The following is a 69415-nucleotide window of genomic DNA, read 5'->3' as shown; positions in this document are numbered from 1 at the left end:
CAGCACCAGCTCTCCATGGGGCCTCTGTCCCCCCAGCTGTGTGGCTTTGACCCTAATGTGGCCACTTGGGGTAAGAGAATCTTTATCTGCCACAGGGCCTGGTGAGAAATGCCCACGGTGAGTTGGCCTCCAGGACCACAGCGCCTGGGGCACCTGCGTTCAGGTGGGCTCAGGCGCTGGGGGACAGGGCGGCCTGAGCGCCAACTGGCTTCCCATCTGTCCGCTCAGTGGCATGGTCTGGTTGCTCCTCTGTCCAGTCCTCAGGCTGCTCCACCTTCCACCTGGCTTCCCTGCCCAGCGGCAGGAGAAACCACGGGTGTGGGAAAGGGGATTGGAGACCCACCGAGTACTGATATTCTGCTTCTCCTCTTTTCGAGTCCTCACAATCTCTTAGAGGGAAACGGTATTATCTCCATTTTGCAGATGAAGAAACTCAGGCTTTGAAAGGGGAGAGCACTAGCTCAAGGTCACGTAGCCAGCAAGGGGTGGATCTGGTTGCTTCTGCGTCAGCTTGGGTACTGCCCACTCACAGATTCCACTGGCTCCCCTTTTCATTCAGCAATATCTTCTGGATCCCTGGCTCTGTGCCCGGCACGAGGCTGGGCGCAGCATGGGGCACAGACATGCAGCAGGCGGGCATCATCTCCGCCCTGTGGAATCACAGACCCAAGGGGGCAGCACGTGAACAAAACAGGCGTGAAACACAAGCCCCGTTCAGTTCTGCAAGGACAGGGAGCACCTCACAGGGAGGAGCAGAAACAGAAGAGAAGCTGCTGTAGAGACAGCGACTGGGCCGTCTCACTGGGAAGACGGACCCGGAATCTGGGAACGGTGCATCCCCCCGTTGCCATGGTGACCATCTGGGACCCAGCATTCCCATTCCTCCAACTGTGTATCCCTGGGCAAGTGTCTTCACCTCCCTGAGGCTCAGTGCCCCCTCGTGTAAAAATGGGAACAAGGAAACTCACCTCTCAAATATTGTGAGCACACCAGGAACCAACATGTAGGAACGATTTAGCACAGAGCCTGGCATGCAGCTAGCACACAGAAAATGGCAACAGCCATTTTATATTTGAAAGTGGGATGAGGAGAAATGGTCTTGCCTGCAAGCAGAGCCCTCAACATTGGCTTGGTTCTCAGAATTCTTTAGGGGGAGTAAATTAGAGGACCCCGAATTGCCAGAAACACCAGTGGCATCAAAATAAAGTGACCCTTGCCAAGAGAACCGTGGTGAAATGCAAGCCAAAGTCATAGTCTGCCCATTTTGCAGAGAAGAAAAACTGAGGCTTCAAGAGGAGAAGCCATTTGGCTTGATGTCTGTTAAGAACAGAAGCCCTCAGTAGAAATGAACAGAACTTTCCCAAAGCTTCTGTTCAAAACCGCATTCTCTCTAGCGTGTTCCTTTCCCCTACTCACCCAGGCCCACCCAATACCGTGAAACTGGAATCCGAAGAGGATCCCCACAGAGCCTCCTCTCGAAACCTTAGAGAGTAACCAAAGTTTCCAACAGAGAATGCGGGGGTCTTGGTGCGACGCCGCCATCTGCTGGCTATTCCCGAGAACTGCAGCTCTGGCTTGACCACTTAAAAGTGCCTGCAGTGGGCTCTGGGACCCTGCCTTATGCGAATGTACAATAAATAAGACCAGAGACAGACAATAAATAAGGAATCAGACGAGTAAGCAAGGTAATTTCAGATGGGTGCAAGTTTTACGCAGGAAATAAACAGGTTTATGTGATAGAGCAGCCGGTCTCAAGGTGTGGTACTGAGATCTGGGGACCCAAAGAGAAATTAATCCTTCCGTTTCATCTTCCCTCACAAGTGCATGGTGGGATTTTGCAGGGGCTTCCTGGACATGTGATGTTGCAACAGACTGAATGCAGAAGCAGACAGCAGAATCCAAGGCTCACTCTTCTATTAAGTTCAGTTGCTCCGTCATATCCAACTCTTTTTGACCCCATGGACTGCAGCACGATTGAGTCAGTGACGCCATCCAGCCATCTCACCCTCTGTCAGCCCCTTCTCCTCCCGCCTTCAATCTTTCCCAGCATCAGGGTCTTTTCAAATGAGTCAACTTTTCGCATCAGGTGGCCAAAGTATTGGAGTTTCAGGTTCAACATCAGTCTTTCCAATGAACACTCAGGACTGATCTCCTTTAGGATGGACTGGTTGGATCTCCTTGCAGTCCAAGAGACTCTCAAGAGTCTTCTCCAACACCACAGTTCAAAACCATCAATTATTCAGCACTCAGCTTTCTTTAGAGTCTAATTCTCACATCCATCCGTACATGACTACTGGAAAAACCATAGCTTTGACTAGACGGACCTTGGTTGGCAAAGTAATGTCTCTGCTTTTTAATATGCTGTCTAGGTTGGTCATAACTTTTCTTCCAAGGAGTGTTCTTTTAATTTCATGGCTGCATTCACCATCTGCAGTGATTTTGGAGCCCAAAAAATAAAGTCTGCCACTGTTTCCACTGTTTCCCCATCTATTTCCCATGAAGTGATGGGACCAGATGCCATGATCTTAGTTTTCTGAATGTTAAGCTTTAAGCCAACTTTTTCACTTTCCTCTTTCACTTTCATCAAGAGGCTCTTTAGTTCTTCGCTTTCTGCCATAAGGGTGGTGTCATCTGCATATCTGAGGTTATTGCTATTTCTCCCAGCAATCTTGATTCCAGCTTGTGCTTCATCCAGCCCGGCATTTTGCATGATGTACTCTGCATATAAGTTAAACAAGCAGGGTGACAAGATACAGCCTTGACATACTTCTTTCCCAATTTGGAACCAGTCTGCTGTTCCATGTCCAGTTCTAACTGTTGCTTCCTGGCCTGCATACAGATTTCTCAAGAGGCAGGTCAGGTGGTCTGGTATTCCCATCTCTTTCAGAATTTTCCACAGTTTGTTGTGATCCAGTCTTCTATTAAGCCAGACTTTAAAGAGATTTACCAAGAAAATAATAATGCTGTCTCCTTTTTTTTTTTTTTGAAAGTTATTTTTCATGAAGAATGTGTTATTTACATAAGCATGCAATGCTTATTTTTATTGTCTTTTTTTTCAATGAATTAATAAGTCCTTTTAAAGTCTCAGTTTTTATTTCTGTTATGGTAATGAACTGGATAAACAAGGCTCTAAAACACCTCAGATCTGACTTCTAATATGGTAGACGCCATGCCAGTTTCCATCTCCTCTGTTTCTCCTTGTGAGGTAGTCCCTGTCCTTGGAGAACTGAGAACAGCTGCCTCCCCAGGGCTGCAAGCCCCACAGAGGCAGGCCAGTGCCTGCCTGCCTGTCCGCCCTGGGCTCTCCGTGTGGCACTTCACACAGAGGAGGGATAAGAAGGTTTTTTTTTTAATTGGGGTATAATTGATTTACAGTGTTGTATTAGTTTCTGTTATACAACAAAGTGAATCCATTATACATATATCCACTCTTTTTTAGATTATTTTCCTATATAGGTCATCACAGAGTGTTGAGTAGAGTTCCCTTTACTACACAGTATGTCCTTATTAGTTATCTTTCTACATAGAGTGGTGTTTATATTTCAATCTCAATCTCCCAATTTATTCCTCCTCCCCCACCCCTTGATAATCACAAGTTTTTTTCTATATCTGTGGTGCTGTATTTCTGTTTTGTACAGTTCATTGGTACCATTTTTTAATATTCTACATATAAGTGATATCATATATTTTTCTTTCTCTGTCTGACTGACTTCACTCATTATGACAATCTCTAGGCCCATCCATGTTGCTGCAGATGGCATTATTTCATTCTTTTCGTGGCTGAATAAAATTCCATTTTACGTCAGTGCCTCATCTTCCTTATTCTTCTATCTATGGACATTTAAGTTGTTTCCATGGCCTAGCTACTGTAAATAGTGCCGCTGTGAACAGTGGGATGCGTGTATCTTTTCAAGTTATGGTTTTCTCCAGATATACACCCAGGAGTGGGATTGCTGGATGACACAGTAATTCTGTTTTTAAAGGAATCTCTATACTGTTCTCCATAGTGCTTCCATCAGTTTACTTTCCCGCCAACAGTGAAAGGTTTTTCTTTTCTCCACGTTCTCTTCAGCATTTATTGTTTGTAGATTTTTTGACGGTGGCCATTATGACCTGTCCCTGGAGAAGGAAATGGCAGTCCACTCCAGTATTCTTGCTTGGAGAACCCCATGGACAGAGGAGTCTGGCAGGCTCCAGTCCATGGTGTCACAAGAGTCAGACACGACTCAGTGACTAAACCACCGCCACCATGCTGACCTGTGTGAGGTGATAACTCGTTGTAGTTTTGGTTTGCAGTTTTATGACAGTTAGTGATATTGAGCACATTTTCACATGCACTTTGGTCATCGGGATGTTGAATGAATGAAATGGGGAGCAAGTTGTGGCTGAGCAGTGCCCAGGTGGCCTGGAGGGTGACCTTTTACTATATAGTAGGAGAGTAAAGGGGCCCTAGAACCAAAATATTTGAGAACAGAAACGACAGAATCACCGCGGATGCGATGGTCCGGGGAGGTGTCTCTGAGGTGACATTCAGCTGAGACCTGAGGGCCCCAAAGAAGGGCCCTCAGCCATGCGAAAAGGAACAGCCAGTGCAAAAATCTACAGGGCAGAATAAGACAGTTGCCTTAGAGAAACAGAAGGGTGGGTAGCCTGGCATCCCCGAGAGGAGGGCTGTGCCCGGTATTCAGGATGGACTCAGTACATGGTTTCCAGGTGAATATAGAGAGAGAAGCAAAGAGACTGAAGTTGAAAAGAGACATGGGTTTTCTCTGATGTGCTGTCCTAGAAAAAAGTAGCGCTATCTTAAAAATATAAGGGACCGCCCTGGTGGCCCAGTGGCCAAGACTCTGCACTCCCAATAAGCAGGCCTGGGTTCCATTCCTGGTCAGGGAACTAGATCCTGCATACTGCAACTAAAGATCCCATATGCCTCAGCTAAGACCTGCTGCAACCAAATAAAGCGATTTCTTTCTCCAGAATAGATAATAAATACTAAAACAGAAGAGTGGTGGGCTTCCCTGGTGGCTCAGTGGTAGAGAATCTGCCTGCCAGGGCAGGAGATGCAGGCTCAGTCCCTGGGTCGGGAATCCCCTTGAGAAGGAAATGGCAGCTCACTCCAGTGTTCTTGCCTGGAGAATCCCACAAGCAGAGGAGTCTGGCGGGCTACAGTCCATGGGGTCGAAAAAGAATTGGACATGACCTAGTGACTAAAGAGCAAATAGTGACGATGCTTGCAACATCAAGTGACAGGGTGAGTGTGCCTGCTGCCACTATGCCGTAGACCTAAAAATGGTTAGGGTCGAAAACTTGGTTAATGTGTATTTCCCCACAATTACAAATGAAATCTATATTGTATTGGCTTTTAAGGGCACGGTCTTGAGAAAAGATTAGCAGAGTCCACTCTGGTTCCTGGAAAATGCCACTGGTTCCCCCTCCCCACAAATTACACACCCCTCTGCCTTTTAAGCCACAGTGATCCTCTGCGTTTGAATTAGTTTTTAATATCAAAATGGTCTTTTCCACTAAAGAAGCTGCATTTATGGGTGAAAGCAAAAGGCCAAGTTCACACTTCATTGCTGGATACACATAAGAGTATGTTTAATCAACAGCAGAATTTCCGTCCCCACAGTTAGCATCCCTGGGAGGCAGTGACATGGAAAGCATCCTCTCTGGTCTCTTCAAGCAAAACAGTGGGTTCCCTGGGTAGATGCTCAAGAGGGCCTTTGGGGTCTTTTGTGGGGATGGGACCAGTCCCCCCCAGGGAATCCCCCAGCTCAATATGTGCAATATCAATATCTACACAAGCACAGCCCCCCAGCAGGGACCACCATGTTCTCTCCCTCCACACTGGCTGTTAAAGGATTGAGTCGCCTCTTCCAGCTGGGAGGCCAGCTCCCGGGCTCCTGAGGTACAGCTCCTAGCGAGCTTGATGCTCAGAGGAATCCAGGCCAGAGTGAGCATCGGCAGGCTGGGCTCTGGGGTGGAGAACAGAATTGCCTTCCTGGGCTCAGCTTCTTCTAGTAGTAAGTCAAGGACACACACACACACACACTCACACACAGAATCCCAGAATCCCACCACCATCCTCAGTCTCAAAGGTGGCCTACTCCCAATCCTTCTGTCTCCATAAGTTCATTACCCACCAAGACACATTTTTCCCTCCCTGGGACCAGCCTCTTAGAAGCTGCCTCCAAGCCTGCATGCCCCCTTGCAGCCACATGGGACTAACAGGTCCCTCTCCAGTGAGACTCTCCTGTGGACTTCCAGCCCCAGGACCACGTCCCCTCAGGTCTTCCCCCAGACCAGCATGACCATTCCAGGGGCTTGGGACGACATGCTTTTAAGACTGTTCCTCCAACCTGTCTGTCCCCTCGGCCATGTGCCTGGCAGGAACATGGCCCTCTTTATTTATCTTAAGATGTATCTGAGGATCCGCCACCTTTCCAGAAGTTCTAACCAGTTTCCTAAAATTTGGCCAGAACATGTTACCAGCATCTCAGAATTCCACCTAGGCTGAAACAGTCACGTTGTCAGCCTAGAACTGAAATCTAACATCTCCCCTCCTCAGATCACATCCACAACCACCCCCACCCCCCCACCACCATTGCCCTTAGGATAAACTCCCTGGCAATACCATCCAGTATGTGTCCACTTCCCCTCTGTCTCCAGCTTCGTCCCCTACGACCCTTCCAGAACTTCTTCGGTCCTCTCTGACTCCCAGAACTCTGTGTCCTCCCTTCTTGCCACCACATTCTGCCCAGCCAGGGCTCCGCTTAGATGCCTTCCTCTTCAGAAAATCTACTGGTGGCCCACAGCCCACTCTACCCCACACCTGCTCGATACGCTAGCATTAAAGCTCCTGAAGGCTGTATGATGTTTAATCACCACTCATCCCTGATGCCTAGCACCGCCCCTGGCACACAGCAGGTGTTTCTCATCCTTTGCCTCCTGGGCACTTCCACAGGCCCATCACCCCTATCATGGTGCCCACCTCACTGCATTCCCTGTTTTATTTCTGTCTCCCCCACCAAGCTAGTCAAGCAATATGGAAAAACATGTGCGTGGGTCCAAGACCCAGAGCAGTGCTGGGCACATAGTAGGTCCTCAGCATCATCAGGTGTTTACAGTTGAATAAAGAGGCCCCCCAGAATGGGAAATGTTACCAGTGAAATGAAGCGAGGCGGCCACTAGAGGGCAGCAGGCATGTGCTTCCTCCGTGCAGGCTCCCCCTCTTCCCAGGTTCTGATGTGTCCTCCTCTCTTCTTCCCTTTGCAGCTCAGGCCTCTGGATCACCCTTCAGACCTCACCAGCGGCTCCACGAGTTTAGCTCTGAGTCTCTGACTGTCAGAGAGGCTCTCAACCCCACAGCAGTATTCAATGACTCAAGCAGGCTGCCCGCAAAGCCTCCAGGCAGGACTCTGACCCTGCCCCTGAGCTGATCCAATCCTCCAGTCTCTGCTATAAGCTGTCCTCTCCCACAGACCTTGACTACCAGACAAAACCAGCAAAACAGCCGCGCTTATCCCCCCTCCCCAGCCTCCTGGTTTCCCCTCTTACACCCACCCAGGAACCCCCGGACTCCAGCTTCTCCTCTGTTCCCAGAGGAGCCTCCCCCAGCCCTGAAGAGACTCCCTTCCTGCCACATTCTGGTCCTCCCAGGGCAGCTAATTGCACAGAAGTTAGAAGAGAAAGCTGAGCTAATTTACACCAAGGTGTCAATGGGTGATGGATTTATAATCTGAAGTTTTCTGTCTTAAGGCTTCCAAACTCTGAAGTCCCCAAATCAAGGACTCTAGACTCTAACCTGGTGACTGATGATTCCAATTACAGTGGCATCTCCTCTCTACACACTAGATAGGCCTTTGGGGCGGGGTGGGGGGCCTACAAGAGCTGCAGGCACTAATACAACTATCAGGCTATTGTTTAAAAGAACCAGAATATGAATGCAGGTTATAAGGGGTTAACAGGATATGTCTAGCGGCCAAAATCTTGGAAGGCTGAGTATGCTTCTGACCACCCACCACCGCCCCACCTGCCCCACAGCAGACACCACTCTCCATTCCGCCTGAGCCACAGCCCAGCCCCGGCATCTCCTTTTGAGCACCAAGGTCTCTCCTGACTTCAGCTGGCTCTTCCCCAGAGCCGTCACCACGGCCCACACGACTAGCTCCGCCTCTCCCCGTGTTAGTCAAGTCCCAGCCATGCCGACATCCAAGCTGTTAATAGTAATAGTGACGAGGAGTGTTAGACCTGTTGTTAGTCAGAAAGAAATCCACAAGCCGTTAGTTTCTGCTGAAAGGAACAGATCAGGGGGCAGGAGTTAGTCAGGTGAAGGAGAGGTTAATTAAGAGCAGGTCAGAGCCAGGCCAGGAGCCTGGAGCCCCCCAAGATGGGCTGGCTGTTAATGGTCAGCCCCTGGGGCAGCCAGGGCGAGGCAAGGATTAGCTGGGTGGGAGCAAGAGTTAGTGCAGAGGAGCCAGAGATTAGCCCAAAGAGACCAAGGTGCCTACTGGAGGTGAGGCATAAAATCACCCCCAGGTGTGGCCCTGGCTTAGCGGCTGGCGGGCTCTGGGGTAGACAGGCTGGGGTAGGGACATGGGGGTGAAAAGAACAAGGAGCCAGGGGTAAATTTCTGACTGGCCCAAGGCGTGCAGGGCCCTGTGGGCGCCTGGGGTTCATTGGTTGCTTCCCACTTTCTCCCGCAAACCCCCTACACACGACCTGCTTTCTTCACAAACTTCAGATCTGCTGTTTTCTCACACCTCCCAGTATGGATTGCCCTTCCCAGTGTGGACTGCCCTTCTCAAAGGCATCTGTAGGGAAAATGGACCACACCTACTTCTGGCGTGGGAAACCGGGATCTCGCAGCTCCAGGGGTGGGGAAGGGCCCCTCTAGCTAACTTCCTGTGGTATGAACGGGCCCCCTCACTCATCTCTTTGGTCATTCCTCTTCACCGCCTTGCGATAAGGCAGAAATCCCCCTCTCACTGACTAACGGTGTAACAAATACCCCTCTTGCCATTCTTCAAATATAGGAAATGCCCCCTTTGTCTGACTTCCTATACCAAACGCTGCCCTCAGTGATTTCCACCGCGGTTAAGACCCTTTCAGTGACTTCCAATGCGGAGGAAGTCATCACTTACTGACATCCTGCGTGGGACAAGCCCCTTTACTAACTCCCTTGAGGGACACGCCCCCTTTGTTGACTTCCTGTGCAGGACACGCCCCTCAGTGGCACCCCGCCTCTATCAGCCACTTGCCCAGTAAGAACCTCTGCCCCCACTTCCCTCGGAAGGAAGACCCAGAGGCCCCTTCTCTCCGCTCCCTTGGCTGGAAGGAGACCTGCAGGCCTCCACTTTCACACCGCAGAGGTTGCCCTGCTCCGGCCAACTCCCAGTGGCCCCCAGACTCTGCGCAGAGGAGAGACGCTGTGCTCAGAGGCCGGCCTCCCTCTAGAACCGCAGGAGCCCCTCTTCCTCCGGGCCTTCCCCCCACCTCAGACCTGACCCAGGGGACTCTGAACTCACAGCCAATCGGGGCAGCAAAGTAGGGCATCTGTCTGCAGGACCAGCCTAGGACGTCTGCTTACCAAAAGGAGGGGGGAACTATCCCCCCAAAGGGGGCCCAGAGCTCGGCAGGGCTGGGGTTAGTAAGAAGAGAAAAGAGGGTTAGTAGGGACTGGGTTAGTAAGTCAGAGCACAGCACCAGCGGACAGGGGCACCTCAGCAGACACACACGGGAGTCGCTAGGAGAAAAGGAAGAACACACTCGGGTCCGTTAGTTGGTTGCGGGGGGGGGCGGGTGGTCGGGGTGCAGTTGAGGCCCCCCCGCCCCGGGGTTAGACGGGTTAGTAATTGAACAAAAGAACTGCCTATAGGGAAAAAGCTGAGGACAGGAAGAGTGTGGGGAAAGACACAGTTAAGGGTTCAAAGCAAGTATCTGGCCCCAGGCAGAGGGGTCTGTGTGCAAACCACCTAGAGGGACCAGGGCCTGCCAGAGGACCCGATGGGTCCAGTTTTCTGGGCCTCCCGCCCCCACCTCGCATAAATGTGGATTAAGTATCTGCCATGTGTCAAGAACTCTATCCTCCTGGGAATGCTCACGGCCACCTGGGAGGTGGCCTCCCATTCCACTGCGGAGGAAACGGACTCAGAGAGGCGGGGTGACTCGCTCTCCAAGTCGCCGCCCACCCCGCCGCCCCCTCCCCCCGCTCCAGCAGGAATCGGCAGAGTTGGCAAGTCCTGTTTTCGCGCCCGGTCCTGGAATGTGGGTCTGCACAGAGATCCCAGGCCACGGGCAGGGCCTTCAGGAGCCTCGTCTGCCCCCACATCCCCACCCCTGGGAAGGCCCGTGAGCTGCGAGGTTAGTAGGATCTGGCTGCGAGAGGCAGGGGGGGGGATGGTTAGTAGGGCATGCTCGGGCCTGGTTAGTGGGTTAGTTGGTTGGCAGAAGGCCAGGCACCTCGCCACAGGCCACAGCGTCCCGGCCGAGCCCTGGGTTAGTAGGTTAATCCCACCATGCAACACTGCCCCAGCCGCATCTCCAGAGGCCGCCCGCCCCCACCAGCCAGGGAGTCGGGCCTGACCAGGGCAGGGGGTCTGCCGCCAATGCCTCAGCCCCGCCCCCGGGATAAGACTGCCCACGTGAACCCTGCCCCAAAGAATCGGCGTCCCTGCTTCTGGTCGGTGGGCCTCAGGGCCCCGCCCCCAGCCACTTTAGAGCCCCTGAAAATGGACCCTGCTGGTCCTGGCTGGAGAGACCCCCTGCCTGGTCCTGGTCACTGCTTCCCAGAAGGCTGGATCCTGTCACACTCAGGCACACGCACACACGCACATACCAGCATCTTCTCACAAGAGGTCTGATACCCCAGAGTCACTGGCTCCAGTGGACAGCTCCCTCTGTCCCCCACTGCCAGGCATCCGGCTACCCCAACGGCTGGCCGGCCCTTCCCACAAACGCTCTAGCCGTGTAGAGCTCCCCTGACTCCTTCAGCCGAGTTCTGACTCGCCGGCCCCAGGGAAAGCGCTGCCTTGCCAGCCGCTGCTCCGGAGCACCTGAGTGTGCCCTAGTCTTGTCATCTCCTATCAGTTATCATTCTCCCACGGAAACCCCAGCCTAGACTCTCGGCGGTCCTAAACGATGCTCCGTAAGAAAAGGGTTTTGTTGCCAGTAAAGCTCGGGGGAAAATACTCAGTCCTTTGTCTGTCCTTGAGTGTTCACAATTCCCATCAGTGCTTTTACAGGCTCTGATAAGTCCTGCACTACAGAAACCTACTGAGTTTTTTTTTATTTTTTTTTAAGAGCAATGACATCCCTTAGAACTTACTTTGGGAATCTCTTACCTAATTTCCCTTGGAAAACTCTCAGCTAAGCCACATCTTTCTCATCCTCCCAAGGTCCTGACTGGTTCTGCCTCCCTAGGAAGCCGTTCCAGCCTACTCTGGGGTCTCCCCGACTCCCCCCCACCCCTGCCCTCAGAACCTGTGCCTCAGGAGACTGTTTTCTGCCCCGTCCGCTCACTCTCTGTGTGGACTGGTTTCCTCCCACTTGGCATGGCTGTGAAACCCTGCCGGCTTGAATCGTGGCCATATCTGTACTTCTATCCCCCTCAAATGAGCAGCACAGGGAAGGACTCACAGTAGGTGCTCAATTCTGATGAGACGGGTAGATACTAAATTCCCCAGGAAGCATTCAGAGCTACTGTGGAGGCCATGCCATGCAGTAGATTCCTTGACCTGATTAGAAAGGGATATTAAAAACATAAGAGGGAAAGGCTTCCCTGACAAGCCAAGGGTTAAGACTGCACTCTCAGCACCATGGGCACAGGTTCGACCCCTTGTCCAGGAACTAAGATCCCACATGCCACCCCATATAGCCAAAAACAAACAAACGGAAGGACAGAGCTGGGGAAGCACTGGTCAAAAACGCCTCTGGATCAAAGATGCAGAGTTTACAGTCCAGGGTGCCCAAAAGAGAGAAGCCCTAAGTCCAAACTCCCAGACGGACGGGAGTGTTTACTGAGCACCTACTAAGAGTCAGGCGCTGTGCCAGCCGTGAGACCTCACTGACTTCTCCCTGTGCCCCGCCCCCCGGGTGAGCTGATGGTTCCTGCTTCAACGTGGCAGTCGGACTCACAGGGGTGAGGTGACTTGCCCAAGGTTGCACCTCAGAGCATAACCCTCAGGCTCCAAAGCCCAGGCTCTTCACAGGACCCTCCTCTCCACTGCTCTGGGTTCAGCCAGTCCCGTGTCTCTCCCAGGCTCCCAGGGCCCCCCTCACACAGGACCTGCCGCACCGTTTCTGCTTCCCATGTCTCTGCTTCTCCTTCCCCTCCCCATCAGGGGTGGGAATTCTAAAGGGGAGATGGCTCCAGCTTCCAGGTTTGTGGTGACCACCTGCTATGGACTGAATTGTGTCTCCCTCTAAATTCATAGCCCCAGTGTGACTATATTTGGAGGTAGGGCTTTGGCGTAGGTAATTAAGGCTAACTGAGGTCATAAGGATGAGGCCCTAATCCCATAGGAAAGGGAGAGAGGCCTGATACCTATTTCTCTCCTCTCACACACACTATCTCTCTCTGCGTATGCACAGAGAAGGCCATGTGAGAACACAGCAAGAAGGTTCTATCTGCCAGCCAAGGAGATATGCCTCACCACAAACCATCCCTGCCACCTTGGTCTTGGACTTCCAGCCTCCAGAACTGTAAGAAAATACATTTCTGCAGTTCAGCCATCGAGGAGTGGAGTTCTATCATGGCAGCGTCCCTTCCTGCCCCCAGGAAAAGGACGTCAGTCTCTTGAGCTTCTCCAGGGAAGGCCATGGCCACCCTCCTGCAAGCCCTGAGGCCGGCCCCCTGGGGGGACTGGAGAAGCGGAGCGCATGTGAGCGAGCCCACCACCCTGGGATGGGGAAGCTGTCCCTGTGCGTAGCCTACGCTGCCCGCCTCTGCTTCCCAGGGATGGGGGTGACCAGGAGCAGGAGTCTGAGACTGGGCCAGGGTGAGGCTAATTCCAGACTGTTCCCTTTGGATGTCAGGAGCCAGGCCCGGGGTCTGTCTCCCTCACAAGCCCCCTGGCTGGGGTCTTCTCCTCTCTTGGAAACCCTCTCCTTTGAGGATAACCTCTCCCAGAGCTCCACAGCATTAGGGGAAGGCCCAAGCTCCCCTGAGGCCTAGACTGCCTCCTTCTGGTGACCATCAGGGAGAGAAGCTAGGAAAAAGAACCCCAGAAGCCTCCAGAAAAATGAGAATCACTCACACATAAAGAGCATAAGACAGACTCCAGCCCACCAACTCCCCGAGCTTCGTCCCCCCTCCACCCCACTGGCAGCTCATCCCTGACGCCCATCCACAGGTTCCTGCCCCCGTCCTGCAGGTCCTGTGAGACCCAGCCTTGCCAAGGGTGTGGTCAGTGGGGCCTGGGCCCAGGCCAAGCTCCACCCGGTCACCAGCAGGGATGGGAGGAGCAGTGAGGTCCTCATGGGGTCAGGAAGGGCCCCCAGTCCTGGACAGGGGCGGGGACAGGCAGGCAGGTCCAGGCAGATGCAGAGGGGATGGATGGTGGGCTGCCAGCCTCCCTCACACTCCGCCACTGTCCTCGGCCGAGCACCAACCAGGAGGGGCCTTTATCCAGGGGAGGCCCAGGAGTTAGGAAGGATGAGATCTTCGGGGAGCTGTCCAGGGTTCCAGAAAACCAGCGAAGACTGCTCCCTGGGTCACCACTGCCAGAGTCCAGGAGGAGAGCGGGCCAGGAGTCCTAGAGATACAGCCGGGGCAGCGCTGCCTGGAGGGGGCACAGCGAGTGAGGGGGGTGGGCCCGGCCTCCACCCAAGGGTAACCCACACCTGGGGGGGACACCGTCAGAGACCCCCGTCTCCCTCCTGTGCCACCAATGCTGAGACAGGGTAGGGCGGGGGCCTTGGATGCTAGTAATGCATAGAGAGGGCGCCCCACCTTGACAGGGCCAGCAGGGGATGTGGAAGCAACAGAGAGCGCCCAGAGCTGGCCCTGCGGGCATCACAGGCAGATGAGAAGCAGGGGTCCAGGTGAGCGGAGAGGGCCTTCAGAGTCCTCGGGAGGCTCGACATTCCTGCTGGGGGAGAGGGGCTCTGCACCACCGTTTGCCAGCACACAGACACACACACGCACCCCTCCCAGGATGGGGGGCTCATTCCCTCACAGAGGATGGGGATAAAGCACATTCTTACACGAAGATCTGAGAGGGCAGGACCACATCTCATGTTGACCTCCGAATCCTCAGTTTCTATCTGGGAGAAGGCGCTCGGTCCACATCTGCGCTGAACGAAGGCACGTGCTGAAATCTGTGCCGTGGACCTGCCCGCTGTGGTCGTGACTCAGTCCCACCACCTCCACCAACACCCCACACAACAAGCCTTCCAGCCCCCAGCTCCCGGCAGGAGCGTTTAGGCCGGGCTTGGGTACCCAGGCTTACCTGGCAGTGCCCTGATCCCAGCTCCTACCCCACGGAGACCCCCACAGGCCCATCCTGGAAAACAAAAGAGCCAACCGCAACACAGGAGAAAACCACACCCAGGCCCCCTCCCCAGCCCGGGCCAGACCTCTCTGCTAAGGAGACAGCCCTGGCCTGGGACCCAGGGAGGCTGGGCCCAGGCGCACCACCCCCACCTCCCTTCCCCCCACCCTAGAAAACCTTTCGCTTCCCAGAACACCTCCCTGTTCCCTGCCAACAGCAGCTTGGGACCCCGGAGAGAGCAGGGCAAGCTCAGCTTGAGTGAGGGCACGGAGCAGGGCGAGAAGCTGGACATCTGATCCCAGCTCTGCCATCCCGCGTCATGCTGGACCAGCAGCCCCTCCCTCTGGGTCCCAGGCTCCTCCCAGTCCAGACATTCACCCAAAGTGCAGTAACCACCCTCAGTTTGAGACAGAGGATGGGAAGCAGGAGGCCCAACCTCAGTTATCTTTCTGCCCAACCCCCCCGCACCTTCATCCCCTATCCTCTTTTCTGATGCCCCAGGAAAAGAAAACGTGGGAAGCCAGATGGTGGGCTGGGGCTTTTTAGCGACATCCCCACGTCTCCAGTGTGGAGAAGACCAGACGATGCCCACAAATCCTGAGCCAGGACCATCTCCCAGGCTTCTCTTCTGGTGACAGCTAAGCTATCTTAGGGCTTCCCCGGTGGCTCAGTGGTAAAGAATCCGCCTGCTAACGCAGGAGACGAGACGCAGGTTGCATCCCTGGGTCAGGAGGATTCCCTGAAAAAGGAAATGGCAACCCACTCCAGTATTCTCGCCTGGGAAATCCGATGGACAGAGGAGTTACAGTCCATGGGATGGCGGAGAGTCAGACATGACTTAGGGACTAAACAACAAACAGCAGCAAAGTTATCTTCATCCACGGGCAGGCCTGGGCCCGTTCACCGTATCTTCAGAGCTTGCTGTCAGCACTTGGACTTGGGGGCCCGGGCCCAGAGCTGGAGGACGTGCTCAGACCCTTAAACCAAGAAGCGTGCGCCCTGGGGTCACAGTGCCGAGGTCCCCACTTGACTGCCAGGCAAGAAAAGGAGCCCTAGCCAAGTTTTATAAATATGATGACAGAGGACAAGAACCAATAAGGAAGGGCCAGCCCAAATCACCAGGAGTCCCCTGTCTCCTCCTGACACCAGATCCACAGGTGCTCAAGATGAAGTTACTAAACTCAGCTCCCCAGAAGTCCCTGAGGGTGGAGTTTGTAAAATACTAGCCTTGATGTCAAAAGCAGGGTAGGAAAATTACTCTCTGGGGCCCCACAAAATGGGGACAAGCTTTTTCTTTGTATCTTAGGGATAGGAAAGCGAATGAGCTTGGAGCACTGATTTCTCCCTGGATTTGGGGATTCAGGGATGCTGTACTTTGCTCCATAGACCAGTAGAGGGCAGGAGAGGGCAGGCTGGTAGGCTGTGGGCTGGGAAGCTTGTATACTTATCTGCAAGGGTGCTTCCCAGTGTGGTCCTGAACATCTCCAAGAACCCGGAAATTCCCTTCCTTCTCCTCTGTCTCAGAAACTTGCTTGCACTCTGTGAACAGACCCTGCACCACTCAGAGGAACATTGTTTAAACACAATAACAACCCTTTCCCCTGACCCTGTGAACCCAGACTCCCTGATATGAATAAATCAATGGAGGTTTCAATGGAAACTTCAGCTCCTGCATCAAGCTGACAGTTGTTTAGGAGGGTATAAAGGGCTCTGAGGTCAAACAAACATGAGTAAGATGATGGCTTCCAGACCCCATGTCCCCAACGTGTGACTCAAGGCTAATTATTTTCAAAGGCTCAACCATTGTCTGGCGCACAGGGCGTGTTTCCAAAAATTATCCTCCCCAGTTAATGATTTAAACTTTGAATAAATCTTTCAGTAACACTGATGGGCCATAACCTGCAGGGTTAATAAGCCTCCCAGGGCGGTGGGTGTATATACCCCACTTAGGAAGCACAGATCAAAAATAAATCCCGTCTTGGTGGATGGATAAGTAAGCTTGTAGTTGTTGTTGGTAGTCCAGACATATAGTATTAATAAAATCTCCTCAGCGATAAACAGGAACAAGCTATTGCGGCATACCATGACGGGGACAAACTTCAAAAATAGTATAACTGAGTGAAGGGAGCCAGGTCCAAGATAGGCTGTATGGTTTCCATTTATATGAAAGTCCAGAAAAGGCAAACCTCTACAGACAAAGCAGACTAGAGGCTGCTGGGGAGTTAGAGTGGGTAAACGGGGTGAGGGATCTTATGGGGCCAGTGGAAGTGCTTTAAAACTGATTTGTAGTGATGGATGCAGAACTTGGTAAAATGACGAAAACTCACTGAATTGTGCGCTCAAAGTGGATGAGTTATATGATATGCCTCCCTGAAGTTAAACCCAGAAAAGGGGGCTGAATTGCTGACAACAGACAATGGCAAGTTTAAACCTCAAAAACATGCTGAGCAAAAAAAAAAAAGTCAAGCATAAAAGAGTCCCTAATGATGAAACTTTAGGGAAAATGTCAAATCTGTAGACACAGAAAGCAGTTCAGTGGTGTCCTGAGACTAGGAGGTGATTTAACAGGGGAACTTTTAGGGTGATGCAACCGTCTGATATCTTGATTGTGGTAGTGGCCACACAGATGTGTACTTTTATCAACATCGCAATGTAGGCTTTAAATGAGTGCCTTTTATGGCATGTAAATGATGCCTCAGTATAGTTCACTTTTCAAAAACCATCTAGAACTGATGACAGAGGGCAAGACTCAAGAAGGGTCAGGCCCAAGGCCACACAGAGACCTGGGGGGGGAGGCGGGGGCCAGGCCCCAGCGTCTCAGGTTCCATTACTCCCCAACAGACCCCACCCCACCCCTACTTCAAGGTCAGGAGTCCCATCAGGGAGGCCTTGATTGAGGGACTGGACCCCAGAGAACCCTAGAGGTCCCGCCTGCCTCTGAAATCTACAAGTTTTCTCCCACACATGTGGGTTTCCTGGTGGACCTGACCACCCAGCTTGAGACTGGCCTCCCCCACCCCCCAGGAGCACACAGGAGAGGAAGGGTCACCTTGGTTACTCCTTTGATGCTGGTAGGGTCGCGGCGGCCACGTGAATATGTCTGGAACCACACGGGTTAGGCAGGGAGATGCCTCCAGCTGTCATCGAGAGAAGGAAGGATGGGGTGGGAATGTAGCCGTGGGTGTGCTGGAGAGTAGATGCCAGCCTATGTGCTGAAATCACAGCATTTGCCAAAACTGATCTCCTGGGATGCAGATTGGAAGAGAAATGAGAAACCACAAGTATCTTGGTGGGGCCAGTGCCAACCGGAGCACCCAAAGGTGCTGGAAAGGACAGGGGCTTCCGGTCCTGCTCTGGCACCTTGAGCAGCTGCACCGCTTCTCGAGCTGGTCCTCTCATCCACACGGTGAGGATAATAATGGCGCCTGCCATAGAGGGGCTGTTGTGAGGATTACATGAGGTGGTAACTAGTATCTCTTAGCTTGCATTCTCTTCTTTTCTTACATTGTTATGACTACCATTGTCCGCACTGTTCATTAATACCATCCACGGATACTCAATTTTCCCCCTACACTCTGCGCTGATCGTTGTAATGGAGGAAAAGCTGCCAGGGAAAAATGCATCTGGTTGCATTTTAGGATCCCTCTGGGTTTGAGGGCTTTTTTTTTTTCCCCTGACTCTGGAATAAAATAGCTGCTCAGAGAGCTGAGGCATCAGAGAGACGCTGGCCTACATTGCTGTGGATGAGTGAGTGCTGGGAGATGATGGCAGCTCCTGGGAATAAGAGGGTGTGAAAGGCGCCTTGCGGCAGACTTGCGGAGGAGGAGAGGCTTCTGCACACCGGCACAACACCGTCTCACGACACTTTCCAATACAAACCTACACAAAAGGGGAGCTTCAGTATCCACACCTCTCTCAAACAAGGGGACCCCTGAGCTATGGGTACGGGGGATTGCCTACCTGACAAAACAATGGGTTGGATTTTTTTACTCCCATTTTACAGATGAGGAAACTGAGGTTCAGAGTCCAGTGCCTTGCTCCAAGATCATCCACCAAGAAAATGATGCAGCTGGATTCTAACCAGGCCTGTTGAGGCCCTAAGGGAGGGAAGGCTTCTGTTCAGATATGGGGGTGGGGGTTAAAAGAGAAAAGACCCGGAAGGGCTGTATCAAATGCAAACACTGGTCATCAGTGTTACTGTGAGAGAACTCACAATAACTGCTAAACCATCTGGGTGAGTTTATTCCAGTCGCTTCTATGGTCTTGAGGCAACTGATTATGTTCCCTTTCCAGAGAAGAGGTGGCATACTGTAGTAGTTTCAAATACTTCAGAGCCAGACTAGTTCTAGATTCAAGTTCTGACTCTACAACTAACCTGCTGTCTGACCCTAAGCCAATCACTTCACCTATCTGAGCCTCCAGTTCCCATCTGTAATGCCCAATTCTCAGCCTTTCCGTGGGGTCTCCAAGCGGCAACTCCCAGCAAGAACTTTGGTTAACAAATGGCAGCTGGAGTCGGATACCATTAATCACCTACTCCACACCTCTGAGCACAGGTTAGCTCAGCCCCTCCCGCCCCTCCATGACTCACCCAGTAACTTCCAGGGCCCACCTGGCACCCCAGGGGAATAAGGGACACCTGCCTCGTCTGATCCGGTCAGCCTGGTGAGGGACGAGGGGACAGATGTCACCCTCAGCCGGCCTTTGCCTCTACTGAGCATCGCTGGCTATTGTTCCACGGAGCTCCAGCTGACAGATGAGCTGTGCCTCAGAGATGAGGGCAAAGGATCCCTTCCAAACAAAAGACTAGCCTTTAAGTTGTTCCCCAGCCCATTGAGCCTGCACAATGGCCCCAATGCCCCAGAAACACCACTGTTCAAACAGCCTGAGGTCCACCCAGGAGAGAAACCAACAAGCCCAATACAAATGAAAGCAAATAACTAGATGTCTCTACAAGATTCAGGGGCAGTGGAAGTGCACCCACTAAAGCAGCCATGTCTCTACTGGGTGTTGGGCACTTTACACACACGGGTTCAGAGCCTCACAATCGCCTTTTAAGGGCAAGTATTATGATTGCCACTCTGCAGATGAGGAGACTCAGGCTCAGAAAGGGAAATTACTTCCTCCTGAAACTGACACAGAGCGTAGGGTAGGGGGAGGATTCGCACACAGATCCCTGTAGCTCGGTGCCTTCTCTTTCTACCACACTAGGCTGCCTGGAGGAGGGATCAACTCAAAGAGCAGAATCCTGCCCTGGGCAGGAGCAGGGATGAGGTCCAGAGAAAGGATCCTTAAGAGAAAGATTTTTAAAAACAACTGGCAGGACCAATAATAAGGAGACACCAACCCTGTTAACAGTGATTTCTGCCAAGGGCATAAAAATATGGAGAAACTCCTCTGATGAAACCTTTTAAAAGCATTATACACAGAGCACAAATTCACTTAGTATTTTCAAGAACAGAAAATATACCGCAGGGAAATATGTGAAAATGGTAGAGTAGTTATTCTTGGATGACAAAATTTTGGACTTTTCACCCCTTTTGTTTTCAGTGTTTTCCAAATCTTCTACAATTATCATGCATTCTTTTAAACTTACTATGTTCATCTTAAAGGTCACCAAAAAATTTTATGTTTGAATTCATTTTGAATACCAATAGAGAGAGTGGTCCTTCTAAATCTCGTGGTAAGTTACCATTCCTTTGAGCAACGCCAAAGAATTCACCTCTCTCCTCCCTGAAGGAGTGGAGAGATAGACCAAAAATGCAGCAAGAAGGTGTAGGGTAGATTTCAGAGACTTTCTCAATGGCCAGCATCATTAAACAACAAAATAGGTGGGCAAGGGAGCCATAGGGATGTTACCCTTAAAAAGGGCTTCCCAGGTGGCTCAGACAGTAAAGAATATGCCTGCAATGCGGGAGACCCAGGGTTCCATCCCTGGGTGGGGAATTCGATACTCGGGTCAGGAATTTGGTCCTAGGGTTGGAAATGGGTCAAGAAGATCCCCTGGAGAAGAGAATGGCAACCCACACTCCAGTATTCTTGCCTGGAGAATTCCATGGACAGAGGAGTCTGGCAAGCTACACAGTCCATGGGTTTGCAAAGAGTTGGATACGCTCAAAATTTTTTCAACATGAAATTAACCAACCTCAGTGTGGGATGAGCTTGAGGCCACCCAAAGCTAACCTCTGCCCAAGTGTCCCCGGGGATACCTTTTTACCCAGAGTGGTTCTGGGCCGGGGGTGAGGGGAGAGGTCTGACCATCTGCACAATGAACAGGAGGAGGGGGTCTGAGTAAACCTCCAGATGCCCAGCCCCACCCTAGCCCTGCTGACTCATCCCCTGGCCACGTGGCCCGGACATCTGCCGTACCTGAAGCAACGCCCCTGAAGTGTGAGAACCGCTGTCCTCAGGTTTTCCAGTCTGTCGAGTGGAATTACTCATCCCTCCCCGCCCCCACCAGCCCCGGCAATCGCGAAGCTCCCCGGCTCTCCCAGATGGGGACCGCGCTTTCGGTCGCCGGAAGGAGCCGCTGGGCCCTGGGTCTCACTCGGTCTGAGGCTGAGCACCGAGAAAAACAAAGCCGTTCTCTCCCCGCCCCTCCCCGCAATACCACCTCCTCCCTCCCCCTGCCTCACCCCCAGCAGCAGGTGGGGGCGGTTTCCCCGCGCCCGCACTGCAGTGGGGTGAGCGCGCCAGCAGTCCCGGCGCAGGGCAGCTACCGGTCTGGAGCCCCCGAGGATGAGGGTAGGGGCATACGGAGCCCCCAGCCTCCCTCACAGCCGAGAAGCAGTGTCTCCAACCGAGGGTCCTCCAGTAGGGGAGAGCAGAGATCGGGCCCCCTCCCTCCCAAATCCCCAGCCTCTCTAGAGAATGTATGGGAGAGATGTGGGCGGGGAGCTGGGGGTTCTGGGGTCTCTGCAGACCCATTTAAGGATACAACGTGGGCTTTAGAGTTGCACCAATCTGGATTCAAAAATACCTGGCTGTGTGACCTTGGACCTGTCGCTAACCTCTGGAGCTCAATTTCCTCATCTTTAAAATGGGACGCTTACCACCTCCGGGGACTGTTGTGAATATGCATACAAAGCACTAAGCTGTTGCTGGCAGAGAGTTCTCCTGGACCTGATGTATTATTATCATTATCGATACCATTATTCTTCTCAGTGAAAAGGTTTTCCGGCCCTCTGCATCCCTTTGGACACCGGACATCTAGCATTTGAGTCCTGAAGTGGAGAATGGGCAGGCGCCAGGGTGGGGGGTTGGCGGGGGGGCTAGGTATGAAACAACGAGGGCGGGGGGCTCAAGAACCCTGCTCCGCATCCCATCCCCCACCTCCAGCTCTGAGACCGCGGAGGGGCCCTCCAAGGCTTGGCTAGTTCTGGCGGGCGGAAAAGGTTCAGGGGGACGGACGCCTCCTGTTCTGTCCGGTAGCGGGGGAAAGGGAGGGTCTTTGTTTCCCCTCAGATCATGACTGCAAGACCCCCATGGGCGCTAGACTCGCATTGCAAACTCCCCCGCTTCTTGCCCACGCCCCACCCAGGCCGGGGTCGGCTGCATTTGACAACAGCCGACTGGTGAGGCTCTTCGTCCAACAAATGAGGGCAGCTTCAGGCAAGGTTTGCCACGCCAGGCAAGGTTTGTCCCAGCCCGGGACCCTGGGACCTACCCTCGACGCCAGCCTCGGGGAAATTAGGCTGTTCCCGGCGCGCAGACAGGGATGTTTGGGCAGGGAGGGCTGTTAGAACGGGTCGGCGGCTTACCTCGGGTCCGCGGTCTTGCGGCGCCAGTGCAGAGAGCTCTTTGTGCCCCGGCTCACAGCGCAGAACTGGGGGAGCCCCTGCAGGCGCCTCCCATCGCAAACTCCTCCCCGCCCTCGTCCGCAGCCTCCCTCCCTCCGGTCCCCCGAGCGCAGCCGGCGTAGTCTTTGTAGCTGCTGCAGCGCCCATGAAATTTTAATGCGGGAGCGGCTGGCGGGCGGAGGCGCCCCACCCCCGACCCTCCCCTCGGCCCTCCCCCCGTCTCCCCGCGCCCCTGCAACCCCACACCCTACCCTTCACCCCGTCCCGGGGGTCGGGGTCTGAGTGGCGGGTGCGGCTGGGTGTGGGGGGAGTGCACTGACACCCCCGCGGCACAAAGAGGCGAGCGGGGCAGCGCGCTCGGCCTCCCGCATCCCAGCCCGCGGCGCTGCCATGGCAACGCTTGCCAAGCTGAACTGGACCGGGGATGGAGAGGCAAGCGGCGCGCGACTGCGGACCGGGGGAGTAGACGCCTGGAGCTGGGGCGGGGGGAAGGGGGTGGAGTGCCTCTCGATTGACCTGCACGGCTTGGCTGTGTGCCTCTCTATTAACCCCGCCCGTGGTCGTGGTGGAGTCAAGACCTGAACCCCCGTCTGGGACCTCACAGGCTTGGTCGTGCCACTACACCACTTGGCCTAACAACTTAGAGGTGTGGCTTTTTCCCCCTCGCCTTGCCCTCTCCTTCCTACCTACTATGTTCTTCTAGAGCAGTAAGCGGGAAACAATCTGCGGCAAGGCGGGAGACCCGAGTTCGATCCCTGGGTGGGGAAGAGCCCCTGGAGACGGAAATGACAACCCATTCCAGTATTCTTGCCTGGGAAATCCCGTGGACAGAGGAGCCTGGCGGGCTACAGTCCATGGGGTCACAAAAGTGTCGGACATGACTTAGCGACTAAGCAACAGCAAGAATGTTAGAAAATGGTCCCAGAGCAGTCGCTCTAGACCGGTCCCCGAGAAGCACCATTACATCACCTGGAAACTCGTTAGGAATGGAGATTCTCTGGCCTCTCCGCAGAGCTACTGGATCAAAAACGCAGGCGTAGAGGCCCAGAGATCTGTGTTTTAACAAGCCCTTCAGGGATGCTTGAGAACCACTGTGCCAGGCCATTCTGGTGGCCTCTACAGCCAGCTATCCTGGGTCAACTCTATCCATGCCCCTTGGTGGATGGCTTGAGGCAAGTCACTCCCTTTCTGAGACTCAGTTTCCTAGACTCCGAAGTAGAGGTAATACTGGAACTCACCTCATAGGGTCGTGTGGGCTAAATGCAGGAATACCTGTGGGGAGAGAAGCTTAGGACAGCCTGGCGCTTAGCAAGGGCTCAAAGCACATTTTAATTCCTACAATACTATGATATCTCCTTTCATTTTCACACCTCTGCATATATTATTTATCATCTCCACGGCTCCAAAAAGGACATTAAGGCTCAGAGAGGCAGCAAGAGATGCTCAGGTTCCTGGTAAGGGATTCAAGTGGGATTTGAACCCACCAGCTCAGGTCCCAGATTAAATAGTGATTAACTAAACTACACATCTCTTGCTGGGAGCACCGCCCCGCCCCCCCGCCCCCCACCAGCCTTGATCTTCAGAAAATCCAGACCCAACTCAACAAAACCTAGAGCACATTTCCAATGTGCACAGCCAAGGGCACTGCAGAAACTGCAGATGTCAGGGCAGGACCCCGATTCTGCCTTCACCCCAACAGAGCCAGCAGTCCCACCGCGTAAGCAAGACTCGTGTGGAGCCATTAGAGAGAAGTCAAGATGGGCGTCTGGGCACAGCGTGGCCCCAGAGTCCACAGCCAAACCCCTGTCATTACAGATCTATGACTTTGCCCTGCATCACGAGAGAGGAAATGGGGTTCAGCATGACTAGCTCTAAATGAACACAGGGGATGCCAGGGGTCACTCTTTAAAAAATAAACAAATAGTATTCCCAAGCACCACCTTTTCCATCATCAGTTCCCAAATTCTCCTGAGGATCCACCCATCATTTCCAATATCCATTTGGGGGAAAAAATGTCGACACTTGCCACTCTCAAATTTTCAGTGCTTCTCCTGTTCTCTGGGGCTTCCCAGAGATGAATGATAAAGGATCCATGATTCTATTTCCAAGCAACTTTGTTTCCAGGGATATCTTTCCCAGGAGGGCAGCAGGAGGAAGGGGGGAGCCAAAGCAATAATCAGAAGCTGCCGTGGGCTCGCTGGGAAGACTGTGTCTAAGTAAGGTGGGTTCAGCATGAGCCATAGACTGAGTGACGCCAAAGAGAACAGACCCTGCGTCCAGCAGATACAGGAGCCTGCGAAGCGCGGTCCTGCCTGCTGTCCTCGGTCCCTGCTTCTCTGACTTCTTTATCTCAGATAGCTCAAACTGGCTCTCCCGAGGGATTCAGTTGGTCCCTTGCCTTTTCTCTGTCCACCTGCAGAGCAACTTTGCAGTGAACAAAAACTTCCTTAGAATTTGCCATTATCCTGGGAAGGGGCGGGACCCACAGTGGCCTCCGTCATCCCCTTTAATGCTCTGGATACTGCCGCCACCTCCTCTGGGCCCCACGTCTAGTCTGATGTCTGTGGAGAGCTGGCATCCTTCTTGTCTCCTATCCTCACCTTATCCTGCGGGTAGACCCAGGACGTGCCAGGATCCACCCCCAAAATGGTCAAATGTCATTCTCAGCACAACTCGCCAAGAGCCCCAGCCTCCAGGGGACATTTACAGTGTTAACCTGGGCCCTTGGGGGGCCCACACGCAGATAAGAGCACCAGATGGTGCGCCAGAGGGGAGTGTCAGTGTCTTCTGCTTCTCTCGAAAGTGGCTTGAGCAGCTTAGGATGATGTGCCGGTCGCCATGACAACAGGAAGAGGCGCCATCATCCTGGAGATGCATTTCAGCATGTATTTGCCTCCTGTAAGCCGGCCCAGGTGGTTGCTTCACCTGTCTTCATGAGGCTTTGTGAGCTAGGTAGTTTGGGGCTCATCGAGCCTTCACCCCTCTATCCCGCAGTCCAAGATTTCCCAAGAATTCTGACAGGGGCAATGTGTCCAGGAAAAACTCTGATTTCTCTTTCCCTGGAGAAACTCAGGTAGCCCAGGTGGCCAGGGTTCCACTTCCAACTCTATCTTCAGCCTGCCTGGTGCCTCTGAGTTCTCACCCTACTGTGCCTCTTTTTAAAAAAATTTTTTTTTTCTTTATTTTATTGAAGCATAGTTGATTTGCGATGTTATGGTAATTTCTGGGTCCAGCAAAGTGACTCAGTTATAGATCTAAATATTCTTTTTCGTATTTTTTCTGCTGTGGTTTATCATAGAATATCGAATCTAGTCTCATGCGCTGTACAGCAGGACTTGGTTGTTTATCCATCCTATATATACTAGCTTGCATCTACTAATCCCAGACTCCCAATCCTTCCCTCCCACCCCTTGTCAAGCACAAGTCTGTTCTCTGTGACTGTGAGTCTGTTTTTGGTTCATAACTGTATTCATTTATGTTTTATTTTAGATTCCACATGTAAGTGACACCATATATGTTTGTCTTTCTCTGTTTGACTTACTTCACTTCATATGATCATCTCTAGGTCTACGCATCTCTATAGCGTTATTTCTTTTTCGGGGCTGAGTAATATTCCATTTAAATATGTGCAGCATCTTTATCTGTGCATCTGTTGATGGACATTTAAGTTGCTTCCGTCTTGGCTCTTGTGAATAGTGCTTCTGTGAACACAGGGGTGCGTGTATCCTTTTGAATTCCAGTTTTGTCTGGGTGTATGCACAGGAATGGGATTGCTGGATCATATGGCAACCCTATTTTTAGTTTGTTTCAGAAACCTCCGTACTGTTTTCCATAGTGGCTGCACCTAAAAAAAAACAACATTGGGTGAATTTCACATAACTAAAACCGATCACTTTAAAGCCAGCAGTTCAGCGGCGTTTATCTTTTATTCTTGACTGTGCTGGGTCTTCACGGCCGCATGCAGGCTCTCGGCTAGCAGGGGCTGCTGTCCGTTGCCGTGGCTCCTCTTGCTGGGAAGCACTGGCTCTACGGCACCAACTCAGTGGCTGTGGTGCCTGGGCTCAGTTGCTCCACGGTGTGTGGGATCTTCTCAGACCAGGGATCGAGCCCATGTCTCCCGCATTGGCAGACGGATTCTTTACCACTGAGCCACCAGGGAAGTCCTGTTCAGTGGCATCCAGCACTTTCCCAGTGTTGTGGGACAACCGCCTCTATCTAGTTCCAAACCAGGTCACCCCCTCCAAGTAATAATCTGCACCCGTTAAGTAGTCCCTCCCCAGCCTCCCCTCTGCCCCAGGCCCTGGCAACCCTGAATCTATGTCCTGTCTCTTATGGATGTGCCTTTTCTGGTTATTCCAAATAAATGAAAGCATAAGATGTGTGTCCTTTAGGTTCCAGCTTATTTCACCCAACATAATGTTTTTGAGGTTTACCCACGTCGTCACACATACCAGCACTGGGTTCCTTGTTATGGCCGAACCATATTCCATTGTATGGCTACACCGTAATCTGTGTGCCCATCCATCCGTTGATAGACACGTAGGTTATTTCCACCTTTCGGCAACTGTGGATGCTGCTGCTGTGACCATGTGTAGATGGGATTTGTCTGAGTCCCTCTTTCCAAGCCTTTTGGGCACAGGCTTCTCTGCACCTTGTTTTCTTTCATATGCTCCCCCCAGCCATGCACCTGACCCCCTGACCCTGCAGTGACCCCCCGACCCTGCACCTGACCCCCTCAACCCTGCACTGAACCCCCGGCCCTGCACCTGACCCCCCGACCCTGCACCTGACCCCCCCAACCCTGCACCTGACCCCCCGACGCTGCACCTGGTCAGGGCATCCTGGAGACAGGGTGAGGTGGGCTTCACCACCTTGTTACCTAAACTGGTCACACAAACCCTCCTTCCCCAGTGCTGCCTCTCTGCCTGGCCACACCTGCTGTATCCTCTAAGGAAGGGCTCTGGGAAGAGCCAGATTTCATCTGCCCTCCAGCCAAGCTATTAACAGAGACTGTGTGCCTCCATCCTGGCCTCGGGGGAGCTTCTCTCTGACAGCTGTTCCCCGAGCCAGCAGCTCAGCTCCCAGGCTCACTCAGATAGAAATTTCATTTTCACTCATCAAAGTAGCTATCATCGCTGGGATGAGGGTGCTGCTGCTGCTGCTGCTAAGTTGCTTCAGTCGTGTCCGACTCTGTGCGACCCCATAGACGGCAGCCCACCAGGCTCCCCTGTCCCTGGGATTCTCCAGGCAAGAACACTGGAGTGGGTTGCCATTTCCTTCTCCAATGCATGAAAGTGAAAAGTGAAAGTCAAGTTGCTCAGTCGTGTCCGACTCTTTGCGACCCCATGGACTGCAGCCTACCAGGCTCCTCCGTCCATGGGATTTTCCAGGCAAGAGGGATGAGGGTGGAGCTCCCTAAATTCAGGGGAAAGTGCTCGTACCGCAGAGGAGAGCCGCGTGTGGCATGGCCACAAAAGTGTACGCCCTTCAATGTTCCCGGTGACCTCCCTCTCCCCGCCCCAACCCCCACCCCATCATCACCTTCAGAAGCAATGAACTTACCCCGCCCCACTAACTGGACACCGTTCAGGGGCTTTACCCACATCCCCCACCCCCAGCATCCTCTGAGAAAATGTCAATATCTTTTCCATCTGATAAGGAGAGCGAGGCTCAGAGAAGGGGTGTGATTTACCCCAGGTCAGCCAGCTAAAAAGTGCTGAAGCAGAGATTCAGGCTCAGCACTGTTTCCAAAAGCTGCGCTCAGAATCACTGGAAAAAAACAAAAAAAACAAACTGCATTCACGCTCACCCAGTCCTTCCCCTAGAAAGGATGCGCTGGCCCACGGTCAGCTGGATGCCACCACCTTGCTAGGGACACTTTGGGGCCCATTCACCGCCCTGCCCTGGGCATGCACAGCAGTGGTTAATATCTCCTTCAGTCCGATGGACATTATTGGCTCAGCATCATTGCCACGGATGAGTAGAGTTCTGTGTTTCCCAGTCTTTTCTCTGTTTTGCCCCCAGGGGCTGCCTTCAAGCCCAAAGGCCAGCAGTGCCGCTAGATAAAGCGTGGACAGGAGTGTGAGCCTGGACTGTCCAAGGTGCAGACTCTGAGACAAGGATTCACATGCTCGTAGTTGACTTGGAGCTGATCCCAGGATGAAGTGGACGAGTTGGAGAGTGGACTAACGGAGGAAGACGAGGAAGACCGAGGAGCCAGACTGGGTGGATCAGTGAGGGCATCGCTCTGCTAGGGCTGCCATAACAGAATGCCACAGACAGAGGGCTTCAGCCGCAGGCATTTATCTTCTCACGGTTCTGGAGGCTGGAAGGCCAAGGTCAAGGGGGCAGCAGGGCTGGTGTCTCCCGAGGCCTCTCCCCGCAGCTTGCAGAAGGCCGCCTTCCCGCTGCTTCCCCAGCGGGCCGCTCGTCTGTGTGTACAGCCCTGGTCTTATCCGAACCCCAGTCCTATGGGATCAGGGCCCCACTTAATCTCCATGACCTCCATAAGGGCCCTGTCTCCAGATACAGTTGCACTGGGGTCATACTCAGTTCCACCTATGACTTTAGGGAGACACACTCCAGTCTATAAGAAGAAGCAAGTGGTTGTGGCCGCTGCCCTGCTGAGGTGCTCTGACAGGTGGGGCACGCCTGAGCTGTCCCACGTGAGGTCCAGGGAATCAGGGCGCCTGTCCCCAACTCTCACCCTGTGTGGCTGAAGGATGCTCCCCACGCATCAACCCCTTGCCTCCTCCAGGCTGCCCCGGGCACACACCCAACAGATGCCCTTGGCCAGAGACAGCAGTCAGCAGGAAGTCATGGGGCCCACAGCATGGAGCCACTGGGGTGCCTGGGCACGGTGAGGATCCTGGGGACACGCCATGGGGCATGCTGCCTACTCCCATCACCCACCACTGCCCAATCCTACCCAGCAGAGCCCACCCTGCCCTCCACGAATCCAAGGTCTCCCCAGTTTGAGAAGCTTCCACCCTCTGGGTGCCAACCCAGCATATGCTGGTGAGTAATACAGAGCCCTCCCCCCACCTCCCTGAAGCTCCCACCTAGTCAGGGAAAGAACAGAAGTCATGGGGAGCAATGCCATCATGACGAAGTTCAGGGGACTTGGGAGAATTTATATATTAATGACCCAACTCATCTTTCAGGTCAGTAAAAGGCCTACTGAGTCCAAGACACTGTACCAGGAACCAAGAACTGAAAGTCACAGGAAGTATAACTATTCCTTTTTAGAACCTTTTCAGTTTCAAGTGGCAGAAAAATAAGTCCATTGCTGTAACTGTTTCAGGCATAGCTGTATCCAGGTGTCCAGGCAACATTACCAGGTATCTGTCTTTCTCCAGCAGTGAGGAGGCACTCATCAGGCACTGCCAGGCTCTCTGCCACCTGGCTATTTGTTTCTTTTCTCTACCTTCCTCTCAGCTCAGCTGGCAGCCGAGAAATGGATGCAGGAGTCAGGCCGACGTGAGTTGGAATCTGCCCTTTACTCACGATGTGACAATGCTCTGGGCCTCGGTTTCTTCTTCTGTATAACGGGCACAGCACAACCTGTCCTGCGGGGCTTTCAGAACAATTAAGGGACTCGACTGCCGGAAACACGTGGCGCGGGCGGTAAACATCCCCCGCCCACCTCTCTCCTCTCTCTGCTGAAGAACCGTTAGAGACCAAGACCCAGAGTTCTTGGTCCCGAGAAATTATGATAAGCGGGTCTCGGAAGCTCCTCAGACACCAACCCTGTTGCAGGGCCTGTAGGTATCGAGTCCTGTCCACCGCTCATTTGCTCTTTCACACGTGCGCGTCCAAGCTGTTGGTATAACTCAGGATAGGTTGGTGTGGGCCCCACACCACACTTGTGGTCGCCTTCTTTACCGTCACCACACACAGGACCTGAAGGTGTACCCTTGACTTTATGGACCCCCTGATCAGTTATCCTTTGAGGAAGAGACCATTGGACCCGCAAGGTTTGGGGTTAACTGGTGTCCCCCAGCCTCTGTTTGCGGTGCCCAGAGCAAGGCTCAGAGACCAAGCGGCCTTGCCTGAGGTCACACGAGCCTTCCCCATCCCCACCTGGCTCCTTGTTCTACGAGGGCCAGCCACTGCCCCCCTCCTCTTTGTGCTGGCGCATGTGTGTGTGTGTGTGTGTGTGTGTGTGTGTGTGTGTGTGGAGGGAAGCCGAAGGTCCCAGGCAGGGGTGATGGAGGCAGAGACCCTGGTGGCAGTGGGTGGGGTGAGGAGGGTTTGGCGTGTGTGAGCGTGTGTGTGCGTGCGTGCGTGTGTGTGTGCATGTGCGTGCATGCATGTGTGTGTGCATGCATGCGCATGTGTGTGCGTGTGTGAGTGGAGGGAAGCCGAAGGTCCCAGGCAGGGGTGATGGAAGCAGAGACCCTGGTGGCAGTGGGTGGGGTGAGGAGGGCTTGGCGTGTGTGAGCGTGTGTGTGCATGCGCGTGTGTGTGCGTACGCGTGTGTGTGCGTACGCGTGCGTGTGCGTGCACGCGTGTGTGCACGCGTGTGTGCACCCGTGTGTGTGTGCTGTGTGAGCCAGCCTATGTGCATCCTGTGTCCCTGCTGCTCCTTTGTCTGCGCTTTTGTGTCCAGACAACAGAGAAGGCAGGCAGCGTGTGTGCCATTCTCACCCAGCCCATCTCGCGATCCGTCTGCAAACAGACGCCCCGCACCTGCTCCCTGGCCTCCCCAGCTGCCCCAGCAGGTGCTGCAGCCGGCCACCCTCTCCCCATCCTGCCCGCCCTCCCAGCCCCTTTCTTCTCCTGTAAGGGCAGATGCTGGCAGAGCCAGGGAGGGGCCGGAAGGAACCAGAAAGGGGGAGACGCTCCCTGCAGAGCCTCACGCCCAGACCCGGGGCGCCCGCAGCCCCGTCAGTGCATGCTCTGCACACTCACCAAACCCTGCTCACCTCGCCCGCTGCCACCAGGCTCTCTGCCTCCATCACCCCAGCCTGGGACCTCCGGCTTCCCTCTGGTCTGCTCCCCTCACTCCAGCCAGAAGGGTCTCGATATGCAAAGCTGACCTCATTGCCCCCTGCCCCAGCCCACAGCCCTTCAGGGTCACAGGATGAAGAGTAAGCGCCTTGCCTTCCTGGTAAGGCCCTGCCTTGGCTGGTTCCTGCTGACGGTCCCGCGTCCATCCCTCACCACGCTCCTGCTCCACTTGCCACCCGGCCCCCACCCCCAACCCCGCCCGAGTGTCTTTGTCTCGGACAAGGACACTTGGAGAAGGGATGAAACCTTCTCCAGCCTCCTGGTCAAAGTCAAGGCCATTTGTTACACACATTCCTTGATTGACCCATGTCCCACCCCTTCGGGGCTGCTTTTAGTTTGAGATTACATAGCTATTTGTCTGTGTGTATACACACATGCACACACACACACACACACACGCACACACACACCAGCTTGTGAGATCCTTTATGGGAGGAATCTGCTGTTTTTCCACCATCACACCACCAGAGCTTGCCCCGGGGTCTGACTCACAGGTGGCCCTCCATGTATGTTGGTCAAAAGAACAACTAAACCTTCAGGTGTAAATGCTGCAGTTCTGGAACGCTTCTCAGAAACCATTTTATAGATGGACAAACAGAGACCCAGAGAAGGAAGGTGACTCACCCAAGGCTTTGTTGCAACGCAGGCATGCTGATGGTATAACCTGTGTCTGCCTTCCAAAGGGCACCTTCTCCTTTAGAAGCCAGTCAACCAGCTCAAGCGCCCACGCTGAACTGGCTGCAGAGCCGCTGTCCGCTTGCCAGAACTTGTCTGCCTGTGTGAGTTAATGGTGTGTCCTCATCCCTTGCTCAAACACCTGCTGCCATCGCCTTGAGCCCCTCTCACTGGGTCCTCCCTTTCCTGCAGCCCATCATCTCCCCCCCCGACTCAGATGCCATGTGAACCCCATCCTCACCGATCCCCAGAGCAGAAGCAAATGCAAAGCTCTTGAAGAAGACGACTAAGGAAACTCGGGGCAAATAATAACAGTCACTGAGCATTTACTGTGTTCCAGCTCCTGGGCTAAACGCTCGAAGTGCAATGGCCGTAACAGCCCATGGTACCAGTACTGATATTATCCCCATTTTACAGACACGGAAATTGAAGCTGAGGGACACAGCTACGAGGTGTCTGAGCCAAGATTCAGCCCCAGCAGTCTGCATCCAGATCTGGCCCCGTTACGCCTTCCCAGGCTCTCCGAGCGCCCCCCACACTGGTCTGGGAGCAGCAGCCCACGCAATCCCCCCTGCATCCCCCAGCCCCGTCTCCCTACCTCCCCACCCCCACGTGGCCACGCCGCAGCCACTCTGGAGGAACAACGCATTCTTTATTTATGAGATGCATCTGGACTCTCTGCAGATCGGCTGGGAATGCCGCGGCCTCTGCAGGCAGGAGGCAGAAAGTTCTGGAGGCCAGAAGTCCTCCAGGAGGCAGACAGGGGCGAGGCTCAGGGCACCAGACTCTAGCAGGGGCACCCAGTGGGTCTCCAGAGCACAGAGTGGGAGTGGAGGCAAAGTGATCCGGGCTTTGGATCCTCTTTGCATCCCGGCCTGCCCCCAGCAAGCAGCAGAGAGCCCGGGGCGGGCTGGCGGCACAGAGATGGGAGACACGCAGGCGCTGGGCACCTCCGCAGGCTCCCACAAAACCCCACAGGGCAGGGCTTCCTGTGCCCACTTTATAGGGGAGGAAACAAGGCCTGTAGAAGGTAGGAAGCTCTTTCTGAATTTTTAACCCTGCTTTGTCAGCCCTGTCCCCCACAAAGAAGGGAATTGAAGTGGTTTACTGGGCTTCCCTGGTGGCTCAGATGGTAAAGAATCTGCCTACAATGCGGGAGACCTGGGTTCGATCCCTGGGTCAGGAAGATCCCCTGGAGAAGGGAATGGCTACCCACTCCAGTGTTCTTGCCTGGAGAATCCCATGGACAGAGGAGCCTGGAGGGCTACAGTCCATGGGGTTGCAAAGAGTCAGACACGACTGAGCGACTAACACACACACACACAGTGTGGCTTATAAGCATGCCCTCAGGGGCTTTCCTGGTGGTCCAGTGTTTAAGAATCTGCCTTGCAATGCAGAGGACACAGTTGCGATCCCTGATCTGGGAAGATCCCTAATGCCGGGCAGTAGCTAAGCCTGTGCGTCACAACTACTGAGCCCACACTCTGCAATTACTGAAGCCTGCGCCCCTTAGAGCCCGTGCCCCACAGCAAGAGACGCCACTGCAGTGAGAAGCCTGTGCCCTGCAACAAAGAGAAGCCCCTGCTTGCTGTAAGTAGAGAAAGCCCTTGTGATGCAATGAAGGCCCACCACAGCCAAAAAATCAATAAATAAATAGATTTTTTTTTAAACTTAAAAATTCTTTAAAAAAGATTAAGGATGCCCTCCAGCCCAGGCAAAAAACTAAATATACAATAGAGAAAATGAGGCTCACAGAAAGGAATATGGAGTCAGGGATTAAGCTCCTCCTCCAAAGCCTGCCACCTGGTACTCCCTAGTTGCTAGTGGTGGATTGTACTTTGGTCCTGAGCATACTGGCAGTCAAGGCAAAGAGGGAATGCAGTTCCTTTCGAAGGTATCCGAGGTCTACAAGGAGAAAGGAAGTTAGAAACACAGGTGTGGTAGAGAAACAGAGGAGGAACATCAGGCCCCTAATCAAATCTCAAATTCCAAAGTTCCTAGAAATTGTCCCACCAATCCGTATTCCACCACCCCTTTCCCTACTCCACCTGCCCAGGGTAGAACAGTCTCCTGACAGCCTCTAGGAGGTGTGTTTTCACATGTGACCACCAGGTGGCGGTGCGGCGCAGGTCTCGGGTGGAGGTCTGTTAGATTCCCAAGGTGGCCCAGTGGGCTGGAGGGGCCGGGAAGCGCCTGAGCTACCTTGGTGAACTAGTGTGGAGTCTTCGGTTGAACCTCAGTGAAGAAATCGGTCTCAGGCTAGGGCAGACTGCACTGCTTCCTCACAGAGGAAGGAGGAAGAGCCCTGGCCAGAGTGTCACGAGTCTCTGGTTTTGAGTCTCAGCCCTGCTTCCCATTTTCTTTGCAAAAAAGCGCATTCATTTGCACGTGCTAACCTATCTTCTTACCTGAGCAAGCGGTTGATAATGCCTTGCAGGGGGAAGAAGAGACGGAGCCAGCGATGGAGAGATCGTGGTCACTAAGGCCAAGAGCAGCCGGCGGTTGGGGCGGAGGGTGGGGGGTGGGGGTGGTGAAAGAACAAGAGCTTCTAAGATACACGTGAGGAAAAAGGGGGCCCAAAGGAGGCCCAAAAGGAAAGCCACCAGGGCCCCTGGTTAGAGACAGGGAGAGGAAGTGGTCAACGCTTCTGTTTCTTCTCATGGGTTTCAGGGTTTAGGAGAGTTCAAAGAGCCAGGATTTGTTCAAGTGTCGACGACAAACCCATCTTAAAACATCTTAAAAGAAAAAATATAAAAACACAGGGAGAAGGTGTTTTTCCGCCCATGTGATAAATAGCGCAAGGGGTATTTGCATAACAGGATGGTGGGGCTCATTTCTGGCCGGTAGGGCTTCCCCTGCCTTGGTTTTGCTTTCATATTGCCTTCGAAGGCAAGTCCCAATCTCACAAGCCTAGTGCGTAGAAAGCATCTCCTTCCAAATGGTCCCAAAGTTCCAGAGCGGCCTCTCATTGGCTCCGCCTGGATCACATGCCCATCCCTTGGACCAATCAGGTGACTGTTACCTGGCCCGCCGGTATTCTCCTCACCTCTAGAATCAGGCGAGTCCTCCGCGGACTAGACCCAGAGAGGGAGACAGGCGATGCTCTTAAGTGAACCTGGGGTGAAAAGGGCAGACTGTCACCTCCGGGAGGAACCGGTCACAACCCGCAGGACTGCCTCCCCCACGTTTCTGTGTCAAGAGAAGATTCAGGAGCATGAGGCAGAAAAAGAGCCTCCTCGCCCTGAGATATTTCCCCTCCACCAGTCTTGTAGTTAGGCGATGGGCAAACAGCCCTAGGAAGCAGGGATCAGGGGCCACCACCCATCGTCGGGGCTTGTGCCAGACTCGGCTCCCCACCCCAGTGGGGTGCGCGGGGTGGAGTGGGGGCTTCTGGGCTCAAGTCCCTCAGTTAGTGAGCTGGGGGCGATGGCCTGGGGAGCGAGGGGGCGGCGGTTGAGTGCCTGGCCCTGTGACCAGCTCGAAGCAGACCTCAGTAGGTGCCGTTTCTTAACAAAGGGCTGCGGTGATGAGCTCCGTTACTGGAGCCATCATTGCTCTGGTCCTTGTTAGTGATGAATAGGCGCTCCACGCAGCCGCTTCTGGCAGGATTCCGGAGAAAGCTCCCTCGCTAGGTCTCGCTCACCCTCCTCTCCCCTATTTCTTCGCTCTCCCTCCGCCCCTCCCTCTCATAAACACACTCAGGACGGGTAAGATCTTCCACTTCTCGCCTCCTTTCATCCTGGGTGGTTTCTTTACTTTCTGTCTGACCTGTCCCACCATCGTCTCTGTCAGGGCCTCTGTGCTCCCAGGGCGGGGGGTGGAGGAGAAAGTGATTCATTAAGTGTGAGGACCCTGTAGACCAGAGAAAGGACCAGACAAGTAGGCAGGAGGCTTCGGAACAGCCTCGTGGATGGTGCTTGCTGCGGGGCCTTAGACAAGTCCCTTTCCCTCTCTGGGCCAAAAGGATGTTGGCGAGAGACCCGTAGTCCCAGACCCTGTGGTGGGTCACGTGCACCACGTGTGGGGTTCTGCGTGACCGGTGTTCTGTGCGTAACACTCACTTCTGAACAAACAACATCAATAATTCGAGTGCCCCTTCCTTTATAACCTAGGAGAATTGGTCTTCTGGCAAGATAGGGAAAATAATTTCACGCTCCCTTTCCTCCCCTCCCATGATCAGCCCTGACAAATTGTCTCTTTATTGCCTGTCACTCCAGCTGTCGTCTCACATCTGGGGTTCCATTTTTTATGGTTGCCAGTCTCACTCTGGCTCTGACTGGGACTGGCTTTTAATAGGGTTGCCATCAGATTCCAGTGAGGCTCTCCCCATTCTTTCACCCAGCAAATATGGCCTGCTTTGACCCCTAGGGACCCACAGCTTACTTAGGATAGATGAGAAGGTTCCCCGTTTATTCAAAGTGTAAGGGGCAACTTTCTTAACTTTTTCAAAGGAGGATATGAACCTAGCAATTTACTGTTTACAAATCCCATTGTGCCTAGTATCTCTTTAACGCTCCGGAAGCTTTATACAACCCACAGTGAGCTCAATGCTCTTGAGGGCTGGGTGACCTCAGGCAAGTAGCTTGACCTCTCTGAGCCTCTGAGCCTCAAGTTCTTGATGAGCTTTATGGGGATAATGATAATTTCAAGGAGTTACTGTGAGGTTTAAATTATATCCCAGATGAAAGAAACCAAGGGAATGTATATCATCAATTTTATCATCGTTATTGTTATGAGGAAGGTTGTAAGGGGGTTGGGGTAAAGACAAAGGACTATCAGAGTGAAAAGGCAGAGAAAGTTAAGTATTACTAATAACAATACTGAGAATGATACCAACAACTTCCACAAAGTTTTCTTGAGACCTTATCAAGTGCCTTGTGTATGTTCTGGGCACAGGCATATATAATATGTCTTTTAACTTTTCACAAGCAAAGGGGTGGGTATTGTGTTTCCCCAGTTAACAGAGAAGAAAACTGAGGTGACAAGCTGGTAAGCCCAGGATGCGTGTCCATGCTGTGATGGCCTCTGTTCCCAGGGGTGATACCAATTCAGAACTATCAGGGTCAGACAGTCACCCCTTGTGGAAGGTACAGCTTTAGGGTTACAGCTTCCCTATACCCAGTGCTTTCTAGGGGCTCAGAGTGGAGACATTTCTAGGTGGAAAATGGTGACCAGACCCAACCCTCATCGAAGGCCTCAGCAAAACCTCAGAATCCGCAGACTACTTCAGGCCCCCTCTGTAAATTGTCCTCATCCCTATGTCTTCCTAATGCCTGTTCCCTAGGACTGACCATGACACCACGTCCTGGACAGTATCCCTGCTCCCATAGCAACACTTAGCATCTCCGCAGTGCCCTTCCTAAAGTCCTGCCGAACGCCAGGACCTGAACACTCCAACCTAATTCATACTAGGCTGTGAATGACTATATCACTCTTAACTGCCCCATTTACCACTAAATTCCTCAAGTCATTCATGATGCAAGATGCTCCACCAAAAAAAAAAATAAAATAAAAGATAATAACAGTTGTGTGTCAGATACTTTTGAAAAACCCGAACACTCAATTCTCCCTTCCAGAGAGTCATCTGCTATCGTTGTTCAGCCACTCAGCTGTGTCTGGCTCTTTGCAACCCCATGGACTGAGAGAGTCAGGATTCACATTACACTCCGGCAAGCTGTGAGTATTCCTGCACTGTAGACACCAACAGTACCCAAAGCTACAGGACATAATTTTTTTTTCAAGGAACCAAGTAACAATACCTGTAAAACAGCCATTGATAAATCCTAAGTGAGGACCCAGGTTCAATCCCTGGTCTTGGAACTAAGATCCCACAAGCCACGTGATACAGCCAAAAAAATTAAACAAATAAATTTAACTAAATAATAAAAAGAGACGTTGCTCTGTTATACATTGGAAATGGGGCTTCCCCAGTGGTTCAGCAGGTAAAGAATCCTGCGATGCAGGAGATGCATATTCGAGCCCCAGGTTGGGAAGATGCCCTGGAGAAATAGCAGGCCACTCCAGCATGGACAGAGGAGTCTGGTGGGCTGCACTCCAGGTGGTCACAAAAAGTCAGACATGACTGGGCACTAGCAGGGTAGGATGGGGGCAATAGTACCCCCAAAGAAGTGAAAATTGGTACTTGAGGAGCAAACAAAACAAAAATAAACCCCAAACATTATTCTTTTTATGTGAAGCACGGATATACATATATGATGGACATGGGTCTACATTATATTAATATCTGTGGCATTAAGATTCTGTTGGCAAAAGGGGAGGCAGTTTGGAAAACAATGTCTGAAAAGACGCTGGAGAGGGGGCAATAAAGGGAGAAAGCTTGAGAAACACTGGACTTGATAGAGAAGTTCCTTCCAAGTCTGACAGTCTATGAACACCTGATTCTAAGTGAAAGGGTCAGCAGGGGTACAGGGGGCCCAGGTTCTATCCCTGGTCAGGGAACTACATCCCACGTGCCTCAACTAAGACCTGGCACCACCAAATAAATTTTAAAAAACCGAACCCACAGGTGGGAACAAACCTGGTCTCATGGACTGAAACGTTTCCTCTCAAAATTCACAAGTTGAAGTCCAACCCCCAATACCCCAGAATATAAGGATATTTGGAGAAAAGGTGTGTCAAGAGATCATTAAGTCAGGCTGTTAGGGTGAGGCTCTCATCCAAGAGACTGGGTCCTTATAAGAAGAGAAAGAAGTACCAGGGGTTCACACACAGAGGAACATCCACATGAGGACACAGGGAGGAGGCGGCCGTCTGCAAGCCCAGGAGAGAGCCCTCCCCAGAAACCAACTCTGGTGGCACCTTGATCATCAACTTCCAGCCTCCAGAACCACAAGAAAGATTTCTGTTGTTTAAGCCACCCTTGTCTGTACTATCTGGTTTTGGCAAATGTAGCAAATGAATATGGAGAAGGCGATGGCACCCCACCCCAGTACTCTTGCCTGGAAAATCCCACGGATGGAGGAGCCTGGTGGATTGCAGTCCATGGGGTCGCGAAGAGTTGGACACGACTGAGTGACTTCACTTTCACTTTTCACTTTCACGCATTGGAGAAGGAAATGGCAACCCACTCCAGTGTTCTTGCCTGGAGCATCCCAGGGACGGGGGAGCCTGGTGGGCTGCCGTCTATGGGGTCACACAGAGTCGGACACGGCTGAAGTGATTTAGCAGCAGCAGCAGCAGCAAATAAATACACCTGGGATGTTTAAGGAACGCATCACTACAGGGACGTGAGGTCAGAGACACCAAAGGGAGGCAGACCATGGCCAGCCTCGTCATCGGACTAGGAAATACTGGTTTGTTTTGTTCTTGGGGTGGGGTGGGAAGTGTGGGAGGGTTTTAGCAGGGGAGCAAAGGTCAAACTTGCTTTTTTTTTTTTTTACCCACACTTGCAGCCTGTGGGATCGTAATTCCCCAACCAGGGATTGAACCCATGCTGCCTGCACTGAGAGCACGGAGTCTTAACCATTGGACCGCCAGGGAAGTCCCCCACCTTACGTTTTTAACGGGACCACTCTGGCTGCTGGGTGCAGAGCAGATTTGTTGTGCAGCCACTAAGTTGCGTCCAGCTCTTTGTGAACCCCAGGCTCCTCTGTCCATGGAATTTCCCAGGCAAAAATACTAGAGCGGGTAGCCATTCCCATCTCCAGGGAGTCTTTCTGACCCAGGGATAGAACCTGCATCCCCTGCATTGCAGGCAGATTCTTGACCACTGAGCTACCAGGGAAGCCTGAAGAACAGGTTGTTCAGAGGCAAAGTGGGATCAGGGAGACCGAGGGGGATGGAGAGAGCGCGGCTTGGACCAGTGTAGGAGCAACAGAGATGGTGACAAGGGCTTGGGTTCTAGTACATTCTGAAGGTGCAGACACATCGATTTGCCAGTGCATTGGACTGCGGGGTGTGAGAGATTTGGGATTATTCCAAAGGTTTGGGCCCACACAGCTGGAAACGTGTAGCTTCGGTTGTGGATGGATTCTGTTTGAGATGTACGTCAGACATCCATGTGGAGGTGTGGAGGAAGGAGCTGATATTCAGGGATGGAGTCCAGAGGAGAGGTCAGAGCAGTGATAAACTCCAGGGAAGGACTGCCTCCCAGCCCTCTCCCATCATCTGACTGAGGTCCTTGCTTATCCGCCCTACACACCCAAACGTCCCCATCACAGCACCTATAAAGAGATTATAGCCCACTGTGGACTTGTCTGCCTTCCCCACCCAACTGCGTGAGAGAAAAGGTTTTGTGTCTCTTGTTTACCATTTTCCAGGGCCTGGGTGCAGAGGAGGTCCCAGGCACGTGGCTGTTTGAATACTACAAAGGGATACTACAAAGAGGGGTTAAAAAATGACTAAAAGTGCTAGTGTTCCCAAATACTGTCCTCCCCTTCCTGAGCCAGATAATGTTATCTTTTCCAGCAGGCTGTTCAGAACCCCGCCCCTTCCTGACTCTATCAGACTTACTTATAACAGAGGAAGATAGTCCGGAAAATAGCCAGATGGCTTACGATTGTTAAGACAATCTATATACAAAGAACCAAGAGAGAGAGTAAGGGCAGGGCGGGGCGAGGAACGTTTGTACAGATCTGGGGCTGCAAATGGAATGGGAAGGTGGAAGGTGTTAAATGTGACTCCAGGGTAGTATGTGTGAGAAAGAACCGGGGAGAGAAAAAAGGAAGGCGTGAAGCTTTAAGGGAGAGAACTTGCTCCCTCCATGCATGGCTTTAAAAGAAACACATGCTTGGGACAGTTTATTGGGAAGACAGGAATCGTAAACACACGTGTACCTGAGTTTGGGGGAGAACGGATACATGTGTGTGTGTGACTGAGACCCTTAGAACCGTCCACCTAGAACCATCACAACATTGTTAATCAACTACATCCCAATATAAAATAAAACATTTAAAAATAAATATATGTGCACCCTCCCCGGTAATTCAGCCAGTAAATCCTCCTGCAATGCCGGAGACCTAGGTTTGATCCCCGGGTTGGGAAGATCCACTGGAGAAGGAATACGCTACCCACTCCAGAATTCTGGCCTGAAGAATTCCATGGACTATATAGTCCTACAACTTTGGTAGGATTTTTCTATATCCTTGCCAATTTTTAAAAAATTATTATTTTTTTAATCAATCACTCAGAAAGGGCTGTTAATATCTCCTACAATGATTTGGGCTTTACCTGCTTCTATCCTTAGTTTTGTTCATTTTTGCTTCCTGATTTTTTTTTTCCCTCAAGAACCTTGCTGCTCTTTTATGGAAAGTGAAAGTGAAAGTCACTCAGTTGTGTCTGATTCTTTGCAACCCCGGGCCGTAGCCCGCCAGGCTCCTCTGTCCCTGGGATCCTTCAGGCAAGAATACTGGAGTGGGTGGGTAGCCATTCCTTTCTGCGGGGGATCTTCCCAACCCAGGGATGCAACCCAGGTCTCCCGCATTGCAGGCAGATTCTTTACCATCTGAGCCACCAGGGAAACCCATATCGGGGGAGGGGCCATGATTAATGACTCAAGGATCTACCTTTAAAAGCTAGACAAAAGACGAATAAAGTAAACCCTAAATAATAGAAGATGAACAACAGGAAGGAAAAGAGCAAAACTCAGCGAAATGAAACAGACAAACGACAGAGAAAATCGGCAAAGCTACACGCTGATCCTCTGAAAGGCTAATACTAGGCCTTTTATTTTAGTATTACTTTTAGTTTTTCGTGCTGACTGTGCGTGGACTGGCCCACAGGGTTAACGGTGCATAGGGGTTACGGGGCAGGCAGAGCAGCGAGCAGGTAGCAGCGTCCGCGGTTCCTCGGCTCCAGACAAGCACATGTGCCCTGCTCAGCGCCGACCCCTCTGCTCACTGCTGGATTCTTCGGATGCTCTGCACCTGGAAGGTCTGGGCGTGAGAGCCCCACTCCCGGAAGTGCTTATAGTCGCCTGAGTGGTGGTCACACTCCAGCACGTACTGAAAGCCTCGGTAGCCAGGAAACTGGGAGCAAACCCAGCTGGAAAAGGGAAGGGGGCAGACCGTTACCTTTCAAGAGGCACCAGCACAGCCCCCAAGGCAGAGACACAGGGGGAGCCGGGGCTGCGAGCACATCCAGCCACCCCACGCTCCTGCCCAGAACGCGCCCTGCTCTGCCCGCCACGGGCATCTTTTTGATCACGCGCTTCCGTCTGCCAGCAACACCCTTCTGGCCCTTCTTTGCCTGGTCGAGTTAATATTTATCATCCAGGTCTCAGCCCGATCTTCACTGCAACGGGGGCGGTCTGACTTCTCGTCCAAATTAGGCCACGGTCCCCCATCGTATCTTTGTAGCACTCGCGTAATTAGGTAATTAACAGATTATTTGTAAAAAAAAAAAAGTCATGCTCCTCTCCCAACAGCAAGCACCTCTGTGCCCTGGTTCATTGTTATTTAGTGCCTACACAATGCCTGGCACAATAAATATTTGATGAGGAAAGGGAGGGGGGAGGGGGGAGGGAGGAGGGGGAGGGGAGGGAAGAGGAGGGGAGAAGGAAGAGGGAGGAGGGAGAGGGGATGGCAGGAGGAAGAAGGGAGGAGTCTTCCTCTTCATTGACCCTCACATTGTTCCGGACTAGACAAGGGCTGGTGTCTTCTCTGAGCTTCCCTTCCCCTTTCTGTAAGAGGGAGGCGGACTCGAGATTCCCAAGAGGTCCATCCTCCTCAGGAGGTGTCCCCCCAGCCCTCTCAACCTCCTCTCTGTCCCTGCAGAGCACAACCTCTATCCACTTACGCCCCCGAGTGGACGTGGAAGGAGCCCACTTCATTGCCATCCCAGCCCATGGCCTGGAGAGAGGGGTAGTCATCACTCAGCTCTCCTTTTCTGCCCAGGAAGTTCTCCTGCTCGAAGATGGTCAGCCTCGAGTCGCGGTGGTTCTGCAGGGAAGAGAGTCAGAGCATCAGGGTGTCAGTCGGAAGCCCCAGCAGGCCCCCGCACCCCACCTCTCGTCTCCAAAAATCAGCCTTCCTCGCCAGCCCTCTGGAAGGACAATAAGGCAACAGGCACTGGAAACCTTACAAGAGGCAAAACCTTCCCAAAATTTACACAAAATAAACAAGGACAACAAGCCTTGGTGATAAAAGAAAAAAAGAAAATAATCAAAAAAATCAATATGACACCCAACAGCAGGGGAACAGGGGGGTAAGCTGGAGTGTTGCACTAGGGTTAAGAGCAGGGTGTGGAGATCTGGGTTCAAATCCTGATTCCCCACACACCAGCTGACTGAGCTTAAAAACATGCCCCACATATACACAATGGAATATTACTCAGCCATTAAAAAGAATGAAGTGATGCCATTTGCAGCAACCCAAATGGACCTAGAGATTGTCCCACTGAGTGAAATAAGTCAGCCAGGGAAGGAGGAAATGTCGTATGACATGCCTTACATGTGGAATCGGGAAAGAAATGATGCAGATGGACTTACCTTACAAAACAGAAAGAGACTCACAGACTTAGAGAACGAGCTGAATGGTTGCCGGAGGGGAAAGATGGGGGGATGGGATACTTAGGGAGTTTGGGAAGAGCAAGTACACACTGCTATATTCAAAATGGATAACCAGCAAGGTCCTACTGTATAGCACATGGAACTCGGCTCAATGTCACGTGGCAGCCTGGATGGGAGGGGCATTTAGGGGAGAATGGGTACATGTATATGTGTGGCTGAGTCCCTTTCCTGTTCACCTGAAACTATAGCAACGTTGTTAAATTGGCTATACCCCAATACAAAATAAAAAGTTTAAACAGACAAAAAAAACCTGTCCCACAGCATTTCTGAGCCTGTTTCCTCATCTATAAAATGAGATTAACCACATCCACTTTTGCAGAACTGGTAAACTAGGTAAAGGCAGGGATCGCATCTGTGAGAGCCCGTGTGGGTCCCTATATGGGCACAGTGGCTGGGCTGTCTGTGGAACAAGTGAGCAGCCATAAGACAGTATACTGGGTAGGCACCATGGAAAATGTCATAGGTGAGATTTAATCACCCAGAGGGTGACTGGATATATTTGCAGAGGGAGTAAGGCTGGTTTCCGAGCTTTAGGTTCATTATGATTCAATTTGTACAACCAAATGATATGCATATGTAGATATATAGCCTTAGATGGTATAGATACGCAGATCTAGACATCGATATGGACATCAATCACTGTAGATAGCATCTGTGGGTAGCACAGAAACCAAGGGAATCTCAAGTACCGATAACAGTAGGCTTCTGTCTCAGAAGTGTGGGTATAAGTGACTTTTATTTTCTTATTCAGCCATATTGGGTTTTTCCCTGAACTTTAGGGGATAAATACATGTGCTGTAGTTATTTAAAATTCATCAAAATTGTTTTTGAAGGAGAAAAATACACCTTTTTGAACCTCAGTTTTTTCATCTGTAAAATGGGGGTAATAATACTCACCTCCCCCCATACTCTGTAAACAGTAGCTAAAATATAAAATCAGGAACACTGACAATGAATTAGGAATAAGACATAGGACCCTTCTTTCTTACATCGCTCTGCCATCTCTGGTACCCAGCCTCTCCCAGTGTCCCTGAGTCATGAAAAGAGGGACACAAGGACTTCTCCGGTGGTCCAGAGGTTAAGATTCCATGTTCCCAACACAGGGGACAGAGTTCAGTCCCCAGTCAGGGCACTAAGTTCCCCAAAGCCGCACAGCACGGCCAGAAAAAAGGAAAAGGACACAAAACAGGAAGGAGTTCATATCACAACCAGAGTAGCAATGGGCAGAATGTCTGTGCTGGGCTCTGACATGTACACTTTCCCCCCCCTCCCCTGGAACTTAAGTACCATGGCCCCAGTTTAAGATGAAGAAACTGAGGCTCAGAGAGGGGAGGGACCGCCACAGCTTGAAGCAGTGATATGAGAACCTGAACTCTGGACATCCAATTTCCAAGCCCCCACTGGAGGGGCTCAGCCCCCAACCCCCACCCTCAGGGATCAGGCAGTGTCAGGACTCACAGCGCAGGCCACCGGCCGGAAGGAGGTGAGCCGCTCGGCGGGGTAGGACGTGTTGCCGCTCCACGCATCCCAGGATGGGTACTCGCCCCGCTCCAGCACATACTGCTGCCCTTGGAAGCCGGCGTGCTCAAAACCCACCCACCTGCCGACAGAGGGTAGAGGGTACAAGGGGTTAGGAGGCCTCCGACCCTGAGTTCTAGACCAGTGGTTGTCATATAGGGGTGACTTTGCCCCCCTACCCCATCCAAGGAGGCATTTTAAATGTCTGCAGGCATTTGTAGTTGTCTTGCTGGGAGTCCAGAGGAGAGAGATTTACAACTGGCATTTGTGAGTAGAGGCTGGGGACGCTGCTGAACATCCTCCCATGCACTGGGCAGCCGCCAGCACGGACTTACCTGACCCCAAACATCCATAGTGCCGATGTGGAGAAGCCCACTGCCCCACCGTGCATCCTGCAGGCAGGGGACTGGCCCCTTGCAGGCACCTGCCACCCTTGCGCCTGTCCCCCCGGGCCACATAGATGAGACTTGACCATGTGCTGACTTCAGCTTTGGCCATCTCATTAATCTCCGTCTCTCTTTTTAAGTTTTGCAAATTTATTTTATTTTTGGCTGCGCTGAGTCTTCCCTGCCATGTGCGGGCTTTTCTCTAGCTGCGGTGTGCAGGCTCCTTATTGCGGTGGTTTCTCCTGTTGTGGAGCACAGGCTCTAGGGTACGGACTTCAGAAGCTGTGGCCCGTGGGCTTAGCTACCTCAAAGCGTTTGGAATCTTCCCCAGCCAGGGATCGAACTCACATCGCCTGCATTGGCAGGCAGATTCTTTACCACTGGGCCACCAGGGAAGTCCCCTCTCTCTCTCTTTTTAAACAAAACATATCTCATGCTCAGAGCCTCAGTCAGGCAGCAATGCTTAACTAAAAATTACTAGCATTATTTTTCACTATATTTTTAGTTACCTTCCACTTTTGGTGAGTGATATTGACTTTTGATTTGTACCTAACAGAGACACTTCAGACCCAACACTGGATTTTGAAGGTCTGCCCCACAGGGCTGCCTCATCCAATGAGCAGACTCTGTGAATAGCACCACCGACCCCCCACCCTTCCCCGCTACATTTGGGCAGTGCACAACCTGTGCAACCTTACACTGCCATCCTTCGTGCTCCCCAGCATCTCAGACCCACGGAGGCACACCGGTACAGTTAGAGTCTGGGAAGCTAGGACCTTGAACGTCTAAAAGTCCCAGCACCCCTCTCTAGATACCTTCCTGTCTCCCCAACCCCAACTCCGATGCCCCTGGACTCACGCGCCACTCAGCACTTTCAAAGATCGAACAGTCTCGAAGCCAAGCTCCAGCACGCTGGGGCACTCGGCCGTGAACTCATGCCGCCGGCCCTGGAAGCCCTCCTCATCCCACACCACGATCTATGCCGGAGAGAAAAGGTAGGGACCCACATCAGAGTGCTGGGCAGCGGGGGGGAATGGGGGACGGTGAGGGGTTAGGGATGCACCCCAGGACTCAGTGAGGGGCAGGCCAGGTAATGCAGGGACGGCAAACTCAGATGCCTTCAGGGTCCAGGGACGGGAGGGTGAGAGCTGAGACCCCGGGAGCACAGGCCCTGCTCAGCGCCACCTACTGTTGCCACATGGTAATGCGACCAACAGTCCAATTTTCCCAAGACAACCCCTGTAAGTGAACTTTTCTGTGAGCTCTCCCGGTGTTCAAAAGCTGATGACAAATTCAGAGGTTTTCGGGTTTTTTTTTTTTCTTCTTCTTTTTTAACACAGAGGAAACCAAAGGAATCATGCCCAGAGACTGTGCACCATCACCGGCTGGCCTTTTCTGCCAGTGGTAGTGGTGCTGGTCACTCAGTCCTGTCCGGCTCTTGCGACCCCATGGACCATAGCCCGCCAGGCTCCTCTGTCCATGGGATTCTCCAGGCAAGAACACTGGAGTGGGCTGCCATTCCCTTCTCTAGGGAGTCTTCCCAACCCAGGGATCGGACCCAGGTCTCCTGAGTTGCAGGCAGACTCTTTACCATCTGAGCTAGAGGGAAGACCTATTGTTTTCTGCCAGAGAGACGGTTAAATTTGGGGACAGGAAGCCCCAAGTTCAAGTCAAGAACCTGTGTGTGTGACCTCGGGCAAGACCCTCTCACTCTCGCAGCCTCGACTACATCCTCTGTGAAATGGGCCCTCATTACCGCCCCGCTCCAGGGGTGAGGTGGGAACTCAGTGAAGGTGGGGCAGGGGTCTGCAGGACTTGGATTTGACCTGTGCTCTCCCCCTCCCGATGCCGCCCCCCACCCCCAGCGCCTCTCCCTACCTTCCAGTGTCCCGCCGACTTGGTGCACTGCAGAGACATGCCGCTCGTTTCCTAGGCGACAGAAGAAGGTGAGGAAGCTTCCACCCAGACTCTGCTCCCCTCCTTGAAGCTGAAGTCTGGTTTGAGCAGATGGGTACCCAGGTGGAGTCCAGAAGTGCCCCAGATGAAGGGCAAAATGCAGCTTTGGGCTGTCCCCCTCCTCCACTTTCCAGTACCATCTCCTTCGCTTCCATCCTCTCTCTGTCTCAGAATGAACCCATTCTGGGTCCCATTCCTCTAAGCCCCTCGGTGCTGATTTATCTACTCTGCCACCACGGTGGCAGTAGGGGAAATTTTCCGTGGCTGCGGGTGGGTGGGTGCCGTGCCCCTGGCAAGCGTCAAGGTGCTCAGCTTGAGAGCCTCCCAAAGACAGCACCTGACCCAGAAGGGAGGCTCTAAGAGCGGAAGGTGAGGCCGCAGGATTACAGGAACCATTTGGGTCTCAGACGGCGGTCGCAGATACTGGTCTCAAGGTCTGGAGCCTGGTTCGATGAGGATGGCATGTGGGATGACTCAGTGGTATCCCCCCAGGACTGGGCACGAGGGGCTCCCCTGCCTCCCAGGAGACTCACCCAGAGCTCGAATCCCACCCCTTCTCCAAGCTGGGGACTTACCGAGATGGACCCAGAGAACATGCCAGACCCGGGAACGGCTGAAGTCAGGCTCTTATAGGCAGGGAGGAGAGAGGGCCCCTGGGGGGACGGAGCCCTGACTCAGCAAGTGAGTGACGGGAACAAAAGCCAGCCCTGCTTGTGGATCCGATGGAGAGGTGTCAGCACCATTGGCCTCGGCTGGGAGGGAGAGGCCAGGGTGCCCCCCTCGGGCATCACCCGTGAAGAAGGCAAGAGGAAGATGGTCCCTTCTAATCAGCTCCACCCTAATCCAGCGGTGGACCAAGAGTCCAAACACCTCAGCCTTCCTAGCCATGTGACCTGGGGCAGGTCCTCCCCCCCATTTCTTCTTGTAAAATGGAGCAAGGATAAACTATAAAATGGCATGAGAGTATGTCACATGCCTGGCACAGGCATTCCACAAATGCCTATACCTTTCCCCTCTCCCAGCTCCCTTCTTCTTCTGGTGGGGGCAATCAGGGTGGGCTTCATGGCAGAGGTGGCATTGAAACTTGGTTCTGAAGGGTGTGGAGGATTTATAGCGAGTGAGATGCTTTTGCTAGGCAAGAGTGCAGAGGTGGGAATCTGGGGCTGGTGACCCAATGGGGCTGAAGGAGCGCAGAGGGACGCAGGCAGGACAGGTGGCTGGGCCAGGGCCTCTGGGGCCCACAAAGCCCAGAGACTGGTCCAGCTGGCTCCGTGGGCAGAAGCAAGGCACTGGTGGCCTGAATATGCTTTACAAACTGTGCTGCACCACTGGACATCCGGGGTTTGTAGAATTCGCTTCGTCCACATGTCTCCCCCAACTCCCACCCTCTGAAATTGGCCCAAGAGGGTCCTCTTATGGCACAGGGAAGAGCGTACCTGGAAACCAGATCCCTCCGTGTGACCTGGAGAACGTTCATGTCAGCTCACGGAGCTGTGAGCTGTGAGATGGCAATCCTAGTGCCCTCTGGGTGGGTTCTATGCAGCCTGATCAAAGACACAGCTTTGACATCAGGTTGCCAGGAAGGTGAAAGGCTAAGAATGCAGCCTCCATAGCCAGACGGCCCGGGTTTACGTCCCATTCTTGGTGGCTGGGTAACCTTGAGCCTGTTACTTCATCCCTCCAAGCCTCACTTTCCTCATATGTAAAATGGGTATACAGGTAAATTGGGTTCGGCCTAAGAGATGAGGTATTGTGAGGGTAAATGTGAGTTACACATGAACAGCAGCACGGTTCTGGAATGGCTCCTGGAACCTGATGTTCATCATGTGTCTCCATCATCACTGGCATCATTGCAGCTAATTAAAAAAAAAAATACTATCGACAACTGCACTTCTGTGTGTATTGCAGCTTTATGCACAGCAGCCAGGATGTGAAAATAACCTAACTGTCCAAAATAGTGAATAGCTGAGATAACCTGATTATCCATCCACTCTTTATCCAATGAGTGGATATATAAGATGTGATATGTAGATACAATGGAATGTTATTCAGACTTGAGAAAGAAGGAAATTCTGCTGTTCGTGACAACACGGATAGAACCCCCCGAAAGGCATTATGCTAAGAGAAATAAATCAGAGAAAGACAAACATTGTATGACCTCACTTATATACGGAACCGTAAAAAGACAAAATCAGAGAAGTGAAGAGTAAGATGGAGGGTACCAGGAGCTGGGAGGTGGAGCTTTAAGCTTCAGTTATAAGGTTAACAAGTTTGGGGACCTAATGGACGGTATGGTGATTATAGCTGATAGTGTAACGTGTACTCGAATGCTGCTTAGGGAACAGATCTCTTGTGTTCTCCCCACAAGAACATGAACAGTAACTGTGTGATGGCAGGGAGGTGGCAGTCACTTTGCAATTTGTAAATGTATCAAGCCAACGTTCGGCACACCTTTACCCTCTGTTGTGTGCCAGTTATATTTCAGTAAAGCTGGGGGAAATGATTCCTCTTAAATGTTTCTGCTAAGTCACTTCAGTCGTATTGACTCTGTGCGACCCCATAGACGGCAGCCCACCAGGCTCCTCCGTCCCTGGGATTCTCCAGGCAAGAACACTGGAGTGGGTTGCCATTTCCTTCTCCAATGCATGAAAGTGAAAAGTGAAAGTCAAGTTGCTCAGTTATGTCCGACTCTTTGCGACCCCATGGACTGCAGGCCACCAAGCTCCTCGGTCCATGGGATTTTCCAGGCAAGAGTACTGGAGTAGAGTGCCATTGCCTTCTCCGCTTAAATGTTTATTAAATACTTAATGACTACCTTTTATTACGTGAAAATACTTACTTGTTTGAAAGCAAGAGGGCATGGTTTTTAAGAGCTGGGGTTCAGGAGTTCAAAACATGTGACTTCCAATTCCGTTCTTACAGATGAGGAAATGGGCTGAGAGAGGGCAAAGGGAATTGCTTTGGTTTCCTCGTCTGCGAAGAGGATGAATCCCAGCACCCCCACTGAAATAATGAGGATTACAGGAACCACGTCAGTCAGATGCTCAGAGTGGAGCCACCCAGCATGGCGGGGAGAGGGAGGCATAGGAGGGGCTCCCTACCTCCGCCCCCACCATTTGGCTGACCGCTCATTGCCATAGGGGACACGGAACTGCCCCAGACATCTTGGCCTTGAAACCCAGACCTGTGGGTGGCCCCCACCACAGGCATCTTGGCCCCTGTTCCAATGGCTGCCCCGTCCTGCGGTTGCTGCCCCCCCACAACAACCAAGGCCTTGGCCCAGGATGAAAGGCTTGGGGGGAGGCTGGGAAGTGAGGGGGTGTGAGGTGGGGGGTGGACAGACGGCAGAGCTGCCCCTGGGTCATGCGAGGCGGAGCTGGGCTCCGTGGGGAGTATGGGACCCTGGACCCCACAGAAGAAACGAGAACCTAAGGAGAACCCCGTTCTGCCCACCCCATCACCACCACCAGGGGCCGGGGAGGCAGACTGCAGGCCGGCGTGGCCTGGCAGCGCCCCATGGTCCCCCGGCGCTGACTCGATTGTCAGTCCATCCTGTGTGGCCGTGTTGGAATCCATGGTTCCCCCGGGCCTCAGTTTCTCCAAGTGTGAAATGAGGGGATTGGAGGAGGAGACTTCTGGCACCCTGACTCTTTATTGCTCCATTTGACATCCGTCCCTGTTGCCATCACCCTTGCCTCTCCCCATCTGTATTTCTGTCTCCATCATCCCTCTTTGTCACTCTCCACTTCTCCCAGCCTGAGTCCCTGTTCTCTCTCCCAGCTGGATTCCCTGGCTCTGCTCTCTCTGTGCCTTAGTTTTGCTCATCTGACAAATGGGTATAATGAAAGTACCCGATAAGGTGGATTGTCCTGGGGACTGACCCAGATGGCAGGGGTAATGCATCAGTGCTACCCCTTGTCCCCTGCCTTCCTGGGCAGCAACCCCACAGCCACACCTGAGCCACTTGTAACCGCAGACACAGAGGCCCCAAGGGACAGACTTTCCTAAGGCCGCGCGGTACAGAGTGGCTGAGCCTGGATTCCAACCCAGGTCTCCAACCGGCCTTCTGGAGGTTCCTGCTTTCTCTGGATTGGCAGCCAGTGGGGACCCCATCACAGGCTCGTACCCGGCAGGGGTTTGTGAGAGGAGATTTGGGGCAGGGGCCCGGCAGAGGCAAGGCCATGTGGCTGCCGGCCAGGGTTTCTGCTGTGCATGCCGGGCTCACAATGGAAAGTGCTGCCCTCCGCAGGAACCCAGCAGGGCCGGGGCTCCGAGGCCCCCCCGACTCTCTGCCCGGGGCCTGCTGAGCCAGCTGCCACTTTGTGCCACAGAAGACAGGATCTGGTGTCTGCCAGACTATAAAATGGGGGGTCGGCCCCTGGTCACCCACTGCACCAAGCCTGCCCGCCTGCCTGTCCTCCAGCAGCAAATAGCAGGGCCCCAGGTAAGAGGGGACCCACCCTCAGCCAAGAGCCCCAGGGGAGGGGAGGGGAGTGAGAAAGGGAGACAGAGAGCAGGGATAGAAGAGAGTCAGAGAGATGGGGGTGATCAGGAGACAGGTGGGGACAGAGAGAGAGGAGGCAGAGCGAGGAAGAGAGGGAGGGAAGAAAAGAGAAGAAAGACAAAGAACAGATAGATGCAGAGGTATAAACAGGGCAAGACACTGGGGGAGAGAGAAGCAGAGAGACAGGAGGGTAGGCACAGAGAGAGAGAAGATGGGAATAAACAGGAAAACTGAGGGGGGAGGGGAGGAGGAAGGGAGCCACGGATAGAGAGAGGGATTGGGGGGTGGGGGGCGGGCAGGGGATACCGAAAGCATGTCTCCAGGCAGGAAGGAACCCAGTGCCAGCCCAGGGGACTGTGGATCCAGAGCCTGACTGTGGGGGCGGGGGAAGCAAGAGCCTGGAAGCCACAGATGTGGCCCAGCTGTCTGGCCTCCCTACAGCTGGGCAGAGCATCCCAGAGTGATGACAGTCCTTCTCCAGAGGCGGCCCAGGGAGGGCTCTGCTTGCCCCCAGTTAGCTCTTCCTCACAGAAAGTGTTCAGGAAGCTGCAGCCAGGGACTCTTGATCTGTGCTGGAGGGGGGTCCTGGAGTCTCTGGGAATGGTCTCCAAAGTTAAAGGGGACATTTTCCACCCCCTGGGGACAAAGCCAAGGCGTTCTTCAAACACCCAAGGCGCCCATGACCCCAAAGTAAGGAGGAAGCACTGGAACTGACCAAAGGTCTCTCCACCCAATGCCTACACGGCCACAGCCCTTTCAGAATCCTGACAGGCGTCTCCTGACCTCCTGCAGCCCAGGCCTGTGTCTGCACCCACACACCCGTTCCCAGGCAATGCCAGAGGCGCGGTTTCAGAAAAAGGAGAGAGGAAGAGGCATTCATGCAGTCTCTGGACAGGTGTCAACTGAGCCTCTCCCATGTGCCCGGTGCTGAACCAGGCACTGAGGGCAGAAGGATGAGTTGATCAGGATAAGCAGGTGGCAAAGCCTCGGTGGCGCAGACGGTAAAGCGTCTGCCTGCAATGCGGGAGACCCGGGTTCGATCCCTGGGTCAGGAAGATCCTCTGGAGAAACAAACGGCAACCCACTCCAGTACTCTTGCCTGGAAAATTCCATGGACTAAGGAGCCTGGTAGGCTACAGTCCACAGGGTCTCAAAGAGTCGGACACGACTGAGCGACTTCACTCAAAAAGCCCAGTCACTGGGTTTGTCTGCTGGCATTGAAACTGGAGGGAGTCCCACCACTTAGCAGCTGTGTGGCCTCAGGCAGGGACCCCCTCCCCTCTCTGAGCCTCAGCTTGCTCCGAGGGGATAAGAGGTTATCCTGAGGGAAGGATGCTGCATTCATGAGCCTCATAGCTCTCGGGCTTCCTCGAGTGGGACATTCTTGTTATGAATCTGCTGGGGCACACGGAAGCTGCCCTGAGCCAAGAAGGGTGCTAAGTGATGAGAGCGTGAGAAGTGACTCCAGGGGCAGAGAGGAAGGACATGGCAGCCAGCGGGGTGCAGGCAGCCAGGAGGAATGAGGGGGTCCCCCCAGAGGAGATGGGGACAGACAGCTTTCCAGGCGTCCGTCTTAGGAGAGAGAGAGGAGGTGAGTTTGCAGGAGCCTGAGCATACAGGCGGATGGGGGACGAGAAGCAGGGAGGCAGCCCGGGGGTTGCCGGGCCTGTCTGAACCCGGGCCAAAGGGGGCTCTTCACAAAACTTCCGCAGGCGGCAACCATGTCTCAGCCCGCGGCCAAGGCCTCGGCCACCGCCGCCGCGAACCCAGGGCCCGACGGGAAGGGGAAGGCGGGCCCGCCCCCAGGCCCCGCCCCGGGCTCCGGCCCCGCCCCCGCCCCGGCCCCCGCCCAGCCGGCGCCCGCGGCCAAAGAGGACCTGCCTCCCGGCAGCTACAAGGTGAGCGCGGGCCTGGGGGCGGGGCGGCGGGGCTGCACCCCCCGCGCCTGCGCGCCCCCCGCCCCGCCCCCGCCCCCCCCTCCCCACCTGCTCCCCCGCGTCCCCGCCAGATGCCCAACAGGCTTGCACCTGCTTTCGAGTTTTTGTCGAAAGCAAGAAACAGAAGGAAAGAAAGCGGGCTGGCTTAGCATCAGGAAACAGCTGTCCCAGAAGGTCCTCTCGGGCAGAAGGCCGCCCTCAGCTCCTCCTGAAAAGTGTTTCCAAGCTGCCGGTCAAGCTGAAAGGGCTCCCGGAGAGCCAGGCATCCGGTCCCCTGGGACCGGGTTGGGTTGCAACCGCGGGTATTCAGAACTGGGTCATGACACGCTGTCAGGCGGTCCACCCCCCGACCCCCTGCCGGCTTTTATTTATGCGGCCCCTTATTTAATGGTTTAATTTCAATTTGATTTTTCATGAATACAACACGCATCTACAAACCCGCTATTTACACGAAAAGGCAGGACTTGGTAAACAGCCTCTCTCTAACTTCAAAGTGTCCCCCGCCCCCGCCCCCCACACCCTCCCGGGAACCCACCTCCCTCCTCCCCTGGGCGAGGGAACTGCCATCCTCACCCCGCCCCCTCACCTGCTTGCTTGCTGTTTTCTGTGCTTTGATGCATTGTTCTTTTAAAAGTATATATTTGCACTTCATTTGTTTTTAACTTACTGGAATATACTGTATGTAACCGTTCTGGGGGTTTGGTTTTTCTTTTGTACCTCCTCTGAGATTTATAACAGCCACTGACACTGCGGTGCATTGCTGAGGGTCATTTGTTGTGGCTGCTGTGTGATACTTCAGGGCGTGTCCATCACTCCTGACGATCGTGGGGTGGGCGCTAGCTTTGCAGTCATAAACAGTGTAGTCAGGGTGTTCTTAGCCATGTCACCTACAGGAGCTTCTCTTGGGCGGATAAGTGCAGGAGTGGAAGGGCTGGGTCATGGGTGTGTTGAACCTCTCTCCCTTTTACAGCTGGGGAAGTTGGGGCTCAGAGAAGGCACACGCTTGCCTCAGTTCGAGCGAATGGCAACGTTTTCCCAACTCCAGACCACTAGCAGACAAAAACTAAAATTGGATGCTTAGTGAGAGGAGGGTATTAGCCCTTGTAGACACAGGGGCCCCTGCTTCTGGCCTCCCTTGTGGTTTGATGGGTAGACTTATGAATGTTTCCTGAGCATCAGCTCTGTGGCAGAGGCTGGGGCTGGGAGATACAGAAATAGATCCACCCCTTTGGAACCAGTGAGAGAAAGGGGAGGGGGTACTTAGAGACCCGGAAGAAAAGCAGCAGTGACTGTGTATGTGTTACTTGTGCTGCTGATGGGATGGGCACAGTGAAGGTGGGGGGGGTCACTCAACCAAACTCACTCAGGGAAAGGGTATCAGGGAGGGCTTCCTGGAGGAGGTGACATCTGATCCTAAAACAGGACAGGGGACATGAGTTCCAGGATTGGGGTGTGTGGTGGAGAGGGCATTCCAGGCAGAAGGAACAGCACAGATAAAAAGGCCTGGAAGGAAGATCAGTTCCTAAGGATGGCACAGACATTAAGTTCAGAAATGGAGGGAAGGCAGGACAGGGTCGTTTCACAGACCTCGGCTCCCAGCAAGCTCTCAGTTGATCTGGGCACGGCCTGCTCTAGGTACTTAATGCATATTTGCCCTGGAGCCTCTCCGCTTTGGAGGTACTCCCCACCTCACTCTGCTCCCTGGGCACGGGGGCTTCTCTCCTACAGCTGGTGGTCTTTGAGCAGGAGAACTTCCAGGGCCGGCGGGTGGAATTCTCCGGGGAATGCTTGAACCTGGGAGACCGTGGCTTTGAACGAGTGCGCAGCATCATTGTCATCTCCGGACCGTGAGTGTTTAGGCAGGGGGCGGGGGGGCACTCCCACAGCCTTAGTAAAATAAGAATAGCAAAACAACCATAGCTGCTCTTGACTGCCTTCCCCTGTGCTAGCACAGACGCACACGGTCATCCCTCAGTACTCTCCGTGGGCAGGTTCTGGGACCCCCAGCAGATACCAAAATCTGCCGATGCTCAAGTACCTGGTATAAGATGGCATAGTCCAGCCTGACTTCTGTATTCACAGATGCAGGACCCCCCACACTGGGGCCAACTGTGTACTATTTCTAGGGCTTGTTTCAAAGCCAAGAGGGAGGAAAGGGAGGTATGGTTCTCCTTCCCATTTACAGATGAGGAAACTGAGGCTCAGAGAGGTGATCTGCTAAGCATAAGGGCACACTGACAGTAAGGCATGACTCCAGGCTCCAGAGAAATGTTTCTGCTGCAGAAGGAGCCCCCTGCCCATCACTGATGGCAGGACCAGGGCAAAGGGCCAGGTCTCCACTAGCTGTCCCCTCTCCTGGGCAGCAAGCAGCCTTTAGGATAGTAACGAGCTTCTGTTGAGTCCCCACGAGGTGCCAGGCACCGACTGAGGGCTTTACCTGGATGATCCTGCAGTGCGGTGTGGGGGAGGGGTGGTTCTTATTCCCTTTGACGGATGGGGAACCCGAGGCTCAAAGGGTGAGTAGCAGAGCCTGGGTTCAACTCAGGTTGATGAGTTTCACTCACAGTGCCTATATCATCCTGCTCCACAGGCTGCCCCTGACTCTCTGGGCCTAAGGCAGGAATAATTGTCCCTTGGACATAGTGGTTGTGCCAACTTCAACCCCTGTGGACTATGCTCAGGGCGCAGGGTCAACCTCTGGACAAGACCCACAGGGCCTGTTTGCCTCATCTCTCCAGCCAAAAAGCCTGCAAGGGGTGTGATCAGCCTTTACAACCGGCATCCCGAGGCTCTGGGTGCTACAGAGGGCAGAGATAGGCTTTGAGATCAGGCATGCCTGGGTGTGAGTCCCAACTCCCCTGTTTACCTTGTTCAGTGTCTAAGCCTCAGTTTCCTCATCTCTGAAATGGGCAGAGTAATGGTCCCCACTCCCTTCCACTAGATTATTCTCAAGTCTGAAGGCAATAATGCAGCATGGAACTGGCATTCTGTGGGTGCCCAGACGTTAGCTGGTGGTAACGAGGATTATTGACGCTCCCTGATGCTCTGTGTGTTTAGCCAAGTTACCATGGGCCAGGGTAGGCTGGTAACCTCAGCCCCACCCTCAGATTCAAAGCCCAGCTGAGAAGAGAAGCTGCCGGATGTGGCCAGTTTGGGTTTTCAGGCTTTTTTCATTATCAGTGACTCAAACCCAGAGTATTTCTCCTCCAGCAAAGATGCAGCTGGTCTTTGGTGTGTGCTCTGGTCCTGGTTCCCAGGGCCCCGGGAGAAACAGTGGTGGAGAAAGCGATGGAGGGGATGGGAGAGCAGGGGGAGGGGAGGAGAGGTGTGCCCTCACACAGGTGGGGAGGGGAGGCAAGCCCGCCTGAAACCCAGAGGCCTCAGCGGACACTCGCCACCACCGCCGTGTGACTTTAGATCAGTGACTTAACCCCTCTGAGCCTCAGTTTCCCACATCTGTGAACTGAGATTCCTGCCCAGCTCTCTCCTTGCTCATATGAGCCACAGGAGATGAGAAAAGGCACTAATATAGACAACTCCTCACCCATATCACTGGGCACTGTGACTCCTGAGTAAGACAGTTTTAGGAGAGGGTGTCGGAGTGGCAAGACCACTGTGTCTGTCTTTCCGTAAGCTCAGATCTCCGGCTTCCCTTCCTCTTCAATCATGAACGATCTTGCGGGCTATGTTTTCTCTTTAGACCCTCATCGCCTCCTGACAAGGTAGATGCAGTCCTCTCTTCTCCTTGATGGAGGCTTAATGAGCTCAGGTGACTTGCCCAGATCACACAGAAAATAAATGCTAAAGTGGGATTAGAACTGGGGTCTGTCTGTTGCCAAAGTCTATCCTCTTAACTCCTGCACGGCACCATCTTCCAAGGCTCCCTCTCCATGCACCCACTCATCCATCTATAGATCAGTTCATTCATCCATCTGCATGCTTATTCTCCATCCATTTCTTTATCCCTCTATTCAGCATTCCTTCCATCCATCCATTCCCCACCATGCATCCATCCAGCAAATACACTCCTCCATAGATCCATAGATCCAGCCATCTACCGGCCACCTACCTGTCCATCCACCCACCTGCCCGTTCATTCGACCATCAGTTCAACCGTCCACCCGCCGCCCAACCGCCTGCCCATCCTTTTCTCATATGCTCCAGCCTCTGTGGGGCTGAGGCAGACTCGCCCCTATTCTGGAAGAATAAATCTGCGTCATCAGTTCTGTCACTCTGCTATGTGAGTTGGCACCTTCCTCAGACGAGACCTGAGGCTCCTTGGACACATTCTATTTCAGCCTGTGGTGGTAGCCTCCCCCGCCCCCATCTTCCCCCCTCATTCTGGGTAGAAGAGGGTCCCAGCCCCCATCAGGGAGATGAGACTAATGTCAGCGTCCCCTAGCCCTCTCTTGTTCCCTGAGAACTCTGGGACACAGAGAGGAAAGTTTAAGGGGCTCCTTAGTCACAGCCTTCTCATCTATGAAATGGGCATCATCTTATCTCCCCCAGAATCCCTGGTCCTTTTAACAACAAGCTCACTTCCCATCCTCAATCAGGCTGCCCTGAGAAAGCCCCCATCTGACGTCAAGCTTGTAATTAATCCTTTTAGAAAACTGAACAACTACATATGCACAATCAGCTTTAATTCTCATAGGTATCTGAGAGGCAAACACTACTCATTCCCCTTCCACTGCTGCCGTACTGATTACTGAATTCTGTATGCTAGGCCAGCCTTTATCAAACACGATTCAAGCACCTGTATCAATTTTTCCCTACCCCCATACCTGCAGGAATATTATTTGTTTAATATACTTATTTGATTTTTAAAAATAATATCTATTTATTTGACTTCCCCAGGTCTTAGTTGCGGCATGTGGGATCTAGTTCCCTGGCCAAGAATCAAACCCGGGCGCCCTGTGTTGGGAGCGTGGAGTCTTAGCCACTGGACCACCAGGGAAGTCCCTACTTCATTTTAAAATGACCCTTTTTTGACACAAATAAACACATATCAAAATAACCTTTGCATCACTTTTACAAATGGAAAGATAGTATCACCTGCTGTAAGTAAAAGGTATCTAGAAAAGATTCCTACTGTGAGCACAGTATAATAGCCTGCTCAAGGCTCTGGGCCGGTGGCCTGTTCTTCCTTTGCTACAAAGATAAATTGTTGTTGTTGTTCAGTTGCTAAATCGTGTCCCACTCTTTGCAACTCCATGGGCTTCGGCATGCCAGGATCCCCTGTCCTTCACTGTCTTCTGGAGTTGGCTCACATTCCTGTCCATTGAGTCAGTGATGCTATCTAACCGCCTCATGCTCTTACTGCTCCCTTCTCCTCCTGCCCTCAATCTTTCCCAGCATCAGGGTCTTTTCCAGTGAGTCAGCTCTTTGCATCTGGTGGCCAGAGTATTGGAGTTTCAGCTTCAGCATCAGTCCTTCCAATGAGTATTCAGGGTTGACTTCCTTTAGGATGGACTGGTTGGATCTCCTTGCAGTCCAAGGGACTCTCAAGAGTCTTTGGGGTTTTAGAAAATGTCTTCTGATGTGTTATTTCCCCCAAGTCCTCATAGTGCTAAAATTATGTCTAAATCCTACATCTGGGGAGATATTCGGCTTCTGTAATTATACACACTGTCTCATTTAATCCTGCACCAACGTCAAGAAAATAGGCAAATTAGATGAGGAAACCGAGGCTCAGAGAAGTGAAGCGTCTTGCCCAGAGTCTCCCAGCCGGTCGGTGGCATAGCCTGGGATCAACCCCTCCCCGCCTTCAGCCTTGCGGCTGCCTTGCAAGGCAAAGATGGGAAGGCGAGTGTGGGGAGGGGCCTTCTGCCCACGATGGCCTCTCCTCTCTGCCTTCACCCCTCCTGACTCTTCCTACCCTGCCCACCTCTCTCCCCGTCCAGCTGGGTCGCCTTTGAGCAGTCCAACTTCCGGGGGGAGATGTTCGTCCTGGAGAAAGGCGAGTACCCACGCTGGGACACATGGTCCAGCAGCTACCGCAGCGACCGGCTCATGTCCTTCCGGCCCATCAAGATGGTGAGTGGCCCCTGGACCGGGCTCGGGGCAGGGGGAGGTACTGAGGCAGGAGCAAGCCCAAGGTGTGATGGCCAGGAGACCTGAGGAGTCAGGTGAACAGGAGAAATGAGGAAGGAATGTTGGGCAGTGACCTCTGAGCTCGTCCAAGGGCAATGTCAACACACAAGGCACCTGTGATACACTCATCACGTGCCCACGTGGAACCCGGTTTTGATTTTAAATATAGTTTCATTTCTTTCATTTTGGCTTTGCTGGGTTTCCATTGGTCCGCAGACTTTTCTCTGGTTGCGGGGAGCGGGGACTGCTCTTCCTTACGGTGCAGGACGAGCTGCTCTCTAGCTCTCGTTACAGCGCATGAGCTGCTCTCTAGCTCGTGTGCTGTAACGAAGAGCAGTCCCTGCTCAAAGATAAGAATGTAAAACACCTCATTAGGGACTCCCCTGGTGGCCCAGGATTGAACTCAGGGGCGCCGGTTCAATCCCTGGCCTGGGAACTAAGATCCCACATGCCACATGGCACAGCCAGAAAGTTTTTTTTAAAGACCTCATTAATATTGCTGTGTTGTCTGCCTATTGAAATTAGCATAATTTAGACATATTTGCTTAAATAAAATATATTATTAGAAAAAAATCCCAATGCCAGGATCCCCCCCCGCACCCCCCCCCCCCCGCCAACCCAGACCACTTTAATCCAGATCTCCGGGGCTTATTCACCGGCACTGATTTCTTTCCATGCCTCTGAGGTCTCTGGGTAGCCAGGGCTAAGAGCCACTGGTCTAGTCCCTCCCCTATACCCCTGCCACCATCCTGGGTGGCCCATTTTCTCTCTTACCTCCAACTTTCTCCCAGCTGGGTCCTCTGGCTCCTTTCCAGCCCTCTCTCCTGAGATGTTAGAGGGATCTCTGTCTCGACCATCTCCCACATGCAGTCATTCATCCCAGCACAGACACGTGGGTGTGTTTCTGCCAGGCTCTGTCGTAGGCTCTGATGTGCTAGTGTGCTTACAACAGGCAAGGTCCCTGCCCACATGGGAGGCGGCTATTGAACACCTAATCAGAAATCCACCTGTAATAGCAAACAGCCATGGTGCTTACTGCATGGGGGTCTTGCAGGGTGTGCTCAGAGAGGGGAAGAGGAAACTGGGGCTCTGGTGTTGGGGAAAGGGGGGTGGGAGTGGCTGGGGGGTGATCCAGGGAGAGAGCTCCCAAAGGATGGCGACCGAGTCAGCTGTGGGCACAGCCTTCTGGGGGACAGTGGGGGCAGCGTTCCTGGAGTGAAGATGGGCTGAGTGGAACAAGGAACTAGAAAGGGGAGCTGGCGTGGCTGCAGCAGAAGCAGTGGAGGGGAGCGGGGTGCAAAATGGGATGGGAGCAGGGACACGCTTCTCTGGAGGGGTTCTGCCCCTGGCTGGCTGTGTGATGCTAGGCAAGAAGCTTAACTTCTCTGAGCCTCTGCACCCCTGATCAGCATAATAAAAATACTGAGTGAATTTGTCTGGAGCTCTTGGTGTATTCCAAGAGCTAAGTGTATGCTAAGTGCCCTATATGGGTTAGCTCTGTGAAGTAGAGGCTGACATCCTATGTTTCCGGATGAGACGGGCACTTCGAGGCTGGATGTTAGCAATCCCATGATGGTCTGAGCAGGCTTAGCTCTCTCTCTCTCCACGCCCAGGAGACCCCATTCACCCCTGACCCATCTCTCCTTCCCCAGGACGCCCAGGAGCACAAGCTCTGCCTGTTCGAAGGGGCCAACTTCAAGGGCAACACCATGGAGATCCTGGAGGATGACGTGCCCAGCCTCTGGGTCTACGGCTTCTGTGACCGCGTGGGCAGCGTGAGGGTCTCCAGCGGAACGTAAGCCCTGCTCCTGTGGGCTGTCATCCCCTGCTTCATTTCGAGCTCAGGCAGGCTGGGAGGGCACCCCCCAAACCAGCCCCCACCCCCACCCCCGACAGGATGCAACATCAGACGTGCAGGAAAGGCCAGAAGGCCTGGATTCTGCCAGGAGTGTCATAGCCCTAGGGGGCGGGGGTGGGGTCATGTGTTGATGAATTGCTTGTTGGTGTAAACAAAGCTAGCAATTGTCCTAAGGAGTTGAGGCTTCTAGCCCGGTGTTTGGATTGGAGAAATAGTGAAGCGAGGAGGAACAGAGTGGATGTGAATAGACCAGTCTGGGTGGGTCGAGGAAATGGAAATATCCAGGGAGATTGGAGCCTCTGGAGACAAGAGCAGAGTGACATCTGAGAGGTGAGACTGTGTAACAAAAGGGCCTTGACCCTGTCACTAATGCGCTCTGGCACCTGGGTGAGCTACAAGCCTTCTCCGTGTCTCAGTGTTGCCCTCTATACAATGCGTACATCAGAATTCTTAATCCCAGAGGATTCTTTCTGCTCCAAACTCTAGAATTTGAAGCTTTCAAAACAGAGGCCCCCCTTGACCCCATGTTCGTGAGAACACAGAGAAGGGCCAGATACCCAAAGGAGGTCACTTTATCCATCCCCCTGCCTCCAAAGAACCATACAAGACACCCCTGATCTCCTTGAGGCAAGTGGAAGGCATCTAACTCTCCACCCCAGATGCTTTTCTGAGTTCCTATAACACCATCAGGGCTGTGGTCTTTTTCTTGCTCTTTTATCCTTCCCTGAGACCCAGTATTCCAGTATGTAAGCCATCTGAAATTTACCAAACATTGTCAATAAGCCAGGCTTCATGCTCAGCACACAGCAGGAGGCAGAGGTGAAGAAGGCTCAGCTCCTGCCTTCAGGGGCTTATTCAGTCTAGCAGGAGGGTGTCAGTACACCTGTGAGATAATGTCCAGCAATAATAGATAAGAGATGGTCCGCACAGGAGGTAAGAGGGAGAAGAAAGGTTTCTGGGACTGGGTTCTGTGTGCTGGAGTGGAGGGCAGGTCCAAGGTTTACCTGAGGAGGCTGGAACTTAAGCCAGACCTTGAAAGATGAGCAGGGGGTCTGAGCTAAGCTAAGTCGCTTCAGTCATGTCTGACTCTGTGGAACCCCATAGACGGCAGCCCAGCAGGCTCTCCTGTCCCTGGGATTCTCCAGGCAAGAACGCTGGAGTGGGTTGCCATTTCCTTCTCCAATGCATGAAAGTGAAAAGTGAAAGTGAAGTCGCTCAGTCGTGTCCGACTCTTTGTGACCCCATGGACTGCAGCCTACCAGGCTCCTCTGTCCATGGGATTTTCCAGGCAAGAGTACTGGAGTGGGGTGCCATTGCCTTCTCCGGACCTGGAAAGGCCCTCCCAGCAGAGGCAATGACAGAATTAGAAATCAATCACGGATAGTAAGTTGTATTAAGTGCTTACGATGGACCGAGCACCATGCTAACTTCTTTCAATGAATCGTCATTGAGTTTTTACAATACACCCATGAGGCAGATTTTCATCATCCCCATTTCATAGATAGCAGGCTGGGGTTCTGATAAGTCACCTGTCTAGTAAATGGCAGAGCTAGGATTTGAACTGTTTATCTCTGATACCAGAAGGTGTGTTCCCAGCCACTTCACACAAATTCACTTTCCGACAAAGGAAACCACTCTTGGGACCAAGACTGCCCCTTCTTATTGCTAACCAGTCCCCAAGCCCTGTCTTCATTCCCTTGGATCCTGTTCTCTGAGCTCCAGGTCATCACTTTCAGTGGAATGTGTATTACTCTCCCTACCATGTATCTGTAATCCACTTAGTAAAGAACTTTGATTCATTTTCCCCTTTGGCCCCCCCAAACCCTCATAAACCAGCTCCCATGACCATCCCCACTTCACTTAGAGGAGGAAGCCGAGATCTGTCAGAGAGGTGAGATCACTGCCCAGAGCCAGCAGGAAGGGGCCAAGCCCGCCAGAGGAGCCCCGGGTTCCCCCAGCCTGTGAGGACAGGTGAGGGGTTGGAGAGCAGGCTGCCGGGCTGGATGCAGGACTCGCGGGTCCAGGGGGGCGTCTAGGTGCCAGGTAGTGAGACAGGCCGCCTCCACACTGTCCTTCTTGCTTTCCCCGCAGCTGGGTTGGCTACCAGTATCCTGGCTACCGTGGGTACCAGTACCTCCTGGAGCCCGGCGACTTCCGGCACTGGAACGAGTGGGGGGCCTTCCAGCCGCAGATGCAGGCCGTGCGCCGCCTGCGTGACCGGCAGTGGCATCGCGAAGGCTGCTTCCCCGTCCTGGCCGCCGAGCCGCCCAAGTGAGTCCACGCGCTGCTCGTGTGGCCTGCCCTGCTGCAGGCTCATCGTCCCCACCTTCCCCACGCAAATAAAAATTCCTGAAGCCAAGCTGTCTGCTGGGTCTATGAACAGATGCAGGCCTCAGTGTTGGCACGCGACTTCGTCCATCTTGATAAGTATTGTAATAATCAAAACAGCAAGCACAGGCCTTCCCTGGTGGACCGGTGCTTGAGAATCCACCTTGCAGTGCAGGGGACGCGAGTTCAATCCTTGGTCAGGGAACTAAGGTTCCACATGCCGTGGGGCAACTGCACCCTCATGCCTTGACTAGAGAGTCCACCACAGCAAAATATCCTATGCTGTAACATAGATCCCACACGCCGCAGCTAAGACCTGATACAGCCAAATCAATCAAATAATTTTTTTTTAAGTTTAAAAAACTACAACTCAAAAAAAAAAACAAGAACCCAGCCAGTACCACTAAATATCTTTCGGACAACTCTTCAGTTCAGTTCAGTCACTCAGTCGTGTCCGACTCTTTGCGACCCCATGGACTGCAGCATGCCAGGCCTCCCGGTTCATCACCAACTCCTGGAGTTTACTCAAACTCAGGATGAGTCAGTGATGCCATCCCACCGTCTCATCCTCTGTCGTGCCCTTCTCCTGCCCTCAATCTTTGCCAGCATCAGGGTCTTTTCAAATGAGTCAGCTCTTTGCATCAGGTGGCCAAGGTATTGGAGTTGCAGCCTCAGCATTTGGATGACTCTAGGAGGCCAGTATTGTATAATTATTCCTGTTTAACAAGTGAGGAAATTGAAGGTCAGAGAGGGAAAGTGACTTGCCTAAGGTCACACAGCTGTCAAGTCAAGATTTGAACCCAGTCAGGTTCCAGAGTCACAGTCTTAAAAAAAAAAATCTGTGTTTTCAAATTCTACTCCTTCAGGTGCTACTCTTCTGATTTTTTTTTTTTTTGCCTTCTCTTCTTACCACCTGTCTTGTTATTTATCATTTTTGTTTAAATAGATAGCATTGTGTGCTTAAATGCATTGATTTGTAAGTAAAACTTGATAACACTACAGGATATGGAAAACTGGCATCCTATGCCACAGATAGGAAGCAGTCATTTAAGTAAATATAACTTACAGAAGGCCAAGCACTGAATATCAGCAGATACCACTGCTTGCTTAAGCTTTAGCCTGCAGCCTGCTCACTTTTTGATGAAATGGATCATTAGCAAGTGTTGGAGGGGGGTCTGAAAGAAGTGCTTGCCCAAACTGAGCTGTTTCTCCCTGATTTAATCAAAGAGTCAAAAGAGGGTTATTTTCTTGTATCTGATTCAGTCCTGGGTTCAAGTTCCACCTAGCATCATCTCTCCCACTACAAATGGCACATACCCTATGCTAGAAATCTACACTGGGCAGTATGACTCCTGTATCAATAAGTAGCTTTGACCGATGTTATGAATCATTAATCTCTGCAGGAAGCCTGGGGGAGGTGTTGCCATGGATATCTTCCTGGAGGAGAGGGTATTTGAAGGGGGCCTTGAAGGATGAAGTGGGAGCTTAGTTGATGGTGAATGAGGGAGATGGCATTCCAGGCAGAGCAAACAGCAGGGTCCCTGCTACCCTACATGGCACCTTTGTGCAAATGATAAAAAGATACTTCTTCCTCAAGGCATTTGACTGCTGGGACTTCCATTGCGGTCCAGTGGTTAAGAATCCGCCTTGCAATGCAGGGGACGTGGGTTTGATCCCTGGTTGGGGAACTACGATCCCACACACCATAGAACAACGAAACCCGTGGACCACAACTAGGGAGCCCGTGTGTCCTAATGAGAAGATCCCGCACGCTGCAACTAAGACCCAGTACAGCCAAATAAGACAAACAAAAGAAGACAGTTGACTGCCATCTGCCAGAAAGTATTGGTATACATCTGTGATGTCTATGATGTCAGTACGGGACCCGTGTGCAGTGCCCAACCTGTACAGCTGTACTGGGCAGCCGTGGAGCACCATGGGCAAAGGCACAGAGGTGGAGAGAGCTTGTGGTGGGTCCAAGTGACGCTTATTAAAGTGGGAGGAGGAGCTTGGTGGTTGAGTGGGCGAAGGTCGGGGTTGAGAAGGGAATGCAGAGTGCGGCAGAAGAGGAAGCCGGAAAGAAAAGCGGGGCCTCATGACACCCCACTCTGTGGTTTTGCTGAGCTTCAAAGCTGAAGATCTTCCCCTCTGGGACATGCATTTTCCTTCTTCCTCCCACCTTAGTTCTCCCACCCTCCCTCTGACCAACCTCTTGCGTTTGAAGTCAGGGTGTCTTGTCTCGGACCAGAAGAGAGGAGCCCTGGGTAGGAATCAGGAGGTATGGTGTTAGTCCTGCTCTACTGCTAGGAGCTACCAAATGTTGGGCAAATCACTTCTCTACCCAGGGACTCATTCTTGCCATCTGTAAAATGGCAGTGTAAACAAGTCCATCCAGCCTCAAGATTCTGATGCTGGGACTCTGTGTTTCCAAAGTTCCATGATTCTCAATGATTCCGCAATGCGTCTCTAAGTGTCCATGGTCCTCGGAGGCCAGTATCAAGCTACACAGATGGCCATTCTCACTTCCCAAGGTGTGTGAGTACAGCTCTGAAACTCTGCTGCAGTGGGATTGTATGAGCCACGCAGACCCGACTTTCACATTTCTTCAGTGCTTAGACCTCATCAAAGGCAAGATGCCACATGATCTTATGATCCAAGAAAGGCAAAGAGAAATACTATCCATTTGAATATAACAGTTCCTTTTGAATCACTTAGAACTGTTATTTCATACTTATTGAAAGAACCTCTTTAACCTTTTTATATTTATATATCAATATATTATATTTAAATTTATTAATGTTTAGGCAAAACTTTTTCAGTGTGTCAATTTTGTGAATCCCATAAAAAGAAAACATGCTGGACATCAGTGAAGTGAGTCCTTAAATTTCTTTGCATTTATAGTCTAAACCTTCCAGATTGCTTTCCACTCAAAGCTGTTGATGTTTTTATTTTCTCACAGGTGTTATATTAAAAAAATGTGCACATTAGCATCGCTGATGCATAATAGATACACTTGGCAAAAGCAGCTGAAAAAACCTGGAAGAAAATAAACTAATTATTTTATATTTAATTTGTTTTTATCAATACGTTTAACTTTTGCTACTGAATTTATGAGTAAACAAAATGTGGTAATAGAAAACAGAGAACCAATAAAAAGTATAAGCAAGAATAAGTAACAAGATAAAATGAAACAAGGAAAAGAAAAGAACATCTAAAAAGGCCAGGCGTGAGGGTCACATGAGAGCTATAAACCTATTATTGTTCCTCCCTTGGGTCCTAGTTCCTACGTGTCTCTTGAAATGTGAGCATCTCACCACGTGGAACAGGATTTCAGAGCTTACAGATGTCACATTTTTGCCTCGAAACAGAAACTTTCAGTTTCTACTTAATCAGGTGCTCAACAGAAGCGGTCACAGACACGATGCTGGGGGATACCAGTGGAGCTGGACTTGGCCACGTGGCCACGGTGCCCACAGCCTTCTCGGGGGCGTCTCAGTGCCGGTTTGGATCCTGCATGAGTTTTGCTGTAAACGCCGGCTTCAGGATGCAACGCTTGGGCAAGCTGGGACGTCGCTACGTTTCCACGCTAGATCCCAGCTCATGAATCTTTGAGTCACACCTATGGGAAGACCAGGCCCCTCGGTTATGGAATAGCATCTCCCATCCACAGTGACCAAGGCAGCCCACAGCATTTTGAGCACCAGGACGTCGGTACAAAGTTGCGATGTGTGTGTGCAGGGGGCGGGACGTGGGTGGGAGCACCACCTGAGGCATCATCTCTCCTGTGCCAGGGCCAGATGGTGCAACTGAGTTTTGGGAAAAGGGCACGTTGCTAGAGTGCCCTGCGGAGCTTCTAGAGAGATGAGCATCTTTTTAGGGCCATGTTGCCATGACAGCCAGTCACCTGGATCCGATACCCAAGATCAAAGTCCTCTGTGAAGCCTGGGTACCCAGCTAGTTAGGGTAACCCCACATCCTTCCAGCAAGAGAAGTGAGCCTGACCCTCTGTCCTAGCTTCCTGCCCACTGCTGGGTCACCTCCTACTCCCCCTTCCGCCTCCCCGCTCCCACCACCCACCACCATCCTGAGTTTGCATCTCAGCTCTGACATGTATTAGATGTTGTCCTTGATCAAGCCCAGTTATCTGATAGAACCTCTGTTTCCTCATCTGTAAAGCGGGAGTAATGATAATAAAACCTTAGAGGTTGTTGGAAGGAGTAAATCATAAGCTTGAATGTCCTTTTTATAAGGTGCTTAGAGCATAGCAGGCATCTGAATCATCATCTTCTTGAATGTCAGGAAAGGGGTTTAGAATCCACATGCTTCGTGCCACATTTATTCTTCCTGATTTCGATGACCATTGACAGAGGGGCTCCTATGTGCCCGGCTTTGTCTAGATGCTGGGGAGACAGGTTGGGGAAGACAGAAAATGCCCCTGGCCCAGTTGTTCACAGGCTAGAGGAGCAAACAGGAATAAACTGTTTCATCTACACTTTCACAGTCACAACAGTTTCCCAGGCTGCCTTGCCTAGTGTCCATCTCATCAGGACATTTGCCAGGGGTAGGGGTTTGGGGTAGGGTTAGGTTTCCTCAAGGAGACAGTCAGCTTGAGGCCTGAAGGGGTTTTCTGAGTCAGGGGGCTGAGAGAAGAGGTCCAACCTAGAAACCAGGCGATCCCCTTCTTCAGCGCCACTACTGAGATCTACAGTTTTATCTTTCAGATATTTCTAGAAACCAAACACGCCCTCCATGCCCCCAGCCCTGTTGGGTTGACCAGCTTCCCCCAGAGTATCTCAACAGCCTCCAAAACAGTCTCCCTGCCTGTCCTCTTCTGCACAACAGCCAGAGGATCTTTGCGGAAACCAAAGCCAGCCCCTTCTTCCTCTGTTTCCCGCCTTCCATATCTTTCCATCTCTACCAGACTCCCTCTTCTAGCCCACAAAGCCCTGAAGCATCTACCCCTGCAGACCTCCCTGACCTCCTCTTACCTACCCCACATCCTGTCCACTCTGCACTTCATGACAACAATCCTTCCTGCTGAATGTTTATACCTGTGGGTCCCTGCAACTGATACAATCTCCTATGACCCCTGAGCGGTGCTTCAGGCTTCAGTGTAAACATCCCAGCCCTACCTCCTTGGACCAGGTTGATCGCCCTCTTTTCAGCTCCCTAATGCTTCCTGGGAGCTGCAGCAGACACAGGAGACATAGGTTCTATCCTGGGGTCAGGAAGATCCCTGGAGGAGGAAATGGCAATCCACACCAGTATTCTTGCCTGGAAAATCCCATGGACAGAGGAGCCTGGAGGGCTACAGTCCACGGGGTTGCATA

At 52.7% G+C, this 69415-nt stretch overlaps 2 protein-coding genes and 1 long non-coding RNA gene across 6 annotated transcripts; 1 reads left to right on the top strand and 2 right to left on the bottom strand.

Moving 5' to 3' along the window:
- Positions 1-2955: 2955 nt before the first annotated feature.
- On the bottom strand, positions 2956-22340 carry LOC120871221. Of its 3 annotated transcripts, none has more exons than XR_005722980.1 (7): positions 22253-22340; positions 17542-17736; positions 14451-16031; positions 14206-14332; positions 13952-14090; positions 6831-13781; positions 2956-2967 (listed from the first exon to the last, which is right to left on the bottom strand). It is a non-coding gene; the product is annotated as an uncharacterized LOC120871221 (long non-coding RNA). The 3 variants fall into 3 exon arrangements; XR_005722979.1 differs by lacking the exon at positions 2956-2967 and having other exon boundaries at positions 5477-8216; positions 9528-13781; XR_005722981.1 differs by lacking the exon at positions 2956-2967 and having other exon boundaries at positions 5477-8216; positions 11638-13781.
- A 19314-nt stretch (positions 22341-41654) lies between these two features.
- Positions 41655-47361, bottom strand: CRYBA4 (crystallin beta A4). The gene is made up of 5 exons (XM_040250994.1): positions 47288-47361; positions 46268-46386; positions 44964-45105; positions 42734-42876; positions 41655-41980 (listed from the first exon to the last, which is right to left on the bottom strand). The coding sequence occupies exons 1-5, from the start codon at positions 47324-47326 to the stop codon at positions 41833-41835; spliced, it is 591 nt and encodes a 196-aa protein (XP_040106928.1). The 5' UTR covers positions 47327-47361; the 3' UTR covers positions 41655-41832.
- Positions 47362-53590: 6229 nt separating this feature from the next.
- Positions 53591-64116, top strand: CRYBB1 (crystallin beta B1). 2 transcript variants are annotated; one of them, XM_040250992.1, is made up of 5 exons: positions 53591-53767; positions 55535-55653; positions 59710-59842; positions 61552-61694; positions 63849-64116. In XM_040250992.1, the coding sequence occupies exons 1-5, from the start codon at positions 53591-53593 to the stop codon at positions 64030-64032; spliced, it is 756 nt and encodes a 251-aa protein (XP_040106926.1). In that variant the 3' UTR covers positions 64033-64116. The 2 variants fall into 2 exon arrangements, with proteins under 2 accessions (XP_040106926.1, XP_040106927.1); XM_040250993.1 differs by lacking the exon at positions 53591-53767 and adding an exon at positions 53932-54273.
- Positions 64117-69415: the final 5299 nt, after the last annotated feature.

Source organism: Oryx dammah, unplaced genomic scaffold (genome assembly GCF_014754425.2).
Source record: "Oryx dammah isolate SB20612 unplaced genomic scaffold, SCBI_Odam_1.1 HiC_scaffold_12, whole genome shotgun sequence".
NCBI lineage: Eukaryota > Metazoa > Chordata > Mammalia > Artiodactyla > Bovidae > Oryx > Oryx dammah.
This window is presented reverse-complemented; position numbering and strand designations above follow the sequence as displayed.

What these genes read in the sequence shown, in the direction of transcription:
- CRYBB1 (XM_040250992.1), top strand. Translation starts at nt 53,591, where the DNA reads ATGTCTCAGCCCGCGGCCAAGGCCTCGGCCACCGCCGCCGCGAACCCA. An exon ending in TGCCTCCCGGCAGCTACAAG is followed by an intron (nt 53,768 to 55,534) that starts GTGAGCGCGGGC and finishes TCTCTCCTACAG; the next exon opens with CTGGTGGTCTTTGAGCAGGA. An exon ending in ATCATTGTCATCTCCGGACC is followed by an intron (nt 55,654 to 59,709) that starts GTGAGTGTTTAG and finishes CTCCCCGTCCAG; the next exon opens with CTGGGTCGCCTTTGAGCAGT.
- CRYBA4 (XM_040250994.1), bottom strand. Translation starts at nt 47,326, where the DNA reads ATGTCTCTGCAGTGCACCAAGTCGGCGGGACACTGGAAG. An exon ending in TTGAAAGTGCTGAGTGGCGC is followed by an intron (nt 45,106 to 46,267) that starts GTGAGTCCAGGG and finishes CTCTGTCGGCAG; the next exon opens with GTGGGTGGGTTTTGAGCACG. An exon ending in TTCCACGTCCACTCGGGGGC is followed by an intron (nt 41,981 to 42,733) that starts GTAAGTGGATAG and finishes TCCCTTTTCCAG; the next exon opens with CTGGGTTTGCTCCCAGTTTC.